General features: G+C 29.8%; 1 protein-coding gene across 1 annotated transcript; it reads left to right on the forward strand.

The window, feature by feature from the left end:
- The first annotated feature begins 14,265 nt into the window (after positions 1 to 14,265).
- LOC142318420 (uncharacterized) lies at positions 14,266 to 54,475 on the forward strand. Its single transcript, XM_075355005.1, has 2 exons — positions 14,266 to 14,351; positions 52,450 to 54,475. The coding sequence occupies exons 1-2, from the start codon at positions 14,279 to 14,281 to the stop codon at positions 52,815 to 52,817; spliced, it is 441 nt and encodes a 146-aa protein (XP_075211120.1). The 5' UTR covers positions 14,266 to 14,278; the 3' UTR covers positions 52,818 to 54,475.
- Positions 54,476 to 72,089: the final 17,614 nt, after the last annotated feature.

Genomic DNA, 72,089 nt, shown 5'->3' on the forward strand with positions numbered 1-72,089 from the left:
TCATTTAATACCTAGTTGAAATCTGTGACATTTTGATGTGTTTTGTTTTTAATAAACTTCGAAATTCTTATGTTTGTATTTAGTTTCTGTGGACTTTATTCATATTATTTTTCTTAGAATCAAATTCTCTACAAATTTTGTTAAAACGTTAAATGTTTATTACCCATTTAACTAGGTAATTTTACGTCAAACATAAAATGATGTACTTTTCTACATCAATATTTAGTCTTTTCCACAATATTTCTCGAAACACATTAAAAGTACAATTCTGGAACCTTTATTTTTTTTCTATTTTTCAGGTCATATAACACATAAAGTCAGTACATTTGCCATTTATTTGGATCTCAAGAATTACGTTCTGACATAATTTTAGGGAAGGCGCAGAAGTCAGAACGAAATCTTTTGCCAGGCGCCACTCCCTAACGAAGCGTTACCGGATCTACGCTTATATTAATTCTCTTCTTTATTTTCATCAGTAGAAGTTATCCTAAAAGTTGTTACATTCTTTGTGAATCTCTCGATACACAAAGAATGTAACAACTTTTACATTCTTCGGAAGAACTTCGTGTATCACGAAGTTCTTCCAGAACTTTTTCCATTATTTTCACGAGTAGAATAGGTTATGAAAGTGCTGGAAGAACTTCGTGATACCTTTGTATATAGGTCCTGAATATACATCGACAGGAATTAAAGTTTAAAGGGTCATTAATAGATAATTTTTACTCCAATATTTTTGTCTTAACAATGATTATAACGATACTTAAAGATGGTGGGCCCCAGCCCACCATTTTTAAGTAAAATATGTTCCCCAAGGGTAATAACTACTCTGTTATACTGAGCTTTAAAAAATCAGTATTTTTAAAATTTTATTAGAATTACTAAGGAATTTATAAGATTATAATAGCCTTATAAGTCTAATAGACTTAATATAATACTAAAAGTTCCATAAGTCTGACTTAATGGAACTTTCAGTATTATATTTAGATATTTCTTAAAAAAAGTTCAATTGTTTGTTTATTAATTGTTTGTTAATTCACAAAATATACGATTATAGACGATAACTAACTCCCATGAATTACACGAACAATTTTTACACGAAGCGAAAATTGAGTCTGGGTCGGTGTGAGAATGACGCGAATTTCTTTTTTCAAAATACAGTAAATAATGATCGTTATTGTGTTATTTTAACAAAGCTTTATTAATCAGTTAACAGAAGTAGAAATCAATCACGGCTGGTTCCAACAAGATGGCGCCACAGTGCACACAGCTAACAGCGCACACAAAGCTGACTTTTTTACGAAATGTCTTTGGTGAATGAATCATTTCGAAGAGTTTGTGGCCTACACGGTAGACCGATCTGACTTCCCCAGATTACTTTCTATGGGGAGCAGCGAAACAAGCAGTGTATCGCAACAGACCACGCACAACTGGCGAACTAAACACCGTAATAACGGCATACGTACGAGACAGTCCAGTACATCAGCCGGTTAAAGTGTTTGAAAACAAATTGAAACGTGTGTAGTGTTGTATTGATGTTTGAGGAGGTCATTTTCAACACCTTTTATATACTATTCCAGTTATTTTAATATCCGTTTTTATAAAATAATGAATTAAAAATACAAAAAAAACAATTAAGAAAGTTTCGTTATTACACTTCCGTAATTCCAGTGCACAGCAACTTCCTGAACGCACTGTACTAACGATTCAATTACTGTACGATGCTTATAAAGATATTTAACCTGGTAGGTAATTGTGTGTTTTCTTTGTCTGAAAATTTTGGTATTTAAGCAACCATTAAACTTTTGAAATTGGTATTAAGTATAATATAAGTTAAATGTTCACAATGGGCTTAAGAATTAGATTCTAATGATTTACATCACTAAATAGGCACTGTGGAACTGCAGCACCCCATATTTCCACTTGATAATATCAATAACATTTAATATAATGACTCTTTTTTCTTTAATTCTCTCTTTATACTTGTACAATATATAATCCTTAAGCTTAATGTCTGCCGACCTCCATGGCGCGAGTGGTAGCATCTCGGCCTTTCATCTCCTGGTCCCGGGTTCAAATCCCTGTCAGGCATGACATTTTCACACACTACTTGTCATTTATCTCATCCTCTCAAGCAATACTTAATGGTGGTTCCGGAGGTAAAAAAAAAATTAATTAATGTCAGTAGCCATCCCCCAATTTATAAAAAGATAATAAACGTTTTGTATGGAACTGTATGCTTCACAGTTCCAGCGGCTTGTCTGTTGTGCTCATGCGCACATAGGATGCTGCACGAGAGGCTGCGTGGAATAGACAGCTCTGTCGATCCTGCAGTGCCGACCCTGACGTGCTGGTGGAAGGTTGTTTATTTTTTACTCCGCGTATGCATACACAAGTGGAGTAAAAAAAAACGGGAACGAACAAGGAACGTTCCTTGTTCGTCCCCTTTTCTAGTTTAGTCGATGGAAGGAATATAAAAGCGGCTTAGTTGTTTTTACAGTAATTAGAAGATGGCAGAAAGCAAGAGCTGTTTGCCAAATCTGTCCAAAAACACGCTGGAAGGACGAAAGAGAATGTAATTAGTAAAAACTAGTTATGTATTTGTTTCTGTGTGCACTGAAATTTGAATTAAGCACCCATCGGTCTATAGTGTTTTTTAGCGAATTATCTAATAATACAAAAAAATATTATCTGTCTTGACATTTTAACATTTAATCGGTTAAACCGAATATTGGCTATTAATATAGTGTACCGTATTCTTGAATGTGATAAAGTGTAGAATTAGATTATTATCCTGCTTCCAGGTAGCTATTCTATTTGATTCATTTTTTCGGTTCTTTTATTTTACAGAAAACTTTATCTGTGGCCTTGAAAACGTCCAGAAAAACATTTTTTGGAGCAGCACCCCCATAAATTTTAGCTACAAGCCGCCACTGATCTCTAGTATTTTTTTAATGTTTCTATCATCAAAATTTAAAATTCAGAAAATCCTAACTAAAAAATAATTTTCAATTCATAACTGAAAATTCTGTTGTTTAATAAAATTTCTAACTCAAAATTTTCTAAGGAAATAAACCGTTTACGATGGAAATCAAATGTTAAATTATGCAAATTTTGATATGAAAAAATGGGAATACAGGAGTAATAAATTAAAAGTAAAATCGGGATGTAGATGATAGAATTAAAAGATTTTTGAAAATTAAAATAATATACGCTTTAACAAATTTTTACAAAGTATTGATCACAATTCTTTTATTTTTGTGGATATTTTTCCAGTGTTTCTGAGATTATATAACGTTTTGGTTTATATATCCTTCCTAACAATAGTGAACTGAAGGACACCGTAACAAATAAATTATATTAACGGTCATTTATCAATTAATTTACTACTCTCCTTATTTCTTCATTTCTATCTTCATACTAGAACCAGTATAGGTTAGTTTGGTTTAGTTACTGATAGGACGTTTTGACGATATTATATTATTTTCTTAAACAAACACTTCTATTCTCGAACTTTTTAACCACTTAGTAACCAAATTATTCATTATATATGATATACGCACAGCTTGTTCATTTTATGGGCGGCGCTAATTATCTTTTTTATCAACTTAAAATTAACGTAAACGTTTCTTATTATTTTTTTTACTGACTAAAAAATGCCAGATGTTGCTTGAAGGCATCTTACACATGGAGTGTCACATAAATAATACTACAGCAGATGAGGCGTGGCTAGTTGTCCCACTCCCTTCTCAACAAAAAAGAAAAAAATCCCATTACATCCAACGAATTTTTTTTTGTTGGTCAATAATCCAGAGGTTATTATCTCCTAAATGTATGTATCATTCAGTTTTTTATTTTTATTTATCTTTTTATCTCTACAGCCTACATCAGAAATGTTTCCCCTGAGCAGAATGGGTTTTTTATATTTTAAATCTCGGGAGGGCTACAAATTTTTATGAAAATGTCAAATAAATTACATTAACAAATAATAGAATTTTTAAGAATTTATAGTTTTTTTGTCAGTATAAAATTACGTATTATAAAAATAGTAACAATTTTTAATAATAATTTTATAAAATGCTTCTTTAATAATGGAGTGTATCAAATATTTTTTTCTAGGTAACGATTTAACCATATTTTTATGACATGGAATAAAAATATTGTCCTGAGTCAATTTAATATGTATTTACTGTAACTCAGTAAATAAATATACTGAAGGATAATGATCTTCGGATAGACTTACGGTTCAACTGGGCATTTTTTTACATTCTTCTTATACTTCTACTAGAGAATTTCTTATTCTAAACTTAGATTAAATAACTAATTCTAATTATTTTAATATAATTAATAATTTTCTCTTTGGGAAGGTCATTTAAATTTACAAATGAATTTTTAAAGGTCATTATATAGAATTACAGATCACAATTTCTTTACGTTAAAATATCTTTGTGGTTTGTACAACAGAAAATATTGGGGTGAATGTTTAACTGGTTTCTTTTCTACCGATGTTTCGATTTCATAAAGTAAATATTTTAATAGAAAATATATTTTGAGAAAATTACGTTGAACGTAGATAGATTTTTAACCTACTTCGAAAATAGAAATATTCTCAGTTCAATCGGTATGAATTTTATTTTTATTATGCTCAGTCGTCGCACACATTATGTGTCATTCATTTCGATTACTATTGTAATTACTATTTTTAATTCAACTTATATTCTTACTTGTCTCTTAAAGTACGTAAATTTGTTTACTTTATTGTTACATTTAAATTCAAATCTATTGATGTCCGTCATTTTATAACAATTTTCACTTGTAAGAGGCCAGGAGTTTATAAAATAATATGTGGAAATCAGAATTGTAATAAATTTTACGTAGGAATGAAAAACAGGGCATTAAAAAACACAGCTTTCTTAAACATTTACGCATAAAAAACAGAAAATATAGGTACAAAAAACACGTAAATATTATAATAAATAATAATAAATTTAAATCCCTTAGTTTGAAAATATATACATAATTAAAAAAATAAAAAATAAAATCTAATTAATGAATAAATAAATTTGTAGGTGATAGTTGGATTTAGAGTAATGTCATATTTAATTTAATTAGTCAATTTTTTTTCTATCACAATTCGCTTATGGTCGGTTCTTCCAAGAAGGAACCATAATTAAACAGAATTACAATAAACGCTTGATGAGGGGGTTTCCAATGAATCTCCTCAATAAAACCGACATATATAAGACAATAATTCAAATATGATATTAGGATAAGGTAATAATCTGCTATATATATATATACCAGGTGTGTGAGAAAAGTAATGAAATTGGTAACTGCGACCGATCTGGCAACGCTGTATCTATCGGTCTGTGCTAGACCGGTTTGTTCATCCGTTCCACATGTTAAATACGAGTTTCAACCCGTTCAGCCAACACATTATTTTTGACAGCGCCATCAGTGAAGTTGTGTTTTTGTTATGTGTTACGAAAATGGAGCATCGGAATTTAGAGCAACGTTGTGCAATCAAGTTTTGTGTTAAACTTTGGGAATCCGAGAGTGTGATCTTTGAAAAGTTGAAACAGGCCTATGGGGAACATTGCTTATAAAGAGCACAAGTTTTCCGCCGGCACAAATCATTTTTGGAACGCCGAGAACACGTTGAAGATCAACCTCGTTCAGGGAGACCTTCAACTTCAAAATCTGACGAACACTTGAGCGTGTGAGGGTTCTTGTGAGACCGTCGTTTAACAATAAGGATGATGAGCGAACAGTTAAATTTAAACACTTTCACTGTAAATCAAATTTTGACAGATGATTTGGACATGGTGATTTGCGAAATTGGTGCCGAAAAACCTCACAACGGAACAGAAGGACAATCGGAGAAACGTGTGAGTTGATCTTCTTGAGAGGATTGACAATGACCAAGAATTCTTCAATCGTGTGATCACAGGTGATGAATCCTGGATATTTGAGTACAATCCTGAAACAAAGGGGCAAAGCGAAGAGTGGAACACTCCGTCATCTCCTCGACCGAAAAAATGTCGAATGACCAAATCAAAGATCAAAACCCTGCTGATTTGCTTTTTTGACAGAAGGGGTATCGTGCAAAAAGAATTTTTTCCTCCAGGACAAACTGTCAACCAAGTATTTTCCAAAGGTGTCCTTGAAAGGCTTAGGAAAAAAGTGATTTGTGTGAGACCAGACACTGCAGACAAGTGGATGCTTCATCATGACAATGGTCCGTATCTCACGCTCATTTCCATCAGGGAATTTTTGACCTCAAAACGCATTCCTACGGTTCCTCAACCCCTCTATTCACCTGATTTGAGTCGTTGTGACTTTTTCCTTTTCCCGAAATTGAAACATGTGTTAATAGGACGTCATTTTGGAACTCTAGAGAACATTCAGAAGACTGTGACCGATCAGTTAAAAGCCCTACCAGTTGAAGCCTTCCAGCGCTGCTACCAGGAGTGAGAACGACTCCACCGGTGTTTAGCTGTCCAAGGGAACTACTTTGAAGGGGATAATATTGTTGTTTGAAAAAAATAAAAACTTTGGTAAGTATAAAGTCCGTCTTATTACTTTTCTCACACACCTCGTATGTGTGTATATATCTCCTATATATACACTTATACAGATTCACTTCATAAAAAGTACGTAAACCCCTATCAAAAAACAAACAAAAATATTACAAGCTAAGGAAAAATAAAAACAGTAATATAATTAGCTTATGAAAGGAATGTAGGTCGTTCATCAGGCATAAAGAAGATGCTCATCACTTAAGAAATTCCACTGGAACCTATTTTATTCGATTTCTCAGATTATAACCCATAAGAAATCACTGATTCTGTACCTTAATTAACGTCCTAAAAATTTCAGTACGATTCATTTCTTTGGGCTAAGTGAAATCCAAACGAAAACTTTTACTAACGGTAACTCGCAAACGAAGCATTTTAGGACATATAGTAATTTTTTTCATTATTTTCACAAGTAGAATAGGTTATGAAAGTCCTGAAAGAAGCTCGTGATACACTTTGTACATAGATCCTAATGTACATCGATAGGAGCTAAATTTTCAAGGGCCACTAATCGACGTTTTGTTTCTGAGGGAGTCTAGTTTTGTCACTCAGAGTCTCCCATGTCCAGTAGGTTTGAGTCGCCGGACAATCCTCACTGTTTTCTAGCAGATTCAGCTCTAGATAGTTCAAATGATTATATAGCCGTTGTTTTTAATGTAAACCGAATCGCTTGATTTCCTCGCGCAAGTAAGTCAGTTCCAGGTAGTTATAAATTTCTTCGTTCCTGGAAAACTACGGCGCCGCTGTAATAATTATTGTCAACGTATCCAGGAAGCGTTATATAACCCCAATGTTGCTCTTGCTCGTCGTACCCTATAGTTGTATACCATACGTCCAAATGTCAATCTCCGTGGGGGAGTGGTAGTGTCTCGGCCTTTCAGGCCGGCATTTTTCATACTTTAAAAAAAAATTACAGAATGACCTTATGTATTAAAAGTTTGTTGGACAGCGATAAAGAATTCCACAACTTTATCACCGCTTGATATGATTCTTTTATGTGAAGCGACGATAAAGTTAAAGTTCGAGGTACCGTACTGTGTCAGAGTTTGTTGAGTCGTGTCACGTCTGCGTTAAGGAGAGGGGTGACTGTCCCCGGGTTAACCTAGACGCGTTTTCATTATTCAAATTTATATTTAAAAATATATAAATTCAGATTCTGATAAAAGTTTCATTATCTGGCACAGATTGTGATAACATCAGAGTAATTCATTTTATATTAGTGAATGAATGGTAAGTATGCAACTTTACTCGAATATTTTTAATATTCAATTTAAATTTCCACATCTGCGTTGTGAAGAAGCAGAGAATTATTTACGAAAGTAGAAAACAGAGAAGAAAAAATAAAGTTGTAAATGTAAAAATCCATTAACCAATAATTATTTAGAGGTATAGAGAGAAAAAATATAGAGATAAAAGAGCAATTGTTAACATTTACAGGAACCAATCTGTAATACTAATAATCAAAAAGCATAAAAAAGAAGCAGTAATAACAGGAAGTCCGACAAGGAAGTTCCCTATTCCCGTTACTTTTTAACCTTTACATAGAACTAGCAGTTAATCATGTTGAAGGATAGTATAGATCCGAAGTAACAGTGGAAGGTGAAAAGATAAAGATGCTAAAATTTTCTGATGACAGTAATTCTAGCCGAGAGTAAAAAGGATTTAAAAGAAAGAATGAATGGCACGGATGAAGTCCTACATAACAACTACCGCAAAAAAATAAACAAAAACAAAATGAAAGTAATGAAATGTATTACAAATAAAATAGATGAACCACTGACTATAAAAACAGGACGAGAAGATACGATGGAGGTAGAAGAATTATGTTATTTGGTAAGTAGATTTACTAAAGGTGGACGAAGCAGGAGTAATATAAAATGCCGAATAGCACAGGCGAAACGATTTTTCAGACAGAAGCATAATTTATTTACATCAAAAATTATTTCAAACATGAAAACATTTTTTATAGTATTTGTTTGGAGCTTAGCTTTGTATGGAAGTGAAACTTGGACGATTGGAGTACCTGACAAGAAAAGATTAGAAGCTTTTGAAATGTGATGCTACAGGAAGGAGAATGTTAAAAATCGAATGGATGGATAAAGTAACAAATGATGAGGTGCTGCGGCAAATCGATGAAGAAAGAACCATTTGGATAAATATAGTTAAAAGAAGAGACAGACTTATAGGCCACATATTAAGGCAACCTGGAATAGTCTCTTTGACATTGGAAGGACAGGTAGATGGGAAAAATTGTGCAGACAGGCAACGTTTGGAATATGTAAAACAAATTGTTAGGGATGTAGGATGTAGGTGGTATACCAAAATGAAACGACTGGTACTAAGATAGGGAATCTTGGAGAGCTGCATCAAACCGGTTAAATGGCTGAAGACTAAAAAAAATAGAGGTATTTGTTTTTAATTTAGCACTGACATGAAGAAAGCTGAAGTTTAAAGAAGTAACAAAAATATTGAATTTAAAACATTATATATATTTTATTATATTAGATTTTGAAATTCGCATTCGAAAAATAAATATTTTACTCAAATCAGTATATAAATTATGTAGATCAAGCCAGGAAATGGATAAATGCTAATTTCAAGGTTAACAAAAAGATTACCCAAGGATTTTATGGTGTAATCAAGCAAAATTGTACGAAATAAACTATCTTGCTTTAATACGTTAAATATAAAATTAATAGACTGAAAAAGAAAGATATCGAAATAAAAAATTGAGTCTAAGTAAAACCAAAACTGAAATAAATTCTAATTAATTTATAAGTAGGCTTACTTAATGATACTTGAAGATAAGGTAGTACAGTTAGCATTCGGGAAGTGATAGAGTTCAAAGTTCTTAACACTCCGCTCAAACTTTGCATGTTATGCAACGCTCAAAAAAATTTGAATACTCATTTTTAAAGTACCGTTTCAATATTTACTTCATTATGTTCATATTTTTTTAAAGTTATTTTTCACTAGGTGCCTATTTTTTTAAAATTGTAATCCAAACAAATATGTTATTTCATTCAATCTATTGTAACTCGTTTTTAGATTAGTGTTCAGAGAAGAAAAAATACATTTCTTAAGTGATAACTAAGGAACTAAGAAACAGCCAATAATATTTTTTTATCAATGTAATTTGATTGTTTTATAATTCCTAAACGGCTCAAATATTTTAATAGTTTTCAGAATTAAATTAAAATTTTATTAAAAAGTGAGTCGCCCAATAAGATGACAGACTGATTAAAAATCTGTTGTATTCATATTTTTTAACGTAATCCTGCATCCTAAAGCTTTAATTTGTATAACAAATATCAACTGTTTTTTAAATTATGAAAATAATTGTAGATGATAGAAGTAAATAATTAAAATAATTGCTGATAAAACTATCTGCCTTTAAGGCGATAAGAGAAGAGATAAATAAATTGAATTTAAACTAATAACACTTATTTTTAATTATATAAATAAGTTTCAGAATAATATGATTATTAATAACAACATTGAATTTATTAACACATTATGGCATTGTTACTTTCGACAAAATGAAAGTTTGGAACCAATTTTTTTGAAATAATTAAATATATTGAATTAAAATTAAATGATTTTTAATGTTTAATCAGATAAAGCCTAAATATAATGCTTGCCCTTCTATTTTAATTTTTCAGAGTAATGATTTTAACTACTGTTTTACGTGATACAGAAGTTGCGGCTCTTCGTTATTTTAACAATATTAAAACTATTCCAGTACAGTTTAAAACAAAAAAAAAAAAAAAGTTTTCTTCTTCAAAGACATATTGGAGTTGAACTTGTAAAGAGAATTGATATCCACACTTTTAAACGGATAATTGGTCGATGAAAGAAAATACTTGCAGTATCTAATAACAGGTCGCTTAAGTTACAATATCTGATGACTTAGAAATTTTTTTGAACAAATTTTGTTTTTGTGTACATTTACTGTATTTCTGTCTGTTTTGGCAATCCCACAGAAACTATCCAACGGTTTGGGATTTTAATTAGGTTTCATAGCTTAATTGTATACTTATTGAAATCGTTAAAAAGAATATTTCAGACAAACAAGAATTGACTTCTCAAAATTGTATAACATTTCAGATAAATTACTGATATAAATTGAATATAATAGGGTATTTAATTCTGATTTTACGCATATAAGCTCATAAAACTCTGGAAATATCTAATTAAATCTTGATATATCTCAAATGAAACGCAACACTTCTATTAAAATGCAGATATGCTAGTCCTCAAAACACACTCACCATTACAATCTTTCATATATTATTGACCAATATGTTACCTGAACTGTTTGCCACATTTATGTTTCCTGAAAAATGAATCACTTGTTCTTTGGCTGCTTTATGTATAATGTTAGAAAACTGTTTATTACACAACTACCCAAAAAGGAGTGCAATATATTTAGCGTGTATGTATGTATCTTTGTTACACCTAGCAGTTCAACGGCTGAACCGATTTAAATGTATTTTCCCGCGTTGGAACCGTTACGTTACCGGTAGGGTCGTAGGCTAGATATACGATGTGTGTGAGGAATGTAATAAGACTGACTTTTTACTTAGCAAAGTTTTTATTTTTTTCAAACAACAATATTATCCCCTTCAAAGTAGTTCCATTGGGCAGCTATACAGCGGCGAAGTCGTTGTTCCCACTCCTGGTAGCAGCGCTAGAAGGCTTCAACTGGTAGGACTTTTAACTGGTCGGTCACAGTCTTTTGAATGTTCTCTCGAGTTCCAAAATGACGTCTTTTTAACACATGTTTCAATTTCGGGAAAAGGAAAAAGTCACAACGACTCAAATCAGGTGAATAGAGGGGTTGAGGAACCGTAGGAATGCGTTTTGAGGTCAAAAATTCCCTGATGGAAATGAGCGTGAGATACGGGCCATTGTCATGATGAAGCATCCACTTGTGCGCAATGTCTGGTCTTACGCGAATCACTCTTTTCCTGAGCCATTCAAGGACATCTTTGGAAAACACTTGGTTGACAGTTTGTCCTGGAGAAACAAATTCTTTTTGCACGATACCCCTTCTGTCAAAAAAGCAAATCAGCATGGTTTTGATCTTTGATTTGCTCATTCGACATTTTTTCGGTCGAGGAGATGACGGAGTGTTCCACTCTTCGCTTTGCCCCTTTGTTTCAGGATCGTACTCAAATATCCAGGATTCATCACCTGTGATCACACGATTGAAGAATTCTTTGTCATTGTCAATCCTTTCAAGAAGATCAATTCACACGTTTCTCCGATTGTCCTTCTGTTCCGTTGTGAGGTTTTTTGGCACCAATTTCGCACAAACCTTTCGCATGTCCAAATCGTCTGTCAAAATTTGATGTGCGGTGAAAGTGTTTAAATTTCACTGTTCGCTCATCATCCTTATTGTTAAACGACAGTTTGATCTCACAAGAACCCTCAAACGCTCAGCGTTTCGTCAGATTTTGAAGTTGAAGGTCTCACTGAGCGAGGTTGATCTTCAACGTGTTCTCGGCCTTCCAAAAAGATTTGTGTGAAAACTTGTGCTCTTTATAAGTAATGTTCCCCATAGGCCTGTATCAACTTTTGAAAGGTCAGACTCGTGGATTCCCCAAGTTTAACACAAAACTTGATTGCACAACGTTGCTCTAAATTCCGATGCTCCATTTTCGTAACACACAACAAAAACATATCTTCACTGATGACGCAGTCAAAAATAATATTGTTGGCTGAACGGAGTTGAAACTCGTACTGAGCAAGTGGAAGCTATGAACAAACTGGTCTAGCACGGACCTGTATATATATATATATATATATATGTTTGAATAAATTTAATAAATCTGAAAAAAAATTATATTTTTTTCAAATAGTATTTACAAAATTGTCACCCGCATGCTCTTTAATTATCCTATATTAAAGAGCAATGTTTTCTTTGGCAGTCGTGTGTTTTAATATTAATCTATTGTTTTGCAGAATATTCAAGATATAAATCTTCCAAGTAAGTTTAGTGTTTCAACTCGTCATCTCAAATTCAGGTGATTTTCGAAGTCGAAAATTCTAAGAATGAAGTACCTTGTTCCTTTTATTTGGATTTGCATCCTACGCTGTGGATACTGGCGTTCTTTGGTGGTTGGGTTTCAATTATCCACATGTCTCAGGAGTGGTCGACCTCAGCCTGTTCCAGACTACATGTTTACATTTATATTGCACTACATCTGTAGCTACGACAGGCTTGGAAAACCGGTACCAGTAATTACATTTGCCTGTACACAAAACCCAGACACAGCAGTTGCTGGAAAACTGGTTGAAGAAATAAATATTTTTATTCAAGAAATAGTAAGAAAACTACATGATATCCTTAGTTTAGATCAATCAATTGAAAAAAATTAATACAATTTTTCAACCTTTCTTAACACATTAAAAAAAATCTGATGTTGACACTACATGATTTCCTTGTACGCTTACATATACACATTTTTTTAAAATGAAAATTATATAAAATTTTATTTCACTAATAACGTCTGATTTTGTTTTCATGTTTTATCTTTTTATTTTATTTTATTATTGAATTATTATTTATTGTAAAACTATTTTTACAATCAGAGGTAATAATTATTAATAAATCAATATATTTAATTTAAAAAAAAAAGAAAGAGATGAAGTCGGATTCGAACCGAAGTGCCTTCCCCTTGTAAAATCCAAATATTTCATTAATTAAAATTTTATTTGGTTATAACTCTGGAAACAATGAAAATAAGTAACACTTATATCTTTTAAAAGCCTTAAATTACGGCTTATTGCGTACGTACGTACAGATGTCATGCGGAAACTAGTCAAGATGAATTCAGGGATGGTCAAAATGGATATTTCCGTTGAAATCTGAAAACCGCAATTTTTTGCGATTACAATACTTCCTTTACTTCGTACAAGGAAGTAATTAGATGATTTATTTTGAATAAATTGAGATTGTATTATGATAAATTTAATGCCGGACTTTTTTATTTTCTAAGAATGACAATATATTAGAATTTAAATTTTGCCTGAGTAAAAATTTTCAGAGTAATCTGTTATTAGAAATCCAATGAAACGTTCTTTCTAAATATTAATTGAGGAAGTTACCGTTGGTAAATATTTATTGATTGTTTATGTCACTTTTTCATGTCAATATTGTATTTCGTTTTTATTTCTGATATATAAGTTAACATATATAAAATCATTTTGTACGGATGTAATCCGGGTACAAATTAAATAATAAATAAAAAATTATTAATTTCATTAACAGATTTTGTTGTTCACTAAAATTAAATAATGGAATCGAAGGTTTAAAGAAGAGTTCGGTTATTATTATAATTATTATTGTTGTTATTATTATTATGAAGGTCTGTTTAAAGAAAGAGTGCGAAGATATAGCATCAGATAAAATGTTGCGATACAAGTTACTAGCAGACTGAATCTCAGCTGTCGGGTAGTTTTTTTTTTTGCGGGAAACCAGCGGCCGACAAGCAAAAGCTTGTCTCTGCTCTTCACTACTTCTGAAAGAGGGAATGACTCTTCCTTCCTAACAACTACCAGTACTCCTGTTCCTTTTCCATTACAACTATTCCTCTCCTCCTCTGTACCACTTCTCCACCTCCTCCTTAACTTCATCCTAATATAAGAGACGGTGAGACGTGAAGTTCAAGTCACTGCCATTCCGCGTCTCCTTAGTCATGGGCATCGTGTGCTGCCGGTGTCCCACTTCCTTAACACTTCTATCACTTCTGCTCTTTCCACTTTCTTCTCGTAAGTACAAAATCATTTAAATTAAAAAATATTAATTACAAAATAATTATTAATTTTTTTAATGAATATTTTGTAACTTATATTAGTTTTAATAACAGCAGAATAAATAATTTTATATTAGTGACTGAGAAATGTAACATACCTCAGTACATTTTTAATAGTTTGTTTTTTTAATATAGTTCCACGAAAAACTTTTAAACGGATAAGAAATTTATGTGAACATACTAAATATGGAAAACGAGTAAAAAATTAATTTATATAAATATTTGTATTCTGCTGCTATGATTTAATTTGCTAAACTATTTTTTTACTTATAAATGTTTACAAAAAAGTTGTATAATAAATATTTTTTTTAGTATATATATATTTATATATATATGTACTAAAAAAAAATCGGAACTTTCAGTGATATCTTTCTGAGAAATGTTTTTTTGCAATAAATAATAGACTTAAATTAGATTAACATTTATAAGGATCTTAACATTCATAATTAATTGTAAACGAAATTGATTATTATAAATTCGATAACTCAAAAATACTATTGCTGTTGGTTTGCTCAATAGTCGTATATGTTATGTATTTTGTTTATGAAATATATATATATATATATATATATATATATATATATATATACATATCCCTTACACATCGTATATATTCCGTATGTCTTTAGGCTTCATTTTCTGTTTTTAAATTTACTAAAATTTCAACAAAAAAATATTTTAATAGTATTTTAATTTTTAGTTTCTAAATTTCCTCTTGTAATACGCACCGATGGAAAATCTCTTAATACGGTGATTCCAGATGAAATGTAGATAATTAAAAATTTTATTTAATTTTTAAACTACGAAAATTGATAAATTAATGATATTTTCCTTTAATAAAAACAACATTATAATGAAATTTTAAGGCTAATACTAGGTTGAAATAATTTTATTGTTTTAATTTGCATGTTCAGAGGCTAAAACTGTTCTTTTAATATTGCATTCAATTTTTTTGTATAACTTCCCTCGTCCATGATTTTTTCCCCTCTCTCCCGAAACGGATTCCACAGTGAAACATAACACAATCGGGCAGAGTGTCCTTTTATAAGCCGGCTGGATCTTCACTTCCATTCGCTTAAAATATTTTTTCGTAACGGAATGATAATATTTCTGCCTTTCATCTAGAAGGTTCTGGCTTCAAATCTAAGTCAAATACTAATTTAAACGCTACAGATGTTTCATATCATATTCCCGATCAAAAGTTCCAAATTTATGTGGGGAATCATATAATATAAATTTTTAAGTATAGTTTAGATTTCGCTAATAATATTCAATTATTACAGATGTATTACAGGTTAATGAAAAGTACTGAACCCTTTGTGTTCAGAAAAAAAATCATTAATTTTTTAAAACTTCTTGTTTGAGATAACAAAAACCTCTAATGAAAAACTATAGAGCAATATATTGATAACGACAATTATAAAACAGAATAGAGAAGTGAGAAATGCAATTATAATGATTACCTCTGAAATCAAAGGTATTTTTCCCGAACGGATATTTTTTTTAATGCATAAGTATAATTTATGATTATTATTATCCTTTTTTTTATTATAATAATTCGTACTCATGGGGAGAACACTTCAATCTTCTAATAAATAGTAATTATTTAAAAAAATTATTGTTTCAAATAATTTTTAGAAGTAAATCCTTGATGTGTGTTTGTGTTTTACCTTGAGGCATAACTAATTTTTAATATTTTTAAATTTTCCATCAATCTAAAAATAATAACAGAAAATTATACCTTCTAAATTATAATTATGTACCTATTTTTCTTTATACAATAAAATAATTAAAATAATGTTAGATAAACAAATTTTATTAGGCTTAATACAATTATCTTGAAATTCTTCATAAGGTTTTATATAATTTATGAATAAATTAACAGAAAAATAAACTTCTTTATGTACTGATGTATTTTTACTTCCTTGTACGAAGTAAAAGAAGTATTGTGATCGTGAAAAATTTCGGTTTTCAGATTTCAACGGAAGTATCCATTTTGACCATCCCTGAATCCATTTTGACTAGTTTCGTCGTGACGTCTGTACGTACGTACGTATCTCGCAATCCTAAAAAACGATTAGCCGTAGGATGTTGAAATTTTTTATTTAGCACTGTTGTAACATCTAGTTGTGCACGCCCTCTCCTATTGATTGCAATCGACTGGACCAAGATAGTCTAAAAAAATATTCGAATATTGGTTCGAATCCGACTTCATATCTTTTCTTTTTTTTAATTTTTTTAAAATTTAAATATATTGATTTATTATATTAACCGCTGATTGTAAAAAAAAATATGTATATATGTAATTTAATAGGCGTACAAGGAAGTCATGCGGTGTCATCAGATTTTTTCTTATTTTCTTACTTTGATAAATGTGATGCTAAAATACCTTCAAATTTATGATTTAGGTATAAGAACTTTTTTAGTAGTTTATTTACCTACAGTAAATTAGTTTTTAAAAAGTTTTCTTTTTATGAACAAAACGGTGATTTGAACTTTTAATCACTGTTTTTTTTCGAAATGACTTCGATGACGAAGAAAAGTGGCGGTATTACTTTCGGTCGCACCGTAGAATTGGAGAATGAAATTGAATCTTCTTTAGGTTTTGAGGTATGAGGAGTACAAAAATACCATTCATTTAAATTGAGGTTTTCTCATATATCTATAAGATGTATGCATAAAATTTTGTTGCTCGAAAATTTCCAAAATTACTAAATCAATTTCCTTGAAATGTAGATATGCTGTAATACTGTATCTGTAGTTTTGCACGTAAAAATTTGATGAAGACTGGTTGGGTTGTTCTTGAGTTACGCTCTGTTTAAAGTTAAAGTTATAGAGCGAAAAATGTTCGAAGAAAAGTACGGTATTACTTTTGGTCGCATGATCGAATAGGGGGTTAAAATGAATTTTCTTTACATTTTGAAGTATGAGGAGTATGAAACTACATCACATAAATTGGAGTTTCTTATATATATATATATATATATATATATATATATATATATCAATAGTATTATATAAAGAGGAACAGGGTTTTTGTTTGTTCGAGATAAACGAAAACCTACCCGATCAATCGTAACCAAATTTTTACCCATGTTTCTTGGCATAACTGGAAAGATTTTTAGATATATTTCCTCTCGAAAAATCTCAAAAAAAAAAATATATATATATATTTACAGTTTATCAATTCAATTCATTAAAATTTGTGTTTCAACCCGCAAAAATCTCCACTACTACATATAAATATTTCCGAAAACCCGTGACCTGTTTGATCGAGAGTGTACCTGATGCATGCAAAAATTATTCTTCAACCTACTAACAATATCCCGTTTGAATTTTGAAAATCGGACAATTATTTGCAGAGATATTAGAAGAGAACCCTATTTAACCTTCCAAAACAGCACCCCAGGAGTACTCCGTCTGTTACTAGTTGATGGTAATGACTAGTCTAGTCTCCCACAAGGTGCTCGCATACCTCACTACTCTAACCAGTTCCACGGGAAGCTCATTATTATTAAACCGAATTTTTTAAAATCTGTTTAATATTATTTTATTTAACGTAAATAAATTCCATTATTTTTGTAATATTATTCATTGGATGGATTCGAATCATTCAGTTCAAACCCAGCTCACGCAGTGATAGAGACTCACAGTTTACAGTTTATCAATTCAGTTCATTAAGGTTTGTGCTTCAAACTCTCCACTACTACATATATATATATATAGTGATTTTTCGAGATAAAATATGTCTAAAAGCTTTCTCAGTTATGCCAAGAAACATGGTTAAAATACTGGTTGCGATTGATCGAGTAGTTTTTTTGTTTATCCCGAACAAACAAAAACCTTCTTCCTCTTTATGTAATAGTATAAATGTGTGTGTGTGTGCGCGCGCGCGAAGGGGTGTAGGTGATTACATACAAACATACGCAGTGCTTGTACGTTCCCATAGAAGCCATCCCTTCTAATACTGAAGTATATAGCCGTTATTTACTTTTACTTAAGTACATAAAACTTTTTAAAAAAAAATCATTAATAAGTTATACTAATTCTAATTTTGGTTTGAGAAAGGAATACGGAAGACTGATTAATTATTAAAATCTAATTCTTATACAACTCATCGAAATAAAATAATCAAAAAATTTCTCATAATAAAAAAAAATATATAAAATTTCTTGCTCCAGAAACGTTTTTAATAAATTCTCATTTCTGTAATAGAAAGTACAGATATTTTACATACAACTGGTTTTGTCTTTGGAATGAATTTTAAGTTGAATTTACAGATGGATACTTCCAATCCGATCCTGTTATTATGCCAGAAAAATACACAAACAAATTTAGCCTTGCTAAAACGGATGGGGATATTTCACGCTTTATAATATGATCTTTTTACGAAGTTCACGTATAGGTTCGTATATTTTTTTCCTTCGGTAGGGAAGGAAAGGAAAGAAAAAAGATAATTTTTTTTTCTTTTTATGGGCGAGAAACGTTTCCGCGTTACCATTGCTATGCAAGGTTATTACTTCCCCCGCTCGTCTTATATATATAAATTAACACGTTTCACTAAGGCAAAAAAAAAAATCCTGAATTAAAATTAAACTAAACATAGGCTCGCGTAGACGAGTGAGCATTGTACATAACTTACACTTACACAAATGGAGAAATAAAGTTAACACTTATACAAGTAGAAACTCACATCTAGGGGCTCGCCTGTCAAACGAATGAAAATACCAAGTGTGTTGTTGCAAGAAGGTAGCGGACGTATCCCTCACAATAAAATTAGTTTTTGTTTTGTTTCAAGAAACAAAAACCAGTAATCACAAAAAAGCATTTAAAGAAAATAATAAAATTGTACTTATGTATTAACTGCGTTTGTAACGATAACTTTTAAAAGAAAATTTTTCTATTGCTATTATTAAAAATAAATATATAAAACTACATAAGTAAAATATACAATAAACTATATATAAAATTTCTCATTGACTAATGATACAATAAAAAGCTGAACAAAAAACCTGTCTTCATTTATTCATATATTTTATTTATTACTAAAAATAATTACCCAAGAAAAGCACACGGTTGATAAAGCAAAACAATATTACAGAAAGAGTGGTATAATTTGTATCACAACAAGCGCCTGCCTTTCACAGCCGAGCCTTTTTTTCGTTTGCCGCATTATACAAATAACTACTATATAAACAACCCAAGTATTTCATAACGAAGATTATGCTGTATCTATAATTTGATTCCTTCATAAAAATATTGTTTTTCTCAAAAAATAATTTTTTTGTCTTCAGTTATTTGACTGGTTTTATGCAGCTCTCCAAGATTCCCTATCTAGTGCCAGCCTTTTCATTTCGGAATATATCCCCGTTGCTTACCTGCACAATTTTTCCCATCTACCAGTCTCTCCAGAATCAAAGAGATTATTTCAGGATGCCTTAATATGTGGCCTATAAGTCTACCTCTTCTTTTAGCTATATATTTCCAAATGCGGTGTTTCTTCATCGATTTTCCGCAATAGCTCTTCATTTGTCACTTTATCCACCCGTCTGATTTTTAACTTTCTCCTATACCAGCGCATTCCAAAAGCTTCTAATCTTTTCTTCTCAGGTACTCCGATCGTCCAAGTGTCACTTCCATATAAAGCTACGCTCCAAACAAATACTTTCAAAAATGCGTTCCTGACGTTTAAATAAATTTTTGAATGTAAATAAATAAATTTTTGATGTAAGCAAATTATATTTTTGACAGAAAGCTCATTTTGCCTGTGCCATTCGGCATTTTGTATCGCTCCTGCTTCGCCCATTTTTAGTAATTCTACTTACCAAATAACAAAATTCTTCTACCTCCATTATCTTTTCTCCTCCTTTTCACATTCAGTGGTCCATCTTTGTTATTTCTGGTACATTTCATTACTTTCGTTTTGTTCTTGTTTATTTTCATGTGGTAGTTCTTGCGTAGGACTTCATCCATGCCACTCATTGTTCCTTCTAAATCTTTTTTACTCTTGGCTAGAATAACTATATCATCAGAAACTCGTACGTAGCATATTTCCATCTAAAAATTAAAAATTAACGGGTATAGGGAACACCCTTGTCTGACTCCCTTTTTTATTACTGCTTCTTTCTTATCCTATTCGATTATTACTGTTGCAGTTTGGTTCCAGTAAATGTTAGCAATTGTTTTTCTATCTTTATACTTAAACCTTAATGCTGAACATTTTATTCCAGTCTACGTATCAATAAAATAGTTATGCAGTTTTAATAAAAAGAAGAATATTAAAACAAATGCAAAACTCCATAAAAACTTGAATAATTTTTGATTAGTTGTTAGCTTTTGCCGAAGAAACTAATTTTGTTTAAAAAACCCAATAAGTATGGTATATTTTTGTAAAAAAAAGCCACAAATTCCGCTATTAAAATTTTCCGACACTATTTTTAAAATTAAATCTCAGCCCACATGTACTTATTTTGCAACATCTTAGAAAAATATATGACGATGCAAGTGAACGATTTATCGTTTTGTAAGTTTCCAAGCCATGAGTCAGTTCTTTTCTTTTTTTCTGTTTAGCCTCCGGGAACACTTCAGAGAATGAATGAGGATGAATGTATGAATGAAGTATAGTCTTGTACAGTATCAGGTTGACCATTCCTGTGATGTGTGATTAATTTTTTTTTTTAATCATTTCATTAAATTACGATCATAATAATTTAATTTTGTTATAAACAGGAAATATATTTTAATATTAAAGAAAATAATTATACCCCTTAGTTTTATTTTCTTTTTTTTGTAAAATTTTAGATTAGAATGAGTTGACACCTTTTCAAACAAAATAAAATTCAAAAAGTCAGTCTTCTTGCTCAGAACTGCGCAAGAATTTTTTTGTAATTGTACCCAATTATTTTTATATCGGAACATTACTAAATGAGCTATTTGAACACACAGATGTGTGAGCAATTTATTAAAAATAATTTTTTCCAGTCATAATTGACAGTGATTCAACGGTGGCCCACATATATTATTTAGTATTTTTCTGAGTTCTATATACTACTTCCATTTTATATAAATTTCTATTGAAATTTTCTCATTTATAGTTCATAGTTCAAAATAATAATAAATTAATACCTTTAACAATTTTTATTTCAACTTCGAGCTTGGCTTCACTTTTAGTATTTTTTTAAATGCAATATTATATTTTTACAATTGTTTATTTATAAGTAAAAAAATTTCTAAATATAATGTTTTAAAATTTATTTTATCCTAAACACATTTTCTACAGATAGCATATTTAAAATATGTTAACATATGTTTCAACATATCTAAACCAGTAAAAAATTCCATTGCCGGAACAATAATGCATCAAGTCGCCCTACCAGGTAAGAATAATAAGTTTATACGAAATCATTTACACAAAAAAATCATTAAATACTTATTATAAGTATAAATTTTTACATATTTTTTTGTTAGTATTATATAAATATACATCGTCTCATTAACAATAGATACCGTCTAAATTACAAATATATACCGTCTCAAAATTAATGAATTTTTTTATTGGTCGTTAAGTAATACTACATCACCTTTGTAGAATTTGTTAACCAAAAGAAAAATAACGATTATTTCCATAAAAGAATATACAGTCTTAAAAAAACTGTTTTTTTTTTTTTTTTAATATAATGAATTACAATTTTATTCACGCATGCACGCGCGTACACACACACACACATATATATATATATATATATATATATATATATATATATATATATATATATATATATACAAGCTGACAACTCAGTTGTAGGGTCGGCCTCCGGGGCACGAGTGGTAGCGTCTCGGCCTTCCATCCGGAGGTCACGGGTTCAAATCCCGGTGAGGCATGGCATTTTCACACACGCTACAAATCCAACTGTGGGTTGAACATTTCTGATGCACGGCTTAAACACGCACACATACACACACACACACACACAACTTAATTTAAAATAATCATTTTATTTAAAATGTTTCAAATTAATAAGATTTCTTTTTCCAAAGATCTTTTGGTCCTTCATCGGCTCTTGCTCTAATGAAGTCCCCGGTTGCAGTTTTATTATTATTAATTTCGTCCTATCTAAAAAAAAATAAATAAATGAAAATAAAAACAGTTGTACTCGAACATTGCGCTCGATCTTTCAAGCTCACCTAAGTTCAGGTAATATTTAATTCTACAAGTGACAACATTTTGCTCACTACAAGAATTGTCTATGTAGTGACCACCTATTTCTCAACTCAGAGAGTTGAGAAATCAACTCTCTGAATATTTCCTCTTAAACCTCAGGTGCTTTAAATTCTTCAATGTGAGAAAAGATTGTAAGTATAAAGCAACAAATATTAATGTACCACTTTAATCGAGAAACTATTTATATAGTCTTTATTCATTAAAGAATTAATGTTTAATAATTTTATAAAAATATAAATTATTATGATTAGGTCACATATGGTGAACGATGGATTTTTTGAAAATAATTTGAAAATGGTATTGAAACAAATAAGCTATACATTAAATTTTAAAACTTTTTTTTAGATAAAAGTTTTAAAATCGAACAAATAAAGGTGGTTTATATATTTCTTTTGTTCACCTTTATTTACCCTGCCCCCAGAGCCGCAACTCAGTTCTGGGAGGTAACTTCGCCTCAAATTATCTCGGCAGAAAACAAGGTCCGGCTCGGGTAGCCGGGACTCGGTCCTGCAGTACATGCCACGCCTCTAATGAGAGAATCCCAAAGGGGCTCCCCACCGGGACTAAGGTCTTACATTCCTTCCTCCAGAGGTGCTGCAAAGGAGTCCCCGTCCAATCATTGATGGTGTGACGCCGGAGCCTCCCACCAGTCCTGGACGGGGCTGTCCCCCACAGGCACAATCAGCACTGAGCAGGGGCCGTATTTTCATGTCGCAGGTGAAGCCTTGCATCCCCTGTCCCCGGGTGCATGTCCATACAACCGACAGGAAGGACACCGAGCCTCTCGCCCGCAGTCCTGTTTACATAATTATTTTAAAAATAATATTAAAATGAAAATCTAGAAACAATTGTTTGTAATGAAATCTAGAAACAAATCTTTAATGTTACATAAGTAAGTATCCTACTATAATGTTAAAATAGTATTGTTTCGCACGATAATATTAATACATAAAAATTAATCAGAAATAGGCAATACTACCAACAAATACTTTTTAAAAATCTAAAATAATTATTGGAAAATTTATGCGTTTTCAATCGTTGAACTTTTGTAAATATCTTTATAACAATTTACTTGAAATATTTAAACAGTAAATAAATCATATATACTGACCTCGACACTTGGATTTACGTGCGCATTATATCCTCAGAGCTTATACGCATTATATGTAGAAAAGATAACGATATACGGCATCCACATTCTTAATAATGTTAGCATATTAAGTTCTATTTCTAGCAAAACTTTTAAAATAAACGTATTTATTATTTTACGTATTTACTTGAGTATAGCCCATGATCCACAGGTTACACATAAAATACAGATCTCCGTGGTGGAGTAGTAGCGTCTCGGTCTTTTATCCGGAGGTCCTGGGTTCGAATCCCGGTCAGGCGTGGAATTTTTCACACGCTACAAAGTTCCATTTCTACATTCCCTAGCACAAGCTCTTTGTAAGCTTCTGTGGTGAATTAATCCCACAGTTAAAAAAAAGGCGGAAAATTAGAAAGGAAAATCCGGGTCAGCTGAGTTTTTACTACTTAAAAAAAAAAAAAGTAATAATAATAATATGAGAACAGATTATTATGAGTAATTTTTATTCATGAGCATACAAACTATGGATGAAACGGAGTACGGATACGGAAAGAAACATAAATAAAATTAAATACGTGTTACTTTTGTCAAATAAAACAATCATTTTAATTCAATGTGCAGTTATATTTATAAGTAAATACAAGGTATTTTGTGTAATAGATATTTTATGTAGTCCAAAATTAATTGTTTTTATTTAGCTTATTTTCTTTTCATAGGTCTTTAATTGAGTTGCTATAAAAAAAACTGACAACACAGTTGTGGAACTTTTCCGTCACGCGCCTTTTTTCTGATGCAGGGCTTATACACACATACAAACACAACTTAATTAAAAATATTTATCATTTTATTTAAATATAATACTTTTGTTTATTTAATTCAGTGATTCTAACTAAATCGCGCGCGCGCATACCGTATTACATTTGCGCAGGTATGGCGGTAATAGGGGCCAAATTAAATACTTTTTTATGCTTTAAATATTATTAATTTATTTAATTTTACCGCTCACCTGTGACGTTACAACATAGCAGACGAATACAGCAAACCCATAGGGTTGGTCTACTGGTTAAACTCGTCATCACAAATCAGCTGATTTTGAAGTCGAGAGTTCAAGATTCAAATCCTAGTAAAGGCAGTTACTTTTATACGGATTTGAATATTAGATCGTGGATACCGATATTCTTTGATGATTGGGTTTCAATTAACCACACATTTCAGGAATGGTTGACCTGAGAGTGTACAAGACTGTACTTCATTTACATTCATACATATCATCCTCTGAAGTAATACCTTACGGCGGTTCCGGAGTCTAAACAGAAAAAGAAAGAAGAAAGTCGACTACAGCAGCTGTACATCAGTGCTACACTAACACTCCTTGTGGTGTGTGGGAGTACTAAAAACGCAGTTTACCCACTTATTTATTAATTTATTTAGAGCATTTTTTGGGGTGGGGTGCGATCTTGCAATTTTTTTTTTTTTTTAAATATAAGACCTTAATTAGGCAAAATCTCGAGATACTGAGGGTGACCTTGCTGTACAGCCTCACCCCCTTGATCTTTTAATTTAAAAATTGAATATCAATGCCACATATATAGAAGCAATCTGAGAAAGTTTGGTCAAAATCTGTCAAGTAGTTTTGGAGATGTAAGGTGAGAGACACCAAACACACACACACACGTATACACGACATCCGGAAAATTTCCATCCGATTTTTTAATGTTTTGGGTTGCTTAAGTGTCAAAACGTAAAGATCCGGTGAAAAACACATATGCCCAAATTGGACCGATTCAATACTTTCCCTTTTAAAGCTATAGCTCTGGTTTAGCGCTAGACGGGAAAGTAAAAACCAACTAAATCTATAGTATATCTTGATTTGTTTTTTTTTTAAATTATATTTACTTTAAAGACTTTCAGTGAATACTTTTAACGATAAAACTAATGGATAAGTTTCCGCTAACCCTATGAGATTTATATAGTAGAGTTAAAATTCAAATTAGTTTCATTTTGAAATATCATTTCAAAAATAAACTATTTTAAAATTATATTACCAGTAAAAATTTTTTAAATGTGTAAAACAAAACTGGTGGTAACATAAGGAGCTGTTTTATTTTATTGAGTTTATTTAATAAAATTAAATTACGAGTATGAGTAAATAGTAATAGGAAACCTTTTCTTTCGACACTACTTAAACTCTTTTTTCTTTTCAATTTTTATCTTTTTTTTTTTTGTTTTCCGTATTTGTATCTTATTTACATAAATATAGATTTACAATATGTTTTTTTTTTTTAAATAACGTACAAATAATAAAACTATCATGATTTTTAAAAAAACGATCACTCAAAGGTAAAATACTCAAAGAATCGATTATATAAGCTTTGCGCTGATTATAGGTTTTGTGTAAAATATTTCATGGGTCAATGGATATAAACTTATAAAACACTTTGTTTTTCTTTAGTATGCAATTATTTATTACTTCACAGATTTAATTTTGAAATGTTTCTTACTTTTAATTATTTCATTAAAATAATAATAAATTGTTTCTGTTGATCTAATTTATTAAATCTGTACAACTTTCCTGAATTTATTCCGGTAGCTTTTATTTTTATTTAATTAATTAGTAGGTTTCCAGAGAATAGACATCTTGTTAAAACGATGCTTTTATACTTTAACTAGCCGGTCAGGACTCGCTTCCCTCGCCCTTCCCGTCTAGCCAGGAGGCTCTGCCCATTAGACCCCTCTGAGTTCATTAAACTCATGCTTGTGAAAATAATAATGATGATTAAAAAGTAAAGTCTGTTCAATTTATAAATACTGTAAGTATGTTGTAATTTCATTGTAATTTTATCAAAGCAACGCAGGACCAATCCTGCGTTGGTTGGTTTGCTCATACGTATGTGTATGAGCAAACCAGGCATTTAACCAAAGCGGCAGATTTGGGGATGGCAAAAGTAGCTGTGAAAAAAATAACTTTAATAAAAACAGATAAAAAATTATAAAACATGAATGCGTCGTACATTTTCACTATGCTGGATGTACTTAAGAAGTTAGGCGACTCTTCATTGTGTTAAATGGAAGCAAGTGGGGGGCGTCATGCATTCCGAGAGCTTCAATAGAATCCCTGTAATGGGTAGTAAATGTATCGGAGGGCTTAAACATGTCTTTTTCGGAAAATATAGACGCTTTCAAGTGCAATTACGCAAATTTTTTTTTTGCGTACACTTAGTCCGTTTTGAGAAAAATAATTTACTTTTATGATCGACTGGCGGAAATGTAGTTTGAAATAAGGACATTCAAAACATTAAAACAAATCTATCATTGTTTATTTTGATTATTTACAAAGAGGAGAAATTTTTTTAATATTCAATTCAATTAAAAAAGGTTCTTATTATTGTTAATTGTACATTTTTAAAAGCCTATTTATTTTATTTCATTCTTTAATTATATATCTCAAATCTTCTTCCTTTCAAAGGTTTTGAGTTTGGGGAACAAGAAGAAGTCACAAGGAGCGAGATCAGGTGAGTAGGTTGGGTGGGGATTTGAATACTAGATCGTGGATACCAGTGTTCTTTGGTGGTTGGGTTTCGATTAACCACACATCTCAGGAATGGTCGAACTGAGGATGTACAAGACTACACTTCATTTACACGCATACATATCATCTTCATTCATCCTCTGAAGAATTATCTAAACGGTAGTTACCGGAGGCTAAACAGGAAAAAGTGAGAGGTTGGGTGGGGAAGAAGAGTGATTGAGTGTTTGGCCAAAAACTCACGAGTTTTGAGGGCTGAATTGGCTGGAGCGTTGTCGTGATGGAAAAACCAGTCATCACCACTCTTCCACGTTTCCGGCCTTTTCCGCCGGATAGCGTCCCGCAGAAGTTAGATAACTTCAATGTAGTAAGTCTGGTTCCCTGTGGAGCCTTGGGGGAGATACTCGTGGTGGACTACGCCCTGGGCATAAAAAAAACTGTCAACATCACTTTCAAATATAACAATGATTTACCGAATGTAAATAATTAATGATTTTAATTATTGATATGACTATAAATAAACGTATTAAAAAAATGATGCTATAATAATATATTCAATATAAACGTGAATTGGAGTGAAAATAAAATTAACATTCATTAATATTCTTTTATGAGCAATTTTGAAAAAGAGGAAAACAGTAAAATGAAAAAAAAAGTTATTTGTAATTAAATAAATTTATTTAATTATTAATGAAAAAAAACCTTGTTCCATCTTATTTAAAATCTTTGAAATAAGTTTGCTAGATTTATTAAACATCTGATCAGTTGATATTTGTGGACCGGTGGTTTACAGCAGTAAACTAGTACATATATATATATATATATATATATATATATATATGTAGAATATAATATATAAATATAAACTAGTATATATAAGTATAGGTAGTTTACACCTTGACTATAAACTCACATCCATAAACACATTATAAACTCACATCTATTAACAGCATCCTCTAACAAAGAAATTTTTATACCAGTATGTCATACACGATTAAAGCCATTATATGGGAAATTTGTGGAAGAAATTTGAACTTTAATTTACTTTTTTTAGCACAACTATACCTCTGACCGCCTTCTAAATGGTTTTAAGAAGTGATTTGTACAACGAATTTTGTTTTAAATGAGTAGGTGATTTGTAATTACAGAAAATATAAATTTACTTCATGAATTTTTTTGAAAAAGTAACGTTTTGTTTTAACTTGATATTGCCAGGTAAGGCGTTTTTACAGACGAACCGTGTAATTTTTTAAGGTATAAAATGTTTAAGAAAATTAGATGTAAATAATAAACCCACCGGGTTGGTCTAGTGGTTAACGCGTCTTCCCAAATCATCTGATTTGGAAGTCGAGAGTTACTGCGTTCAAGTCCTAGTAAAGCCAGATATTTTTACACGGATTTGAATACTAGATCGTGGATACCGGTGTTCTTTGGTGGTCGGGTTTCAATTAACCACACATCTCAGGAATGGTCGAACTGAGAATGTACAAGACTAACACTTCATTTACACTCATACATATCATCCTCTGAAGAATTATCTAAACGGTAGTTACCGGAGGCTAAACAGGAAAAAGAAAGAAAGATGTAAATAATAAAATAAGTTTTTTTAATTTTTTTAATATCACCAACCATTGGCCCAGGGGATGGAAAAAATGGGGTTTCGAAGACAAAAAAAATCATACCTTCCTTAATAGGCACAGTATCGAATCGGTTTAAACTGTTCGTTAGTTCTCTAAACATTACCTAAAACTTTTGTCTGTAATAATTTTAGACAATTTTAGAAAGATGGGGCTTGTCGTTTGCTAAACATGTGAAATTTTTTTCACATCCAACCATTGTCGTATCGAGTAAATTTGAAGTTTTTCTTAACTTTAAGGTGGAAATCTTTTTTATCCTCTATTTAGCACCGGTGAAATCTACCTCCGCCTTCCGGCATGTCGAAAGGGATTTTTTTATAGTTTTTTTTATTTTCGCATATTTAATTTACTACAATTTCATGCATTTAGTTTTAAATTATTAATATGGACTTTAAGTACATTTATTTTTTAATTAGTTACGTGTTTTGTGATGTTATTTTGATTAAGTGTTCATCATAGTTTCCCTTGATGTACCCAGCCAATCCTGGACCAGTTTTAATCACAGAAACAACACACCTTCCCATTCCTGAAATATATAATAATGTATTATTATATATTTAACAGAATAAAACATACATATGTATATATTTGTTTAATACAAATACTTTTTTTTATTTAAAAAAAGTTGCTACTCTAATGTTTTTGTTAGCATAAAGGAAAAATCTGTATTTATGTAAAAAAAATATCAAAAATGTAATTTTTCAAAAATAAATATTAAAAAGAATGTTAAAATTACACATTTTATGTAAGTAAAAAGAAAATTATACATTGTTTTTAATGTACAAAGATGTGTTTGATGCAGGTTTGAACACTCAAGTCTGATGGCATTGTCCCACAGTTGAAGTCCAAGTATATACAGACCGGTTTCAGTCCAGACCGGTTTTATTATAGGCTACGTTTATATATTATGACAATTAAAATCGTGCTTTTTTAAATTTAAGGGTAGGTATAGTTAATCACTTCATTTTATTAAATACGATACTAGTTCTTATTTGCTGAATAGTGTAAATAAAATAGCAAATACAATTATTATCAGATTAAGTCTTGCACAGGAACCATTTTTATCGGTTCTTATACTTGTTATTAATGTAAAACTACTTATGTCGTTTTTATTTGAACTTGTTTTAAGTACGTGGTTATGATCGGTTTATCGATATTATTTTTAAATCGGTTTGGGTTTAATGGATTAGGCTGAATAATGGTTCAATATAATAAAATATTATTTAAATAAAGTTAAAAAAAAAATAATAATAAATAAAAACCAAAACTCGAAAAAGACTTTTAAAATTTTGTATGAAATACTTCTTAAACTGTAATCTTTTTTCTTGAAATTATAAAAGGAATTAATTTTTTAAATAAATCGCATGATATGAAAACATAAATTTGTTTTAAAAGTTTTTTTTCATGTTAAATAAATTACGCAATTTTAATTCTTTCATGCGTATAGCAGATTTCAAGAAAAGGTCTATGACACAAACATCTGTGATACTATTGTACTATCCTGTTTTACTTTCTTTTACGAAATAAAGGAAGTATTTTAATCGCGAAAAATTTCGGTATTCAGATTTCAATGGAAATATCCGTTTTGACCTTCCCTGAATTCGTTTTAACTTGGCGTGACGTCTGTACGTACGTACGTACGTATGTATCTCGCATAACTCAAAAACGATTAGCCGTAGAATGTTGAAATTTTGTATTTGGGACTGTTGTAACATCTAGTTATGAACTTCCTCTTTTGATTGCAATCGACTGGGCCAAAAATGTGTACATAGTCAGACCTCTAAATAAGTTTGGATTTTGGACTTTTTCTTAACTGGAGTAATAAGCCCTCGTTGAGAACTTTTCAACGATATATCATAAATGGTACTTATTTTCATTTGTTCCAGAGTTATAGCCAAAAAAAAATTTCAATTAATAAAATATTTGGATTTTACAAGGGGAAGGCACATCGGTTCGAATCCCCGACTTCATTTACATTTTTTTTTTTTTACTTTTTTTCCAATTTAAATATATTAATTTATAAATAATTATTAACCTCTGATTGTAAAAAAAAAATTAATAATAAATAATAATTCAATAATAACAATACAAATAAATATGAAAAAAAAATCAGAAGTTCTTAATGAAATAAAATTTTATTTACTTTTCATTTCAATTCAAAAATGTTTAATCAGAGGTTAATAAATCAATACATTTAAATTAAAAAAAAATTAAATATATTTAGATGAAGTCGGATTCGTGATGTTCTCACTTACACCACATGACATACTTAATCGATGTGAAACAAAATTAATATATAAACTAATATAAAATGCTGATACGGACACCACAAAAAGATGTGATGCAGTGTGGTTTCCACCATAATACAATTGTATAACTGTCCACTTTATTAAAGAATTGGAGGATCGTATCTCACTGTCAAATGAAATAAGTTTAAATGAAGCGCAGCAAAAATGTGTTTATGCAATTTAATAGGCGCACAAGGAAGTTATGTGGTGTCCACATCAGACTTTTTTCAATTCAGTTACGGTAACAAGGGATAATATTTATCTTGATAAAATGAATAATCGTAGATAATATGATATAACGATAGAAGAATTGATGAATACAATGGAGGGAATAAGAAGACTAATTTCAGTAAAGATGTTACGTTTATTCAGATTTTTGTTCTACTGTTATGTATTTATATTGAACAGCTTGTTGGAAAAATAATAATGAATTTAATTTTCTGTGTTGGTGATCGTTTTTTTAAAAATCTGATACCTTGAGTTTTTCATCTTAAAACGAAAGTTTTTTTTCAAATAATTGGACTGTACAGAAGTGGATGAATTAGAAATGAAGGAAAGAAAACCGATTAATTCTTCCAAAGTTTTACTGACTTAAAATTTGTCTTCTTTCTGTTTAATATTACATCGGAATTAAAATAATAAAATTTCGTCAGCAAGATCAAAGAGTAAATATAGATATTTTTGTTCATGAGAATTCGATTAAAAAGATCCCAATTATAAATCATTCTAAAAAAGGAAATAATTTTATAAACAGAGAAAAATCCCGTAAACATCAGCTGTTTGTATTTATTTTCTAGGTGCGTCTATTTTTTAATAATTAGTATAATCTACAAGTTAAAATCATGAAAAGTATTTTAGGAATTTAATTTTACAAAATTAATTAAATTTAAAGCAGGCTACTTATTTCTGTCTGGATTATTTTGAAATTAGTAGTGTACTTTTGTCTAAACGAAATACTTATGTCAAAATAAGAGTAGCTTACTAATTTTTACGAAGTAAATTACCTGACAGTGGCACACTAAAGAAATATACGTGTTTAACAGCTTAGGAATGTAGGCTATATAAGTTTGTACCCGGAACAGATTTAACGGTGGACCGGTCGTGACCAAACAAAAACTGAAACGATGAGTCTCAAGAGTGTTTAAAATAATTATTTTAGCTTATTATCTCCAAGATTAAGGTGTAATTCTGTGTGTGTATGTGTACTTCCTCACTCTCTCACTCTCTCTCTCTCTCTCTCTCTCTCTCTCTCTCTCTCTCTCACTCTCTCTCTCTCTCTCTGTGTGTGTGTTTATATATATATATATATATATGTGTGTGTGTGTGTGTGTCATGTATCAGTTATGATATATCTCAGTTGAATATTCATAGTTTTCTTACATATTTTTCAATAAACGTATTATTTAAAAAAACTTTCTGCTGTTATGATTTGAAAAAATAATAATTAGAATTAAAAAATAGATACGTGCAAGAAAAATAATATTATTTAAAATAATACATATTAAATAGATACATTCTTTTAAAAGTGTACATCCTGAACGCTTACATATCTTGACACTTCATTTTTTTTATAATTGACTCAAAAGAAGGTAAATAAATAATGAATAAATCAAAGAGTCGGTTATTAGTTATAATTAAATAAAAATTATAATCATTAATATAAAAAAGCAAAATTTCTTGCCATATTTGAAAAAAAAAATTAAGAAGTAGAAATTTGAGTAATTAGATTCATATTAACAGTAATAAATTTGTATTTATTACTGTTAATAATGTAATTATAAATAATTGTTAATAGAAATAATTTTTTATAATTTCGTTTAAATATTACGAATGTTCTCTATATATATAAACATACATCTTAGGTCTTGATTTTTATAATCACTAACCAGTGATATGTATTTGATTAATTCTTTTAATTAACAAAAATAATAAAATTACCCTTTATAATAAATAAGTACATACTTAAGCGTTTAATAACTTTTAATCAAATAAATTTTAATTAAAGGCGTTAATTTTGTATTTCTTTAATCTCTAAATAAATACAAAATTAATTTTTTCAATAATATGTTTCGTACATTATAAAATTCTCTTTCAATTTTCTTGTGCACGCAATCTTAAAGTTTATATGGTATATGGCCAAAAAATAAAACAGTAATAATAATAATAACAATAATAATAGTAATAATAATAATATACAGGGTCTATTCAAACATACGTAGACTGCTTGAATTGCGCGGGTCCAGTTGGTTCCAGTAAAATCCGCTTGCCGTCGCCATGTTCGTACAGATCAGCTGACTACGTCGCATTTTTTTGATTGCAAATATCATTATTGGTTGCTTAGCTACGCGGTTGTTTGTAAAGTGTGTTTTTTTTCGTTTGGCGGATTTTAGAATGAGTGACTTGAACGAGCAAAGAGTTGCTGTGACATTTTGTGTTAAATTCGGAAAATCTGCGAGTGAAACTTTTAATATGTACAAGACGCCTTACGGCGACGTTGCTGTGAAACGTGCGATATGTTTTAAGTGGCATGGACTTTTTGAAGATAGTCGTCAGTCGATTGAAGACGATGAGCGTCCTGGACGTCCTTCCACGTCGACTGACGACTCACACGTAGACAAAATCAACACCCTGGTTCGGGAAAATCGACGTCTGACCATCAGAGAAGTTCATTGAAGTTCTCAAAAGTCTGCAGTACGCTATCCGGTGGAAAAGGCCAGAAATATGGAATAGTGGTTATTGGTAACGCCACATCATATAACGCTCCAGTCCATTCATCATGATAACGCTCCAGTCCATTCAGCCCTCAGTACTCGTGAGTTTTTGGCCAAACACTCAATCACTGTTCTTCCCCATCCACCCTACTCACCTGACCTCGCTCCTTGAGACTTCTTTTTGTTACCCAAACTCAAAAGACCTTTGAAAGGAAGAAGATTTGATACGATTCCCGAGATTGATGCAAATGCGACGAAGGAACAAAGGAACATCACAAAAGAAGCGTTCCAGGACTGTTTCCAAAAGTGGAAACACCGTTGGGATAAGTGTGTGCATCGGGGAGGAGAGTACTTTGAAGGGGACCCAGACAAGTAACTTGTAAATAAAGTACATGTTGTTTTATGAAGTTAGTCTACGTATTTTTTGAACAGACCTCGTATTATAATCGATACATCACTATTGACCAATCAGAACTGTTCTTAGGTAACATTCACAGAACGGAACGCAAAGATGTCGGGGGATTTTGGTTGTACAGCCTGGACTTCAGCCTGGTTTCTTTGCTGCTGAGTCTTTCTGTTTATCTGACGGACATTTTTATTCTTAATGACAGTTATATATTTATTTTTAAGATGGACAGTTTGGGATTGCATTCCCAACCGCCATGAGATCGTGTTTGTGATAGTACGAGTATTTTACTTACATTATTCCTTGCGAGATTAGTAAAAAATTTGCGTCCTTTTCCCAACATGATTCCCTTTCAGTCCGTCCTTGTACGAATCAGCAAACTGGTGTAGCCGTGAGGTTTAATGCGCTCGTTACCAAGTCAACCGGGCGATCGAGTTCAAGACCCAACCAAATCAAGTTATTTTTTTATACTTAAAATATTATTCATTTATTTAATTCTACCGCTTACCTGTGACGTCATAATGTAGCAGACGATTACAACAGTATTCTTTGGAGTGGGAGAGCGATTTTGCAAAAAAAATATTTTTGCAAATATTTTTATTTTTTAATTAACAAATGTGCCTTAGAAAAATGTGGTCTTAATTAGGCAAAATCTCGAGATACTGAGGATGGTCTTGCTCTACAGCCTCATCTCCTTGACCTTTAAAGTTGAATTTTAATGGCATCAATGCCCTATATATAGAAGTTATCAACCAAGTTTGGTTAAAATCAGTCCAATAGTTCTGGAGATATAAGGTGATTCAGAGGCCCACACCGAACACCCATGTGTACATACGAACATTAACATCCGGAAAATTTCCATCCGTTTTTTTGGGTTCCTTAGATATCAAAACGTCAAGATCCAGTAAAAACCGCATATGCTAAAATTGGACCGATTAGAATACTTTCCTTTCTCGAGCTATAGCGTTATATAGCCGGGAAAGTAAAAAGGAAGACAGAACAACCAATAGCAAGGCTTCCTGCCTGATTAGGGTGATTTCTTGTAGAGCAAAACTAAGATATTATTAGGAGGATATCAATTTTCCTCGTAATATGAACTAGCAGGTTATATATTTTAGTAATAAACTAATTTTATAAATATAATTACACGGCCATAACCATAAATGTAAAAATTTTTACATTTATGTACTTTTATTTTTTTTATTTATGTTAATTTTTTCTTAAGAAAAAAGAAATTGCTTTTAATTTTCTAAAAAAATAATAATTATCCAATAAAACAAAATAACAATGAAACAAAAAAGATATCCAGCAAATTTTTGAGCGCATTGATAAAAAAATAATAATTTGTTAATTATTGCTCTACTTTGATTTTCGTTTTCCGCCTAAGATTATAAATAATATTACTTTTAGAAAACTCATGAGAGATAATATAGATAATATTTATATAATAGGAAAATATACGTTATAATAATAAAAGCCAGGTTCGAATTCCGATCAGGCATGGCATTTTTATACGCTAAAAAATTCCATTTCCATATCCCACGCACAAGCTTTTCAAGCTTATTTGGTGATTTCAGCAAGCCCTCAAAAAAAAATTATTAATTATAAATTTGTTTTCTAGTAAATTATAAATCTATTTTTAAAAAAACAGGTAATAACTGTTCTAGTATGCATAGCATTAGGTGATTACTAACATCCATCTAACTGCTCATTTTTTTTTATTGAGTTATACAAACCGTTAGTTATTTAATTGAGCATTAATGCACAAAACAGATTTTATTTACTATATACATTCGTAATCAAAAATCCTCTTTCTACAATAAATTAAGCGCATTAACTAATCTTTTTATTAACTAAGCGCATTAGGAAGACAACAATAATTCTGTTTAAACCCAGCCTACATTTTATTGTTAACTTTTAAATTAAATTTAAAAACTTTGTCCCATTATTACTTGCGTTATGCCCGTTAATAATGAATTCAATTAAATAATGTCCTTACTCAAAAATTATAAAATGAAATAGGATTAACAGCAAGGAGGGGTATGTTATCTCATAATGTTTGGAAATATCATGTTGTAACAAGATAACTGTAGTTACATACATTTTATATTTTTTAGTAGATTATTATTTACTTATAAATAAATTATTATATATAAAAAAAATCAAAGATAAAATCGTATTTTATTTATTTATTATTATATCTACATCCACCGGCTATTAATGTCATCTCATCTATACTATTTTGTTAGCAGGAAAAGGGTTTTTGTTTGTTCGGGATAAGAAAAAAACTACTCGATCAATTGCAACCAAATTTTTACCCGTGTTTCTTGGCATAACTGAGAAGGTTTTTAGATATATTTCATCTCGAAAAATCTCTTATTTATGTATATATATATATATATGTGTGTGTGTGCTTGTGTGTGTGTGCGCGCGCGTGTGTGTGTGTGTGTGTGTGTGTGTGTGTGTGTGTGTATGTAGTAGTAGTGGAGATTTTCCGGTTTAAGCACAAACTTTAATCAATTGAATTAATTAACTGCGAACTATGAATCTCTATCGCTGTGTGACCTGGGTTTGAACTGAATGATTCGAATCAATCAAACGAATAATATTACAAAAATAATAGAGTTAAATTTACGTTAAATAAAAGAATATTAAATAAATTTTAAAAAATTCGGTTTAACAATAATGGGCTTCCAGTTGGGCCTGTGCGTGAGGCTAGAGTGGTGAGATAAGCGAGCAACTCGTCGGAGGCTAGATCGACCATCACCATCTACTGGTAGCAAACGGGGTGTCACTGGGGCACTGTTTTAGGAGGTGAAATGGGGTGCTCTTATAATATCTCTGCTAACAGTCGTCTGATTTTCAAAATTTAAACTGTGTATTTGTTAGTAGGTTGAAGGCTAACGTTTGCATGCAACTGGTACATTCTCGATCTAATAGATCATTGTTATTTGGAAATGTTATCTAAAAATGAAAAATTATTTATTAAACCGTGTAAATAATAAATAATCCGTTACGGTGCTGCACTTCTCATTTGGGCAGTTAGGTGGTGAGCCGCTAAATTCTCATGTTCCTTTCTTACAGCGAACTGCTCCCAAGATATTTTTCAGAAGAGATCTTACTGAAATTGAAGGCAACATATCGTAAGTGATTCATAATCGCCAAGCAAAAACTACTGAAGATAAATTGATGAAAATTTGTTTACATGTTCTTCTACGGTGTAACTGCACACTAAGAAAGGATTTTTTGAAATTGCCAGTTTAAAGTGGTAAAATGGAGTAAAAATGAATTTTACAGTTTTTTTTATTTTTTTATTTCTCACTAATAAATGAAGATATTAGCTTGATTTTTTGGGTGTAATCTTCATGTGAATATTTAAAAATCATTTTCTAGATTTTTTTTAAATTCTGAGTTTGAAGGGTTAAAACGAACTTTTGAATTTTTTTTTTGAAACCCTGCTACTTTTTTAATTTCTCTGTAATAAATGAAGAAATCAACCTGATTTTTGAGTGGTTCACCAAAATTTGGTGAACCCCAATTGGGTTATTCTGTGAATAACCCAATTTCTAATCTAAGGTTCAAATCCTAGTAAAGGCAGTTATTACTTTTATAAGGATTTGAATACTAGATTGTGGATACCGGTATTCTTTGGTGCTTGGATTTTAATTAACCACACATCTCAGGAATGGTCGATCTCAGACTGTACAAGATTACACTTCATTTATATTCATAAATATCATTCTTATTCATCCTCTGAAGTAATACCTTACGGTGGTTTCGAAAGCTAAACAGAAAAAGAGAGATTTTTGAAATTCAATCTTGAAAGAGTGGTGAAGAAAGGTAAAAAAAATTTGAATAATGATTGTAAATTTTCCCGATCCCGACTATAGTAAAAAAGATATTTAGTAAATTTCGGCTTTCAAATACTCTTCAGATAAATATTAAAAATAATTTTCGGATATTTTTAATTCCGATTTTTTTAAGGGGTTCGAAGGTATACGGCGCTGTGGTTCAACCAACACAGCCACTGTCAATGTTACTGTATGTGTAACGTGACTGGCTGCACCTGCCTCCGGTTACTTGACTACAAAACATAAAATAAAAAAATTGACCGCGACGTCACTACGGCTGCGTTTCCATAACGCGAGCTAAGCTGCGACGGTGAGCTAGTTACTATAGAAAGAGACAATCTCTTTTTCGTTTGTTCCCGGTAACCGTGAATACTACTGAACCAAACATTCGAAATTTAAACCTTAGCTTTCTTATGATCCCTGGAATATTTACCTCCTCAAACCTCACCAATTGTATCAATACAAAAATCTATAATAAACAAAGTAAATTATAAATAAATAAATAACCTATAATTTCTTTTAGTGCATTTAACGTATCGTCTATATCGATATTTGTCGATGGCAATATGGACTTCTTCAGACATTTTTACATATGATTTAAATATCTGATTCAAATTCTACATAAATTCAATGTCATTGTCAATAAAAGATCAATTAGTATTATTATCATATTGTAGGAAAAAAATAATTAGTTTTATAATAAAATTATAGGTAATGACGACTATTTACATATTTTACAACTTAAAAGTTGTTATTCATCCAAATTAATCTATCCGTTGTGAATAGCGATAACTCTTTGATAGTAACAGCCCACACATAAGTACTAAAACACTATTTCCAACTATAGATAAATAACGCAGTCGAAACCGCGACAGGGGCTGCTAGTAAGTAATAAAATTAATGTTGTCATTTATGATATATCCAAAAATATTAAATATCATATACCACAAGGAATTCCTTAAACCTTTACGCATAATGAACAATTAATCGATCTACTCTTCAAACTTTGTTCCAAGAAACTGGTATATTATATTCATCAGTTGTAACCGAATACCATGGATAACATCACACACGTCCTGACGACATATATAAGCTCATCTTGGCAATGTTTATGCGGTCGTGACTTAATACCGTAAGTAAATGCACGTGAGAAAATAAGAATAGTTGATTCCCATTTTAACTGTACTAACTCTTTATCAAGAATTTTAAAAAATATTAGTATTTTAATTTATTTAAAAGCCTCCTAATTAAATTATTACAAATACTAAACGTTAATGTATTAACGGATATAACAGGAGTAAATAAAAGAATTAAATAAAATAATAAACTTTTAGTAATGAAATTTTTTTAGCCTCCGAAAATACCAGGCCTGACAAGGGCCTAACGCGGGATCTTCGGATGAAAGGCCGAGACGCAACTACTCGCGCCACAGAGGTCGGCTTGGTAATGATGTTTAGTTTTTAAAGCATCATCACTTGAATAACGTAACTCTTCAAGAAATAAGTTATTTCTCCAACTAACATCCAAGAGTTCATGACCTCAAAAGATATACATCGTATCATAACCTTCATAAATCTCATTGGACATGACCTACTACACAAGGTTATCTCCATTCTACACGTATTCCAGTTTCTCAAAAAATCATTTTAATAAGATCATCGACATAGTTTTCGACCCCAGTTGCCAGTATGCTTCTGATACAACTTTGTTAACTTTACTTCCGGCCACCTTTACCGAAACATTTATTTTTATTTACGTACTTATACAGTTCTAATATTGTCATAAAATTCGTCCAATTCTCTATTGTTTCCTAACTTCTATTTAAATGTGAGTTCATCCTTCAGTCTTTTGTAGATTAAAATATATATATTTTTTTAATATATATTTATAAATATATATATATTTATATTATATATATATATAAAATTTTGAACTGACGGTGGTTTTGGGGTCTAGGGGATGTGAAACGCAAAGATATGTCGAAACTTTCCGGAAGTCGACTCATGGTCCACTTATATATATATATGTATTCTTGAAACTCTTAATTACTTTTCTTTTCGTTGAAAACTAATTAAGTTTTTTAAACTATTAGTTAAAATATGACAAAGCATTATTTTGTAGATCAAAACCTATTTGATATATTATCTAAGAGCTGTGATGAAATTATAGAGATTATAGTTACTTATACTAAGTGTTGGTACATCTAAACGTATGCTTATCGGTTAGATGTAACTGTTTAAATATTTTTAGTTGATATTTGTGATAATTCGGTAAACATACTGTTTTAGAATATATGACTTATTATGTAGGTAGGTTTATCTAAGATGTAATTTTTGATAAAATATTGTTATATAAATAAACTGTGTAAAAGTAATGTAAATAAATAATTTGTTAACAGGAACTAGAAAGATAAACCGTATAAATAATTTACCAGTCTGTTAAGAGAAGTGATCTATTAAAATCAGTGATTCTCAATCTTTTTAGCTCTTCAACCGTCCAAAGAATAAAAATAAAATATTTAAGGAATATTTCGCGACCGCCCAATCCCAACCCAATGAGACTTACTTAAAACTATTTATTTAGCTGCGTTGATAGCGACGAGTATGAAAATGCTTGTATGAAGTGTACAAACTTGAGCAATTTACAGGTTCCAACTTGATTTGTACGCACTTCTTATAATTGGTCTACTTGCGTAATCGCTGTGAGAGCGTGATGTTCGAACATTTCTCGAAGAGATGGGTACTGAATTCGTTTAATGAAAACATTATTACAGCTGGTACTCTTTTAAACGACTTGAATTTGAACTTACAAGAACGTCATAAAAACGATTGACAAAGTTAATCCATTCATTAAGAAGCTTTTTGATATCTCGATTATTTGCTTTCAAAGAAATTTGTTTGATGTTTCCATTCAATTTTGATTATATTGAGAAAAGTTTGGATAAAGAAAATACTATTATTTACCACAGTTTAGATAGAATGAAAATGCATTTGCGTGAGCTAAAACTTCAGTTGACGAAGTATTTCCCGGAAAATAAAAATGATTTCTGAAAATCAACAATTAGTCAATTTTGGTACTGAATCCATTTAGTAAAAACGTTGTGCAATTGCTAAGTTACCGGTTGAGATTCACGACCAGCTAATCGAAATGTCTGCCGACAAAACGTTACAACTAAAATTCACATCTGAAGATTTAAATACATTTTGGCTTGCTCGTATATGATAATATAGAAATTTGGTCACAGAAGCACTGAAAATATTAATCCCTTTCGCGACGTCTTACCTCTGCGAAAAGAGCTATTAATCCCGTAGTTTCGTTAAAAATTAAATATAGGAATCGTCTTTTATCTCTTCAAAACAATTTTCTTTTGAGTGTTTTTCTAATACAGATTCACGTACGGAGAAACTTTTAAATGAAAAATAAACGTAACCTCCTCATTAATTTATTTTTGTTACACGTGTACTTATAAATGTAAGCAAAAAGTTTATAATAAATTATTTTTTTCCACATAAAAGAATTTCATTATTGTTGACATGTAAATTTATGGACTAATTTCGCGAACCCCCTTTAATATCAGCTTGTCCGCCAGGTTGAGATTAAGAGGCCCCCCCCCCAGGTTTCTTAGGACTCTCCGTTTATATTTAAGTATTTAAATTACTGTAGTGTTTTTCAGCTATTCATATCATTTGCCGTGAAGCAGATGGTAATTTCTTTATTTTAATAGAGATATTTACTGTGATATATCTTTGTTTATTACAAGAAATATATCGTGTTAGGGCGAAGATAACGTGGAAGCGTTTTTTTCCCAGAAAAAGCAAAGCAAAACCCAGGTTGAGAAACGCTGAATCAGATTATTATGGTGTAATCCACCGGGTTGGTCTAGTGGTGAACGCATCTTCCGAAATCAGCTGATTTGGAAATCGAGAGTTCCAGCGTTCAAGTCCTAGTAAAGTCAATTATTTTTACACGGATTTGAATACTAGATAGTGGATACCGGTGTTTCTTTGGTGGTTGGGTTTTTAATTAACCACACATCTCAGGAATGGTCGAACTGAGAATGTACAAGACTACACTTCATTTACACTCATACGTATCATCCTCTTTCATCCTCTGAAGAATTATCTAAACGGTAGTTACCGGAGGCTAAACAGGAAAAAGATAGAAAGAAAGATTATTATGGTGTGCAGAATTGTGCTATGTGCATATTTTACAACACGATCTAATCATTGATTATTACCACATAAATATTAACTTCTTTTAACTTTCTATTTTGTTTTTGAATACAATTTCTCTTTATTCCCCCCTTTTATTCTAACTACCCATTTATTAGATATTATGATTAATTTTCAGTATCACTTCACCCTAAATTGTGTTCAAAAGGTTTCAATTTTTGGTTTGTCTCAATCTTTCCCCTATGAACATAGCACAGTTTTTATTGTAAACACAATTTTTTTTTTTATTGTGACTTCAACATAAAAAAATTCCTTTCGGCAACCCGGAAGGCGAAGGTAGATTTCACTGTACTAAGTAGGGGATAAAAAAGATTTCCACCTTAAAGTTAAGAAAAACTTCAAATTTACTCAATACGACAATGGTTGCATATGAAAAAACGTTTCACATGTCTAGCATACGACAAGCCCCATCTTCTCACAATTCCAGCAACATTTTGATCATCCCTTGACGTAAGGGTTGGTCATATTCTAAATTGTTTCAGACAAAAGTTTTAGGTAATCTTTAGAGAACTAACGACCGCTTTAAACCGATTCGATACCTGCTTATTAAGGGAGGTATGATTATTTTTTGTTTTCAAAACTCCATGTTTTCCATTCCCTGGGCCAATGGTTGGTGATATCAAAAAACGTTACTTAAATACATTTTAGGCCCTTATCCAAAGAATAGTAGGAACTTTAAATGCATTCGATATTTTACTTAATAAAAAATTTATAGCGATATTTTGGTCTTTCGAAAAAACCTCCTCCATTTTAATCTCTATGGTCCGATTTTTTCCATTAATGAACTCGACCGATATTTTGGTTCGTTATATTTTATTTATCAATTTGAAAGGGATTGGTGCAAAATTACGGCAGTTATCGTATCGTGTCTATAAGAAAGTGAAATAAATGTATATATAAAATTTTGAACTGACGGTGGTTTTGGGGTCTAGGGGATGTGAAACGCAAAGATATGTCGAAATTTTCCGGAAGTTGACTCATGGTACCCATTACCATAGATATCTTTCTTATGAAATCTACCTAATTGAAGATCATAGGTGATGTAATGTGTTCTTGCCGGACCTATCTTTCAGTTCTGTAGAACTCTATCAATTCAATTGCAAACTTTATTTTGTATAATTATTTTTCAAAACATACTTTTATCACCAGCATCAGTTTACTCTGAACTTTATACACTTTCATCATCCTAATAATTTTATTTATTTTTAATCTGTCATAAGTTCTTTGCTGATATCAAGCAATACAACAAATGATGTCTTTTCTTTTTTGTCTTCTTTACTAAAATTCTATTTATATCAAAACATCAGGTCAACAATTAGTATATATTTTTCTTGTTATTTTCCAGCCGTTATGAAACAAAATTTAATCTGTTCATTAACACAATCGATAACATTTTTTGTATTGTATAAATAATTTACAACATTCCCATTTTTTAAGCTTAGGCTACTATTAGCATGTAAGCCTATCCTCGAAAATTTTCTTTTCCCTTAACATATTACTTTTAGAAGTTCTGTAATATTCAAATTATAAAATTTAGAAAATAGAAGCGACTCAGTATAAAGAAGAATACTGTTATTCTTCTGTACTCATAAAATTTTTAATTAGTGATAGCTCGTACGGCATGGCTTTAGCAATGCCAGGCCTAAGAGAACAGCTAGGATTCATGATTCAGCCGACAGACTATGGTAATAATAATTCAAATGAAGACAATTTCATTTAAATTAGTACCCATAATGATAAAAACGTTAATGCATATCACGGGAAGACATTTTATATCTCAACGTGAGCTACGATTCTTTAAATTTTCCTCAACTCCTTAAATTTAACAAATAATTATTTTATGGTAAAAATAATGATCTGTAGCTTTTTCATTGCATTTTTAAACAAAAGAAAATGGGAGTACTTTTATACATCTTTTATGGTAGGTTTAATTTTTGTGTTCTAAATTTTACTAAATAGTTACATCAAAAATATATGCTTCAGTTTGAATAACGGAAACAAATAAGTAAAAATCTCATAAATTTTTGGAAGAATTTTCTTCTTTTTTTGTATTAATATTTAAAAATATATTCTGTTATTTATTCTTTATCATAAATAAAATCTTTTTTAGCAACTTTAAAAAATGTAATATAATTTTTTTTAAAAATATAGTTCATAACAAGAGAAAACGTCACTGTATCATGTAGAAATCGGTTGGACTCTTTTAATTGTTTCTCTTAATCTGAGCCTCTAAAAAAAATAAGTTATTATTACTTAATGACTATATTCAGGAAATGTGCGCGCGCACACACACACACGCACAAATACACAATGTTAAATGGCAAAAATGAATTCCATGACACAATAGTTTATTTTTTCCAATAACAAAAGAACCCATTGAAGGTGATATGTATCATACCATTCACTCAAATACTGTAAATGTAAAGCTTCATATTTAATATATTAAATATAATAAGAGTATTAAATATTATTTATTTAATATAAAGCTATCTATATGTTTTCTTCTTTTTCTTTATTTACAAAATAAGTCTATTAAAGAAACAATTCTATTGAAAAAAACAAGTCTATTATAAAACGGCGTCATTCTAATTATATTAATATTATAATTATAACTATGATATAATAAATTTATTTCATCATAAAAGTTAATTGTAAATCTTATGTATTTTTTTATATAACTTACAATACGAAAGGCAGAACAATAAACCACTAAAACCCAACTGATTTTGAAACTCAAAATAAATATTTATATTGTTCATAATCCAAGATAATCCTTCTGACCTTGGACCTTGTTTAGGAGAAGCAGAACTAAATATATTACAAAAATTATTATTTAGAATGTATAATACTAAAGATGTGCCCTTAAAAATAAAAAAAATTAAATAAATAAAAATCTGATATTTTGTTTTTTTCGAAAAAGTTCCCCATTTCCACCTCAATGGTCCATTAAAGAACTCGACTGAGATTTTGGGTCGTTATATTTTATGTATAAATTTGAAAGTGATTGGTGCAAAATTACGGCAGTTATTGTGTCCACAAGAAAGTGAAATACGAGTATATATATATATATATATATAAATAAACTTTTGAACTGACGGTGGTTTTGGGGGTCTGAGGGATGTGATACGCGAAGAAATGTCAAAATTTTCCGGAAGTCGAATCATGCTACCGATTACTATAGACAAGCTTTCTTATGAAATCTACCTAAAAAAAACACAAAAACTGGGTCAGCGAATAATTGCTAGACGTAGAAGGTTTCTGACTTAATGTTAATAGAGATTGAAATTTAAGCTTCAAATTAACTTTTTAAAAATACGTAGAACAAAAACTTATTTCGTTTTTTTTTTTTAACTTCGGACCTACTTGTCATTCAAAGATTTGAGAAGAGAATATAATATGTAATTTAAGAAATCTCAAACCTAATATATTTAGTTTCTTTCATATCATACACATTTTTTCTTTTATATATATATTTTTTTGAGTATTTTGATAATTTTTCTCAATGTTTTATGGTCATTTTGGCAAATATACCGTTATTGTTTGTATAATGGTAAATATACCGTACTGTTTTTCTTTCTTGAATGTATGAACATTTGACTACTATGGACACTTTTATTAAAAAACTTTTAAACGCCTCACTTTCCGATCTACTTAGCGAAGTGTTAGAATCTCTGCCTTTCCTCTGGAAGTTCTGGGTTCGTGTCCCGATCAAATCTTTAATGAACTCGAAAAAATCTTTAATCTTTAATGGCATTTTTTCATAGGCAACAAAAAAAATCATTTATTATTTTATCATCCGGCAATTTTTTCAGGGTGCCAGTCAGTATAAAACAGAATATAGTTAATTGTTGTTGATTTTTCTCTCCTTCAAGTCAATTGTAGACATTCGACATATCTATTCACCGTTTCGATAAAAAAAAAAGATTGTAGATTTTTTCCCTAATGTGTAAGTTTCAATCTGTTCAACTAGTGAATAACATCTCCAATGAGATGAGGATGATATATGTAAATGATTACATATCTCCTGCGAAGTGGTAGCGTCTCGGCCTTTCATCCGGAGGGCCCGGGTTTGAATCCTGGTCAGGCATGGTATTTTTCTACGCTAAAAAATTCCATATCTCACGCACAAGCTTACATGGTGATATCATCAAGCAAAAAAAAAGAAGAGGTATAGACTTTTACAATCTCAGGCCGACCATTCCTGAGACGTGTAGTTAATTGAACCCCGACCATCAAAGTACACCGGTATCCAATGACTGGTACTCAAATCCGTAAAAAACAATTAACTTTTACTAGGATTTGAACCTCAGAACCTTCGACTTCGAAAATAAGTTGTTAAATTATAAACAGATGTTAAGTTATATTATTACATTTCATTAAAAAAATATTTTCCAATAAACAAATTTCGGTAATTTTTTTTTTGTCAAAACTTCCATATAAGTTTGCAGAATTATACTCTTCGGGTTCCTGGAATACTGATTTAAAACAATCGTCTTATTTTTAAATTATATGAACGCTATTTGCGATAATTAAAGTGTATTAATTCATTAATGAATATAAATTTAAAATCTGTTCCTAATATAATTACAAATACATTTTAAAAAATATAATTTATTTTTTATAAAATATAATTAAATTTAAAAAAATAAAAACAAAAAAACCCTAATTAGTTTCATTTTTGGTACATGTAATATAAAATAATACTTGAATGCGTGAGAATATAAAAGGACCAGTCGGTTTGCTCATTGCACACCGTTATTAGTGGTCCGTTATGGGTGGCAAGTAGGTCAGTTGTGATGTAGCGCGTAGAGTCGTTAAGTGGCGAGTTCATAACGGTCACCCTGCCCTTCGCGCAATTTATTACTATGAAATATAGTAGTATTCATCATCTCAATATAAAAAAAAAATGCATTACTATGTTCGTTCATACACATGTATCTAATTTCGTTATCCCTAAAATTTAAAATAAAGTTAATTTATTGAATATTTAAAGGTAAATAAAGATAAAACAAATTACCATGATATTTAACCATTGAAAGAACATCTTAAAAAGTCATCTTTTGTTCTTTTTTTCTAAATGAAATGTGTATAACATGAAAATTAAGTATTTAGAACCAAGATAAATTTTTAATAATATTTTTGTGTGTTATCCACGATGAGTTTATATAATTTTTTTTTATTGTAATCAAATCTAATAGTAACAGAAAAATTAAATTATAACCATAAATTTTATTTATTGTATACTTCTTGAACCATTTTTTAATGAGAATTTTTATCAGCTGTATTAAACTTTAAAATCTATAAAAAAAACTTTAATTGTTTTACTTCGGAAAAAAAGTTTTTTTTAGATTTTTAAAATTAAAAATATCCATTTTTTTCAGGTAGTGATGGCAGTATAATAAAAAACCATTGTATTAAAAAGATATAATGAATTGTTTTTTAAAGCATCAAAAAATAAGAATTTATGTAGATGCCTGTAACATTAGATGAGATTTTTTTTACGTAATTGACTTTTAAATTGTATTAATTATTAAAAACATAATATCAAACGTAAAAATGGCTCTTCATAAAGAAAAAACTATTTGCAACATAGAATAAATAAAGAAAATTATTCTCTAAGCTCATCGAGATTTGAACTATTTAAAATATCAATCTTTAGTTACTGAAAATTTCAATTTCATGAGGTAATATTTTTCATTTAATTTGCCTTAAAGTGTAGTTCCAATATGTCTACTTTGTAAGTTCATTTCGAATTCATATAAATATGCTTATATTCTTTAATCTTTAAATATAGAATTTCAAAATCACCGGTTTTTTGAAAAATTAATGAGTAGTTTCTGTTGCTGAAATAATATCCAACTACTATATTTTCATTAATAAATTGTAAAACCATATTTTCATACATGTATAATTACAAGCAGACAATAAAAATTAAATAATCCACTGGGTTGGTCTAGTGGTGATTGCGTCTTCCCAAATCAGCTGATTTGGAAGTCAAGCGTTCCAGCATTCAAGTTCTAGTAAAATCAGTTATTTTTACATGGATTTGAATACTAGAGCGTGGATACCGGTGTTCTTTGGTGGTTGGATTTCAATTAACCACACATCTCAGAAATGGTCGACGTGAGACTGTACAAGACTACACTTCATTTACACTCATACATATCATCTTCATTCATCCTCTGTAATGTAAATTACAGAGAGGCTGTACAAGACTACACTTCATTTACACTCATACATATCATCTTCATTCATCCTCTGAAGTATTATCTGAAAGGTAATTACTGGAGGCTAAACAGGAAAAAGAAAAAATGGTACTGAAATATTATAATTACATATCAAGATCTGAGAGGTGATTTTCACATATTTACCATAAATTCCAGTTCTCCAGTGATTAAATCATTTGTAGATACCAAGACATTATTGAAAATAACAAAAGTAATTTTCAGCGTCAAGGAAAATTATTTCACAAAATATTCAACTAACTTTTTTTAAGTGTAGTACTTTTTTAATCATGACTTATTTGCCCTCTATGTCTACCATTAAACATAAATTATTATTAGAATATGAAATTATAAAATTGCTTTGAAATGCTGTAATATAATAGCCGGTTACATAATCTTAAAGTATCAAATTTAATAATTCAATTACAGCAACAAAATTCAAAAGCACAAAAATTCTTTTCCTTCCTAATTCTATTAATCAATGAATTTATCTTCACTAGAAGATAATTTAGGTCTTTCATTACTTCTAACTTTGGTGGTTTTTAAAATGAAAAATTGTTTAAATATGGTTAATTAATAATTTTAAACAGGATATATATCCTCTTTTAATGCATAAAAAAAATTAATTTATATCAAAATGATTATTTGTTTTTACTTCCCAGCAAATGTTTTTACAACTCATATAATTAATTATATAGGCCAACTACTTAGTTGAACTGAAATTAAGTTTAATAATAACCGTATAAATAAAAAATCTGTTGGAAATTTAAAACCTAATTAACAGTTATCATTTAAGGAAAGAAAACATCAACAAAATTTTTAATACCTACATTTTTAAAATATTTAATGAATAAATTAAATTATAAGATTTATGTAATGTTTAAACAAGAAGATCAATCAATACATTCTTCATATATTTCTATAAAACTGTAACTTAAAATTTTGAAAGTAGTCATCATTGATAACTACTTGAAGCCATAAAGTCAGAATTTATGATTGAAATTTGTAAAAAAAAAAATTATATTAAAATGGTATAATTTAAAGAAAAACATAAAGTATTATTTTGTTGAAGTTGCATTTTTATTAAATAATTTATCATTCATTATCAAATAAAATATGATTGCGTATCAGCATGAAATTCTCTGTGATAATTTTAATAGGTTCATAAATTTCTGAATTCAAATTAAAATCAATCTCTAAGTCTCTACATTTTATAAGGCCAAACACAATGATTATAGGCAAAATGATTAATGATTAAAAATGGTTACAAGACAAGAAATCAGTTTAACTGTTTTTAAACTTGCCAAAAATTAACAGATAAGCAAAAAATTTCATTTAATTGTTGGAACTCAGTTAAAAATTATGTAAGTAATGCTTGATAAATACTGTAAGGAAACCTTCACATAAAAAAAAAAAAATTTTTTTTAAAATAGACAAACCATAAAATTATTAGCCGTGATGTTTCTTTATGTTTTTAGTAAATATTTCTGAATATTAAAATAATATTCACTACAATAAAAGCAAATAGAATTTTTTTTCATGGTATTTTTTTTTTTAATATTGATGAAATTTTATGCTGCTAATGAGAGCATAATGCTTATGAGCTTATGAGTAGAAGGTGAGTTCTATTTTCTATGCTATTTTCAGGATAATTTTTTCTCCGCATTTTATTATTGTTATATTTGGCTCTTTTAAAACTGTATTATTTTATGCATTTTATAATTTTGTTTTTATCATTTTTAATACTCCTGTACTCCTTGAAAGTGAATTTGTGGTGGAAGCTAATAATAAAATAAATTAATTTTATCTCTACTAGAAATTATTTCATTAGGCAGTACAAAACAACTTCATTATGCAATACTACTTAGCTTAGTGTAGGTATCTACTTTGTCAGTGATACTGGCAAATATGCAGCAGTTGAAACAAAAAGATTTTCAAGAACAGATTTCAGAGTTTAAAATAGATTTAAAAAAAAATGTATATATATATATTACATTATCTCAAAATATTAAATAATTTTTTTTGAACAGCGTATCTTCAAGTAAATAAGTTCAAGTATATAATAGATTTTTGGTGTGGAAGCAAGGGGGATTCTTGAACTGAATTTTCATTCTTTGATAAGAAAGTGTAGATACTCACTTTAAGATACAACATATACTCCCAGTAGTGCCTTCAGAACCTTCCCTTTCTAATTCTTCATTAATGATCTGCCTCAAAATATTGACCATTCATTGTTACTCTCTTTATAGATGACACTACTTATTATGTTTGAAGATAATTATTTAAAAGCACTTGAAAGTTCTACATCAGCAGTTCAAAATATTATTCACTAGATGGATTGTAACCATCTAGTGAAAATCTTATCACATTTACAGATAAAATCATTGCATTATTCTTCTCAGGTAGATATAACATTGCTAATGGTGTGGATAGAATTCCCAATAACATTAAAGGTAGTAATTCTCTTGCCCATAATGTTTTATCAAATGAAAAATTCTTTTTTGATGATTAAATTGATCTCATTTGCAACAAGATCAAACTATACTGTTTTGCTTTAAATCATTTTAATAAAACATTAATCTTGTCATGATTATTATAGATTTATTATCTGTCTGTATTCCCAAATGAAGTATAATATCATTTCTTAGAAGTACTTTCAAAACGTCAGTGAGTTTTCTAGGTACAAAAATGAGTTTCAGATCATTATCTATCGCCCATTAATATGAATCACGTAGACCAATATCTAGTAAATTAAAAAGTTTACTTATTAACATAAGTTAATATGTGGATATTTTTATTTATGAATGTGCAATTTTTGCTAAAAAGAAAATTGTCTTATTTTTTTAAAATTATAATACCCACCTTTATAAGATATACTTTATAAAAATTCCGTATAGGCTTTTTAAGTAATTTCACATTACATTTACAATGAAACTATTATTTTATAAAGGTTTTATTGACTGCTATCTAATTAAAAAAAACTGTTTACATATACACAGTATCAACCTCTAAGATGGAGTTATAGTGTCTCAACTTTCACCTAAAGGTCCCAGGTTCAAATCCCTATCAGTCAAAGCATATTTCATATGTTACAAAATATCCATTCCATATTCCCACACACAAATTTAGAGCCTATGTGATGAATTAATCATAAAAAAAACATAGAGTTAATAAAATATGAGAAACTTAAATTAACTTTTCAACCATTAAACACTGTGCCATAACAAAACGATCTATTTTTTTCTGAGATCATCACACACAATGCACCCAGAAGATTAACTCGAACATTTTAAGCAGAAAGTGTTGAATTGTGAAAGTATTTTAAAGGCCAGTGCAAAAGAAAATGTTTACATAAAGAAATCTGTATTATGACCACTCTACCAAAGTTTCAGCAATTTATTATTTTTCCCAACTAGTTTTAAAAGTGAACTACAGTACCACTTAAATAACTGCTTAACAATGAAATATTAAAGAAATAGAATTTAGAAAATGCTCCTATCTCAGAAAGATCTATTTTTTGGTAAAAAATTACAAAGAACTTGTCAACTGTTTACTTGTAAACATTTAAGAATAAAAAAATTTTATACCCATGATTAATTACAGAATAATTCTCTTTTAATGTCTGGTGGCATCTTTGTCTTTCATGTAAAATATTTTAGGTTTGAATTCATCAAGCATGGCATTTTTCATATACCATAAATAATTTTGTATCAAAATCCCTTGCACAAGCTCAAGCTTATACAGTAAATTAATCATCTAACAAAAAAAATGTATACTAGCATATGATTAAGAGAATTTTTGTCATTGATATAATACATTCTGTATTAAAATAAATATTTTTAAAAATATCTAATTCATTTTTTTATTTCAGACTCATATGCAATAAAATCATCACGGCAATATTTGCCACCAATTCCTGGATACATACCAGTTTACATTCAAGATGGAGATGAACCTCCAGATGTAGAATCAATTGTTAAACAGACAAGAGAAGCTGAAGTAATTAATGAAGATAATGGAAGTAAAGAAAAAATTGAAGCGGCAAGGAATGTTGATGATGCCTTAAAGGACAGTGAAGTTGAAATAGTTCAGCAGTTGACCAGAGGCCCACAACAAACAGTACAACATGCAAGACTATTTTTCAATGTTCCCTCAATAGAAGAAAAACAAATAAATCCTGACATAAACAGTCACCTTTCAGATCAAGCAATAAATAATTTTCCAGAAAAACCAAGTTGACTGATTTGAAAATTAATATTGTAAAAATTAAATCAAATTTTATTTTATTAAAAAGAAAAAATAATAATTTACATAAAAACCTTTACTATAAACATGATAAAAAGATAGCATAAATGACATATTACAGTAAAAAAAATTCATCTAATAAAATAAGGCAAAAATGTTAAGTTTCCTTAGAGACTGAAATTAGAGAAGTAGAATAAATATTGTCAACAAATTATAATATTTTAGTTTAATTAGAGAAGTTATGAAAAAGCAGATTTAAAAGATTAACTACTGAGATTTTCTATCGCTTGATTTTATAATTCAAATTTAATTCACAGTTTAAAGTGTAATAAGATATAAATTTATATTTGCAGAAAATCTTAATATAATCCATTGTACAGTTCATAATTTGTGTAACCACCCTTACATATGAAAAATCAATACATTTAATAATATGACACACGTGCATTTATTTATACGAATAACAATAAAATTAAAATGAACATGGAAGTAGATCACATTAAATAAATAACTAAATTTAATGAATACAGTGATAATTTCATTAATAAATTATGTAATCTAAATATCTGAAAAAAAATTGAAATGAAAAAACTCTACAAGATATAACTCGGATGACAAATATATTACATATAGATTTCCTAATTATAATGTTAATGTGATTACAAACACATAAAATTAAAATAAATCCAGCATAGATTTCAGACAAAAAAGGTAACATATAATTAATATTGTAAAATAATAGACAATACAGAAATATGAAACAAACAATTGTAATCAAAAATTTATATAAGATAAAAAAAAACTAGTTGAATATTCAAGAAGAGATTTTCAGTAAACTAAAACAATTTCAAAAATGGTAATGAATTTTCCAAAGTAACTGAATGCATGATAAAACATAATCATGACATTATTAATATTGAAAATAATTTGGAAAATAATAACAATAAAATAGATATTTTAAACAAATATTACTTGTATAGATTTAGAAATAAATACGAACCAATAAATTCAAATTCAATTTGAAGATAATTGTTTTATTAAACTGGCAGTATTGTTTTAAGTTATAGCAAATAGACATTATGAAAAATGTGTTCCTTCCAGCATTTGACATTATCATAAAGAGAAACTTTAGTAAATCTAACAATCATTTAGGTGGTTAATTTTTAAAATATGTAATTTCTAAATATTAGATAAAGTTTATGAAAGCAATGTTGAAAAAATTAAATAAGCATTCTTACTACTTTTAATTAGATGTGGTGTTTAGTAATAATTATTTTAATAAATATACAATAATATAATTAATAGTTTAATGTAATGAGTAGTGTAGTTATTTAGTACATATAGTGTATGAACATATAAATATGTGTATTTGTGATAAAATCTAAAATATTGTTTATTTACATTAAAAAATGAATAAGTGAATAAGTTTGTTAAATAACTGATCCCATATAATGTGCAAGATAGATTAATAACACAATACCTTGAAAAAACACACATGATAAGACAAATCCTATATGTGCAGAAAAGCATTATATTATCTATTTCACATACTGCCTATCACAAAACACATCTATTGCGGTGATTGTGTTTCCATAGGTTTGAATTATACTTTATAAAAGTTTTTTACAACTGCACTAAACGGTATTATTGCAATGGTGAAAATTCTCATTCATATATATTTTTTGAATGAAAATTAGTTGTAATTTATTTATTTATTTTTTTTTTAAATAATATCAAAAAGGATGAAACTGAATGTGAATTCTACAAGAATATTTTTTTTCTCTTGAATTATTTATATGAATTAATATTAAAATTTACTGATAAACTGTTTTATTTTGTCATCTTACTAATTTAAAACATTTTCTTATTTTACTACTGTGCATTTATTTATTACTTCATCTTACTTACTACTGTTAATGTTGTATATTGTCTCATTTTCTATTATTCTATTTGTTTTTATGCAGAAAAGAAAGTATTCTAAACAAATGGTAACTTATTCCCTACCAAAGTAGTAATGCCAGTATAGACAAACTGGTAATTCTGCCTCAATTAATGTGGTGAAAAATCTAGTCATCCTCATCTCTCCTGTGGATTCCTGCTCATATTCTTCTTTAATCACCTTAGGATAGCACAATAGAATCTTTCCATTAATTGCCTGACAACAAAGTATGAACTTTTTTTGAAAATCCCATCAGTGTTGAAGGACGAGATCAATAAGGATTTGATTTTCGCTTGACTTGACAAGGTTTTAACTTGACTAGCTATAGCGGATTCTATTTTTGGATGACTGTTGCTTAGTCTCAGAGTCATATTCTTAAACCCAACCTTTTCACCTGTGTCAGTCTTAGAAAGGAAATCTGGATTAGTTGAAACAATTCTTTCAGTTCTCTGCAGATATTTATGAGATTAAATGTCTGCAGAGAAGTATTTCTACTTTTCTGTTTGCCACTAGTCATGACACAAATTTTGCAGCAATCCTTCTCATGTTTAATTATTTTGACAAAATCCATTGACTTGTGCTATATGATAATCCCAATATAGATGTTGTTAATGGTCAGTCTATGATCTTCCAAAATCACATTCAGAACAGTAATTTAATTTTCTCATGTAAACCCAACAGATGTTCTTCCCAAACATTCATCATTATCAACACATATTCAGCCATTTTTAAAACATTTTTACCAGCTTATATATTTGTGTCTGGCCTTAAGTGTGGTTACTGAATGCTTGCACTAACATTTTGTGCATTTCTGCAGGTGTTTTATCAAGTTTAAAATGGATCTTAATACAGATACACCCTATTCTTTCAGATTGGTCATTGCAAAATCACAATCACAAGTAAACACAACAGGTAAATTGCCCACCAACACCTGCTTAGATTGCAGCCACTAAGCATAATGACTCATGAAAAATGTATTAAGCTGCTACTAGTGGAATTTGGTTGTACTAGTGCTGATTCACACGCATAATATAAATCTCAATAACTTTTGGGTAAGAGCTAGTATGAATAGCCCTTAGAAAAAGACCACATAAAAACCATTAAGTTGTGAAGAAAATCACATGATTATAAATGCGTAAAAAAGAAAAATATAATAATTCAGTGGTAATATCCAACATAGATTATGCTTATGGTACTGTAATGAGAATTTGTGACTGATCAGAATGTAACATGGTTAATTAATATAAGAGTATTCATGAGTTATATTTTCAAGATAATTAAAGAAAAAGTTATTTTAATAAAAATGCTAGACTTAAAAAAGTGCAATGAATTTATTTTCAAAATAGGTTAAAAATATTTAAAAAAGTAATGTGAATAGTAAACAAAATCTTCTACATTTCAAATAAAAATTTATATACTACAAAATTATGTATTTCATTAATTAAATTATATAATTATTATATACAATGCGAATGGGGAAAATACATTAATTGACAAGTATGATGTGTAATATGGAGAAGAACCATAAAAAAACCTTAAGAAGAACCTATAATAAACAAAAAAAATTTTTGTGTATCTGGAATCTTATAAGGTTATTTTAACTAATTTTGAGTTGCTGAATACAAAACTGTTGTCAGAATTTGTGTAATAAATCATGTTTTTAGATACATATGATTTATTTACCAACAAATGCATAATCACTGTGTAATCATTATTTTAACAAGATTATTAATTACACTGATAAACATAATTTTTGTTTCCTAACATATGATACATGAATTTAATCTGTTTTTTGATGCTGAAAATGAATATGAACTCAGAATCTTTCTATCGTTCACCATTTTTGAAAAATTTTTAAATTTTAAATAAAGGATTTTTTTCATTTTTCAACGTATAGTTAGCATTTTAAGCTCCTACATGGTATTTTTGTTAGCTCATTTTTTATTGTTTAACTTTGTTAACATATTTTATAAGCTATAAATAAACAATAGTAGACAAAGAATTAAATAATATCATAGTCACATATTATGACATCATTTCTAATACTGAAGAGTGAGCCTTCATGGACAAGATTAATCATGTCCGTGACGGTCAAAACATGTAGCTGAAAACAGCTGTGTTGTTTGTATTAAGCACTGAATTTAAGAATTAATTAATTTTGTTCAGTCTTATTGCTGTCTTAAGTTTGTTACCAATGCAGTGTCATAATACCTCGAAATTATGTAAATGATGTGGATGCCTCTAATTATGTATGTGGTGAGTTTACCATAAAATCAAACAAAAAAACATTACACCTTTAATTAAAAAAGCATATAATTTGTACTTTCTGTGTAAAATTGGTGATCAGGATAAGACATGGGCTCCTCATATAATATGGACAAATTGTTCTGTATATTTAAGAGGATGGCTGAAAGGTACACAGAAGGCTTTACCATTTGATGTACCTATGGTTTAGCGTGAACCAAAGGATCATGTAACTGATTGTTACTTTTGTTTAACAAGTGTGTCTGGAATTTCTAAAAAATCTAAACTTACTGTAAAATATCGTTCATTGTAATCTACAATCAGGCCTGTACCTCACAGTGAAATTACTCCAGTTCCTGAGCCACCTGTGAATGTATATTTAGAAAGAAGCGATGAAAAATCAGGTAGTACTGAAGAAGACAACAATGATTTTGATTCTGGATTATCTTCCAATAAGCCATATCTTCTATCACACAATGAATTAAATGTCTTGGTTAGGGATTTAAATTTATCAAAAAATCAGACTGAACTGTTAGGATCAAGACTGCAAGGTTGAAATTTACTTTTAAAAAAAAATACAAAAATTATGGGCTTTTGAGGCCGACAAAAAGAACTTTCTCAGTACTTTATTGATAAAATAATTTGGTTTATTGCAAAAATATTGATGAGCTTATGTTGAACTTAGGGCAATTTCGTAAACCTGAGGACTGATGCCTTTTCATAGATTCATCCAAGTATAGTTTAAAAGTGGTTCTATTACACAACGGTAACAAATATCCTTCCATACCAATTGCTTATGGTATTAATTTGAAAGAAACATACGATGTGATGAAAGATGTTCTTGAAAAAATAAGTTATTAAAAAACATAGCTAAATATATGTGGTGATTTGAAAGTTATAGCTATTTTGATATGCATGCAATTAGGCTATAGTATAAGTACATGTGTTTTCTTTGCAAATGGGACAGCCGCGCTAGGGATAAATATTATGTTACCAAAGAGTGGAAGAAATGAGATATCTTAACTCCAAATGAGAAATTTTATTCATGAGCCCTTAGTTCAACCCAAAAAAATTATTTTTACCCCCTCTCCATATCAAGCTAGGACTAATGAAAAATTCTTTAAAAGCAATGAAGAAGGATAGTCCTGGAGTTTTGTATATCAGGCAGAAATTTCCAAATGTAAGTGAAGGATAAATTATAGAAGGAATATTTGTTGGTTCTCAAATAAGAGAGCTGTTTAAAGATGATGTATTTAACTCAACATTAAATAATGTAGAAGGTGAAGCTTGGGCTTCATTTAAAGATGTTTGCAAACATTTTCTCGGCAAACAAAAATCTGACAACTGCCACTATATTGTCAATCAACTTCTTACTTCATACAGAACAATGTGATGTAATATGTCTTTGAGCCACTCACATCTGGAAATTTTTCCCCGACAACCTCAGAGATGTAAGTGACGAACACGGTTAACATTTCCACCAAGACATTTTAATGATAGAAAGCCACTCGCTATAAAGGGAAATGGAATACTAACATGCTAGCTGATTACTGTTGAACAATTATTTGCGATGTGCCTGAGGCTATTTATAAAAGAAAAGCATCAGCAAAATCATCCTAACACAGGTATGGCCATGAAAAATTATAAAATTTACAGATTTTAACTATATTTTCCATTAATTTTTTTTTGAAGCGTAATTTTTTAAAACTAAGGGTGATAGAAAAATTGTATTAACAGATCTGTAATGTGCACACAAAAGTAAGTCAAGAAATGGTATCACACTTAGAGAAACATTAAAAAATTTTTTTATCTATTAGTGTTAAGTTAGTGTTCATTTAAAATTTGGTTAGATCAACTAAATTTTTATTTATTTAAGCACTGATAAACTGAAATACAGGATATAATTTTAAATAGTTTCTAAAAGTCTAAATCTAATCATTGCAAATGTATTTAAAATAATTTTTAAAAGTTTAAATCATTGGAATTGTCTTACCTTTAATTTTTTAAATATGTTGACAATTTTTTTCACCTGTATGACATTTAATCAGTATCTGTGAACAAAAATCAACAGTAGTCACCCATCATTCCAGAATCCCATCTTCCTTGGTGCTGATGCTCTATGGTCAGAATATCCTGATGGAAACACTCTCCTTGCTCATCAATTATAGGGCCCAAATTTTCAGGAAAAAAATATAGCTGGGGCTATAAGAAATTAATTCTTAGTGACATCCTACATCCAAAACATTTGTAGTTTTCTAACAGCTTATTAACCAAAACAACATAGTTCTCATCTTTTCTGTTGCCTAAAAAACCATCAACAACGTCTTTGCATGCAGCCAGTTCACATTTGCTAAGTTTATTGTCAAACGTTGAGTCCTTAATTTGTGAACCAATAAATATACTCTCCTTCAGCTTACCATCATTCAATTTAAGAAAACTTATTTTTAAATGAATAGATCCTGGCCCATCTTTGTCTAATGCCTTTATAAAAGTTTTCATGAGACCAAGTTTTATGTGAAATGGAAGCAGTATGATTTTACCACTCTCAATTAATGATAAATGCTTTACATTTTATCACTAGCCACAACGTTCTGCTGCAATGGCTAGTTCTTTACTTGGTAATGGATTTTTATATAAAGACTATCCCAAAGAAAGAAAGACAAAGAAAACATATTTTGTAACCCCACCTTGTAAACCAAGAAGTAACGCAACAACTTACAGATCAGTGCAAACTTGCCACATATGTTCTTTGTATTTTATTGCTTCTAATATTGATGCCATAGTTTGATATTTTTCTTTCATGTTGACTGCATGAGCTAATGGAACCTATGGCGGTTTGTTACCATTATGCAATAAAACTGCTTTCATGCTAACTTTAGAAGAGTCAATAAAAAGACACCATTCTTCAGAATATGCTGAATTCCAAGTTCTTTCATCAAGCAATCAACATCAGTACAAATGCACATGAATTTTTTATAGTAAAATAAGTTGAAAGAGTTTTAGTTCATGCTCTAAACATAACTCTTGTTTTTTTCACTAAAAGATTCCACTGTTGCATTCTAGACCCCAGAAGTTCAGCTTGCTATTTTGATAACATTAAATCACGAACTAAACCATTAAGTTCATGTTGTTGAATTAAATGAGGAGATTTCCCATCATATAAAGGAAGAAATTCTTCAACATCATTCATCATCATCATCCTTCTTAAACAGCTGCTTCATTCTCAGATTGTTCTTCTAGCAATGTTGGATTAGATGGTGGTACAGGTACATGTAAATTCTCTCTGTATGGTATCGGCTTTAGAGCTGAGGATACATTTATATATTTTATGAACTTTCTATTTTTAAGTGAAAATTCAAAAATATTTTCATACAAAAGCAACAGTCGGTGAAGTGGTCCTTAGATTAATGCCAAATCATCAGTACAGCAAATAGCATGGCTCGTCGTTTCCCCTTTAACCCTTCAGTTAGACTACTAAGTACAATATGCAAATAACATGAGGCACCCAGGTTTTATCTTGATTCCCAAGTGCACAATCAAAATAAAATTTATAAGCTGATTTTATCAATTCAGAAATAATTTAGCTATAAATTTACCACAGACATATAAAAAATTGTCTGGATGATTTGAATATCCACGAACTTTTGCAGTTGCGATGTTGCAGCAAATAAAAATGAGAAAAATCACTTTTGTATTATAAAGAATTTATGAAAATATAGCAAAACACTAATAATTATGTCAAACACACAGTACAAAAAAGTGAAGATAGACTGAATAAGATTTTAACTTATGTAGTAGGTAACAACAAATGTCTGTATAATGTCATCATACAGACATGTTTGTGTCTATTTCTGATGATACAGTATAAATATTTATTTATTGTTTTCTTTATTAAGCATGAATGCATATTGTTCAAAATTAATAATACAGAAACTATTCTTAATTCTAACTAGTAGTTGATCAAAATAAGTTATTATAAAAAAAATTTACAAATTTACAATTTATGTAAAAACCTTTTCATGGTAACACAATTTCAATAGCATATTTGAAATCAGCACCCCAGATTACAGTGAGAAAAGTTGTGCACATGTTAGATATAAATTTTGTGTTGACTAGTGTTATGGCAATAAGGCAGTAAAGTATTTGAATGAAAATTGGTTTAATGAAGGTGGTATAAAAAATTTTGTAGTAGAATAAAGTTGTAGACTTGTCAAAAATATGAATTTGACATCTATGTCAGAAGTAAGAGGAAATTTCCCACTGGCATTCTGGGTGTTTTAATCCATAAGGCAACCACAATGAAATGAATGGTACAGTTTTTGAAAAGTGTTTTTGCAAAGTCATATCCCCGTCTATAAGATAAATCTGTAAGTTCTAGTAGTCATGGCCTGTGGTTAATAAATTACATTAAAATATTTCTCACTTAAAAAAGAATAATTTTTTAAGATGAGTTAAAAGCTCAGCTGTTATAAAAGATTCATACATTATGTGTATAGAATTAGTCCACTTTCAGAACCTTCTAGTAAAACTGTGATCTACCATTACCTCTATATCATTGTGAACTCACCTGATTGTATTTATTTGGGTACAAATTGAATGTTATGTAGCATCAGTAACTTTACTTTTAATTTCTTATGGATGTTAAAATTTATGCTTACAAAACACGAACAAATTTTTTCACTTGAGAACAACTGAATGAATTGTGTAAAATATTGGATGCTATTGAAAAACTATTCTGGAATTTAGATAGCATTGCAGAAAATTCCTTGGAACCCTTTCTGATGTCTATTAATTATTAGTTCTAAAAATTTGATTAGTAAATGATGTATATCAAATTTGAGATTAGGTACTAACCTTGAATTTTTATACAGTAGAGGAAAACAAAGATTGGAATTAGTAAAATATAATATAACTGAGAATGTAGGATATAGTAATTATATTGACACCAAAAAATTACCACATAATGGAATGGAGAATATTTCCAAGCCAGTCAAATTACTAGTAACTGCAAAAAATATTATTCATCATTACTATATAATGATCTACAATGTAATAATCATCATTACTGTAGTATTGATGATTGCTATGTAATGATACATAGAATAAACAAATCTTTTTGAGGAAGAATCAGTTTTGTTAGACTTCACTGACCAGCTTCTACCAACAAGGTAAGAAAAATTAGTTTAATTATATTCTTCATTCTATCTATGATAGAGAATCTGTGGTCATAAGAATAACTGGTAATAACAAACTGAAAAGTTTGTTATGAGAATCTCTGTTTTACTCTTGCTACTTCCACTTTTGTGCACAGTTTGCTTGTGTACACTGAATAAGTTGAAATATTAAGCTTTACATTTCTAAAAGCAAGATATTTACTGTTGCAAGAGATTTTTGTGTTAAAAGCAGATATCTGATGGACAGCATTTTATGCAGTCATGCAGTATAGTTAGTGATACCTCACACAAACAACTGTCAGAATCTAAAAAAATTATCTTTTTGAGTGATGAAGTACTCGTATGTTTTTTAACATCATTATCTGGTGTTCTGGCAAGTTGTATGTCCCTTATACCACCGCTGTCTCCATCCATCCCTGTCTCAAATCTTCTCCTTTATTCCATTGTAGTTTCCAGTCTCCATCTTGTTTATTAATTTCATCCTTCTTCTTTCTAACTACCTTTCCTTTACTGACCCTTCCCATGCAGTTATAAAGATTCCATTTCTTTTTTAACATTTGCTACTTTGATAACGTTAAATCGCGAACTAAAACATTAAGTTCATATTGTTGAATTAAATGAGGATTCTTTTTTCTTTCAACAATCATTTCTTTTTTTAACATTTGGCACTGTTGGTATATATACAATTTATATAATAAATATAGTATCCACTTACCAACAATTGTAAATATTCATTATCCAAGTGCTTTCGGATTATTCCTCCATCATCACGGATTATTGATTAATTATGAATTTTATAGTTGTGCATATAAATTTTTTATAAGTAAGAATTAAAACGAAGATAAAAATTAAAATTATTACGTTCATAACAGTTGATTGTGAAATGTTAAAATAAGTCATGTATTAAAAGAAAAAGTCTTGTCAGTAAGATGTTCACAACTGTTATGTGAACATTAGTTCCATTATACTTTCTTTCTTTCTTTCTTTTTCCTGTTTAGCCTCCGGTAACTACCGTTTAGATAATTCTTCAGAGGATGAATGAGGATGATATGTATGAGTGTAAATGAAGTGTTAGTCTTGTACATTCTCAGTTCGACCATTCCTGAGATGTGTGGTTAATTGAAACCCAACCACCAAAGAACACCGGTATCCATGATCTAGTATTCAAATCCATGTAAAAATATCTGGCTTTACTAGGACTTGAACGCTGTAACTCTCGACTTCCAAATCAGCTGATTTGGGAAGACGCGTTAACCACTAGACCAACCCGATGGGTTAGTTCCATTATACTATAACATCACCAAGATAACAAAACATTGTTTAAAGATTTTAAAAATTGTTTATACAAAATAAAGTAAAAGATTTTATAGTTGTTTATTAAAACATAAACATAATAGTATTCCATTAAAGATAATATGGTTACAGCTTATTGCAATTCTATTATGATGTTGACGCAGATTAACATTTTTGTTTAATTATTTTTTTTCAATGTGATGACTTTACCTGATTTAAATTAATTAAATATTTTGCAGCACAATAAACACACTCCTGGTTGTTAAAATCATTGCATCTATTATAAAGATAAATTTAAAAGTATTAAGAGAATCAAATTAATTAAAAAATATGTATATGTTACATACCATAACTGTAAATCATTGTGACCTGACACAAGACATTCTTCCAAAATTGACACTGACATTAAGAATAAGAAGCATCCTGTGCCAAATTTGCACAGGAGATATTTAAATAAATAGCAGTCTGTATGAGAGATACTGTAAAGCAACAAAAATAATGTACCTTCTTCTGTGTGAAACAATACATCATATATATTGTCAACCCTCAACTGAGGAAAAATATACCACATAAGCCTCAACATCGCATAAGACACGCAGACTACTTTTAAGATTAATGAGAAAGAAAAATAATGTTGAATAATTATATACTCACTTATACCTAGATACTTCAATAAGTTCAAGATTTAGTATTAGTAGAAAATAACTCTGTTTCACAGATTTATTAATTAATGTTATAAATAGATAAATAATTATAAACAATTATTAAGCTTTCCAAAGTCTGTCACCTTCTTCACTTTTGTATTAATTTTTAGGTCCAGAATTAGAGTTTTTGCCTTCTTCATTTTCCCAGAGGATATTATCTTCCATCCCATCCACATTATATTATTTGAAATTTATCACTTTTTAAAGCTTTTAATCATTAGCACTGAAGAAATATATTTCCATGTAGTCAATATCCACTCACAAGACCAAGGAGAGAGATGGTCTTTTAATTCGTCCAATGAGTGTAAATGACTGATCATTGTTGCCATCCAAGAAGAATAAAATTCTTTTTGTCTTTTCTTAAAAGGCTTATTAATACCTAGATACCCATGTATACAGAGGGTGAAGGAGAGAAGTTAATCCTTCTGGAATAATTACTAATTCAGAATTATTTTTCGATAATGAATTTTTTATATATTCAGTTAAATGTCCCCAACAACTATCAAGGATGAGCATAGATTTTACCTTTCACGAGTTTTTGGATGGACGAAACCAAACCAATTTTAACCATGTATCCATTAAATGAGTATTCATCCATCCATTTTCATTTCAATAAATAACACTGATAAGCATAAATTTTATTTCCTAACATGCAATACATGATATTAATCTGTTTTTTGAAGCTGAAAATGAGCATAAACTCAGAATCTTTCTATCAACCACCATTTTTGAAAAATCTTTTAATTTTACTTAAAGATATTTTTCATTTTTCAACAAATAGTTAGCATTTTAAGCGCCTATATTGTATTTTGTTAGCTCATTTTTTATTGTTTAACTTTGTTAACACAATTTGTAAGCTATAAATAAACAATACTAGACAAAGAATTAAATCATATCATAGTTATTTATGACATCATATCTAATACTGAAGAGTGAGCCTTCATGGACAAGAATAATCAAGTCTGTGCAGGTCAAAACATGTAGCTGAAAACACAGTTGTGTTGTTTGCATTAAGCACTGGATTTAGGTATTAATTAATTTTGTTCAGTCTTATTGCTGTCTTAAGTTTGTTAGCAGTGCAGTGTCATAATACCTCGAAATTTTGTAAATGATGTGGATGCCTTTTGTTATGTATGTAGTGAGTTTACCGTAAAATCAAATAGAAAAAACATTACACTTTTAATTAAAAAAGCTTATAATTTGTACTTTCAGTGTAAAATTGGTGATCAGGAAAAGATGTGGATAAGACACATATGTATGCACTAATTGTTCTGTATATTTAAGAGGATGGCTGAAAGGTACATGGAAGGCTTTATCATTTGGTGTACCTATGGTTTGGTGTGAACCAAAGGATCATGTAACCGATTGTTAATTTTGTTTAACAAGTGTGTCTGCAATTTCTAAAAAATCTAAACATACTGTAAAATATCGTTCATTGCGATCTGCAATCAGGCCTGTACCTCACAGTGAAATTATTCTAGTCCCTGAGCCACCTGTGAATATATGTTTTGAAAGCAGTGATAAAGAATCGGGTAGTAGTGAAGAAGACAACAATGATTTTGATTTTGAAGCATCTTCCAGTAAGCCACCCTCTTATATCACAAGATGAATTAAATGACTTGGTTAGGGATTTAAATTTATCAAAAAATCAGACTGAACTGTTAGGATAAAGACTGCAAGGTTGGAATTTACTTCAAAAAGATACAAAAATTTCTTGATTTCGAAGCCAGCAAAAAGAACTTTCTTAGTACTTTATTGATAAAATAATTTGGTTTATTGCACAAATATTGATGAGCTTATGTTGCACTTAGAACAAGTTCATAAACCTGAGGACTGGCGCCTTTTCATAGATTTGTCCAAGTATAGCTTAAAAGTGGTTTTTTTACACAATGGTAACAAATATCCTTAGATACCAATTGCTTATGGTATTAATTTGAAAGAGATATACGATGTGATGAAAGATGTTCCTGAAAAAATAAATTATTAAAAAACATAGCTAAATATATGTGGTGATTTGAAAGTTATAGCTATTTTGTTAGGCATGCAGTTAGGCTGTACTAAGTACATGTGTTTTCTTTGCTAATGGGACAGCCAAGCTAGGGATAAACATTATGTTACCAAAGAGTGGGAGAAAGGAGACTACTTTACTCCAAATGGGGAAAAATATTATTCATGAGCCCTTAGTTGAACCCAAAAAAATATTTTTACCTCCTCTCCATATCAAGCTAGGATTAATGAAAAATTTTGTAAAAGCAATGAAAAAGGATAGTCCCAGATTTTTATTAGAGCTATGTAGTTCTATTTTATAATTCTTTTTACTATATAGTTCACTATATGTTTACTATATTGTTCTATTTTGAGAACTGCATGGAACACCTACTATTTTTTCAGTTCCAAATTTTATGTTGACCAGTGTTATTGTTAACACTTAATATTATTATTAAACACACATAAACAATAATTGACATTGTCTAACATAGATAAAACAATTCAATTTCTTTTAATAAAATTAAAAAAGTTTAATTTTAATAAATATTTAATAATGATGAACAGCTTATTATTTTATTATATGTACATTGTGACATAAAGTAATAGTTGTAGTTATTACACTTGCATGAGCCAGTTCCTAAAATGTTGTAGCAAGAAAAACACAGTTTTCTGTAATAAGTACAGTGTACTTACTAAGAACTAGAAATGTGTGGAATGAAGTGGTTTCCCATTGCCTTCTTAAAAACAGTCAGGATGGAGGCCCCTTCAAAACATCTCACCTTTCCTGATAAATAGAGTGATAACAAGCTCATGTGGTTCACCTAAACATCAGGAAATTGAGGGACGAAATTATACTGGTTGAGACATTATACTGGGTGGAATATAGGACCCTACTCCCGTACCACTTCATTTAACCTTTCCATACCACTGCAGTAATTAAGGGTAGGTTACATATCTATTATAAAGCAACTATTCATTCCTAACCCTAGGAGATGATTCTAGGGTCAAAGGTATGGCCACACTACAATTTCTTACTTGAACACTGCAATATGTGCTAGATGAGGAAAAGAAGGCCACAACTCTGAATGCCAGAAGGAAGATATATCAGTGAGTCAAGTAATGAGTAATTCAACATAATGAAATTTTCTTCAGTATGAGTTCAACTCTTGGTATGACTTGCTACGTTCTTTAGTTGGGGTAGTGGTTTTATCATACACATATAAAGATTGTTTCATAAGTGATGCAGTAAATTTAGTAAAAGATAATTACAACAGAACAACTTTGGTATTATTTTATTGAACATCAAGATTTGTTGTGTGTGTGTGTGTGTGTGTGTGTGTGTGTGTGTGTGTGTGCGTCACCCTCTGTTTTATTACACTCATGGAGAAACAATTTTATGAAATATATTTAAGTAATTATATATTTATAAATCAAAACTTAATTATTTTTATAATTAAGTGTTTCTTTAATCTTTAGGATTACTTTCATTCATTAAAACATTTTGAATTTTACAATGAATAAAAATCGGGCTTGTAAAAATTCTCAAAATATTTTGTTACATTTGCAGAGAATTCACCATGAAAAGTCAAAACATCCAATATCGAATCTGCTGAAAACTGCTTACAAACATTATTTTGAATGTCCCTTGGGAGACCAAGATAAATCCTGGGCTCCACATTTAGCATGCATCAAGTGCTATGTTAAACTAATCCAGTGGTTAAAAGGAAAAAAAGAGCATTTGCCTTTTGATGTACCAATGATTTGGCAAGAGCCTACTAACCATTATGATTGCTATTTTTTTTTCTTAATAAATATTACTGGTTTCAATACAAACAATAAAAACAACATCGCATACCCAAATGTTTGTTCAGCTATGAGACCAGTACTTTATGTTGATGACTGCTGATTTTCCAATTGCTCCAATTTCTTGGAAAGAAATTTCTGATCTCCCAGAAGGCTCAACTGATGAATCCTCAACTTAAATTAATAGATATTAATTATACATTAATATATTAATTATATATATATATAGATAATAATACATTCTATTATAGATATTAATTACATTCCAGAAGAATCAAATTCTGAACCTCACCTCATCACACAAGAAGAATTGAGCGACCTAATTCGTGACTTGTATTTGTCGAAACAACATGCAGAACTCCTAGGTTCACGTCTTAAAGAGTGGAATTTATTAGACAAGGATACTACAATTTCAGTATATAGAAATTGAAATGTAGATTTACTAAAATACTTTAGAAGAGATGGTTTAATTTGTTCCTGCCATGATGTTAAAGGATTAATGTTTGAACTGGACATTGAATATGTTATTCATGATTGGCGTTTATTTATAGATTCATCCAAAAGAAGCTTAAAGGCAGTGTTGTTGCATAACTTGATAATTTTTCTTCTATACCAATAGCACAGGCTTTAGGAATGAAAGAAGTACATGAAAGTATGATAAAAATTTTAAAAGCTATTAAGTATCATAAACACTCATGGCGAATCATTGTTGACCTGAAAGTGTAGAACTTCTCAGTCTCCAGAGTGGCTTTACAAAATATATATATATGTTTCTTGTGTTTGTGGAATAGTCGGTCTGATTGTGGATAATGTCTAAACATTACACAGTTAAAGGCTGGCCAAAAAGAAATCAGTTTACCCCAGGAAAGATAAATGTTGTCAATATTCCCCTTGTCAAAGCAGATCATATTATTTTACCTCCTCAACACTTCATAACATTTTTAAATTAAGATTTTAGAATTATATATAAGGTGCCACAACTCTTAAAAGAATAAAAAGCATCCTATGCAAGAATACTAAGGAAATTGAAGAGTAAAGTAATTTCACACTTCAATTCTCAACTACTAGTCTTATTATAAATAATTTTTTACTTAAACCTTCTAATAATGAAAAAATTCCAAGATAGATTTATTTTAAAACATTGTGGCAATTGAAGATGAGCAAAGTTTTTTCCAAGCTATCATTATTTTATTTTCAAATCTTACAGAAAACATTTTGTGGTCTAATCATAGAACACATATTACTTGGTATTTCTGGAATATATTATAAAGTGAGCTAACTTCTTTCTTTAAAGCTTTTATGGAATATCTATAAAATTTAGAAATAATTATTATTTAATAATGATATTTGAGAGAAAACTAGAATAAAGTGTATTGTATAAATTAAAGTTCCACTTATTTACAATTTTAAAATATATTTCCAAGTACTTTCGGAGTGGCTACTCCATCATCAGGGATTTCTTATAAGATGTTAATTCAAAATTCATATGTCATATACATAATTATATTTAAATTAAAACTGCTACATTCATAATAGTCGGCCATCAAGAAATAAAAAATAATTTATACATCAATAAGACTGTAATGTCATGTCCATAAGATGTTTACGACTATTATCTATTTTAATTTATTTATAATTGTACCTATGACACATGAATTTTGAAATAAGAAATCCCTGCTAATGGAGTAGCAACTCCGAAAGTAGTTGGAAATATATTTTAAAATTGTTGGTAAGTGGGAACTTTAATTTATACAACTGCATTAATAGCAATGGTGACAATGCTTAGAAAATTAAATAAAATGTATTACTAAATATTACATAAAATTTTATAACAGTAAACAAGAAGCCAAAATGATAAAAAAATGACTATTATCTTTCTTTGAAAAAAATAAATAAATATCTAGAAGATCCTTTTACTACATAGGCCCAAAGACACAATCTACTCTCATCTTCAAAATCTGAAAAATAGGCCAGTAAAATAAAGATTTAAATTAAATAGGGAAATTTAACATTTTTGTTGCTATTAAATAATAACATTAATGATTTATCCCATTAAATTATAGAAAAAAATTGTCTTTAACTGAAAATATTTTAATGCATTAATTATTTTATATTACTATTATTATCTTTCATGACCGCAAAGGATCACTTTAATCAGTCCATTACCCAAGTCTCTTCGATGGGACTCTTTGGAGCTTGCAGTCCTCTCAGTACTTTTTCATATGTTCCGATCTTTGTACCCTTTCTACTGTTGAAAATGTTCATGTTGTTTTTTTCTTGTGAATATGAAGTGAGTGTTTTTGTTCTTGATTTTCTTGTTTAATTTTATCTTATCTGTGGTGTCTACTGGTGTAAGGCCAATTTCCTTCAAATCCTCTCTTATTTCTCTGATCCATCTGCATCCTGCCTTGGAGTTTTTCGAGTCATGATTGTACTCTACTGTTTCAAAAGTCTTGAATCTTGCATCGTCATGATATGTCCAAAGAATCCTAGTCTCCTCTTACACATGGTATCAGTGATGGGTTCTAACTCTTTGAACACAACCTTGTTGGGTACAATCCACTACTACCTGTCTTTCTGATATTTTTTATTGATGCAGGTTCTTCCAATTATTCTTTTTATTTTTTGGAGTCTGTCTATCTTTGATTGTTTTTTCAGGTAGCAAGAAGAGTGTCTTTCCTGCATAAGTGACTACTGGTTTTATAACTGTGTTGTAGCGGCTTATTTTTGCGTTTGTTGATAGACATTTTTTATTGTAAGTGCACCAGATTAATTTTTGAGATTTAGTTAATTCATTTCTTCTTATTTGGATTGAGAATTTTTTTTAGGTTGTTTGTTACTATTTCTCCGAGGTATTTAAACTGAGTTACTGTTTTGATTTTATTACCATTATGTTTACTTCTTTTAATCATGTTGGTTGTTTGAGCATAATCTCTGTCTTTTCGAATGATATTTTAGACCAATTGTATTTGCAATGTTTTGAAATTCTAATATCTGTGATTATATATATATATATATATAAAATTCCATCACACTAAATTGCCTAGGATTTGCAGATGACATCGCTCTTTTAGCAAATAATATTCAAGAAGCCAAAACACAAATCATGAGCCTTCAAAACCTAGTACAAAAGATAGGGCTTCATATCTCTTTCGAAAAAACTGAACTAATGGCCATAGATCCTCTGGTAATAGAGCACATTACGGTAAACAATCAGAAAATTAAAATAGTAAAACAATTTAAATATCTAGAGGAAATAATAACTTATAATTTAAATGAAAAAGTGACATGGCAAAACAGGACAAATAAAATGATTAAATCCCAAAAATTAACTTGGTCAACATATAACAAAAAATGCCTTTCTGCTAAAACAAAACTTAAACATTATAAAACTATAGTACAGCCAGAAGTCACCTACGGAAGCGAGACCCTTTTCAAAATCACTCAGAAAAACCGAATTGAAAAAATTCTGAAAATAGAGAGGAGAATTGTCAGAACGTGTATCAATAAAAAACACCAAAAAGAAGGCCAATGGTGGATTGTGCCAAATGAGGTGGTGTATCGAGAAATAGAGCCTGTTACTGATACTATGCGGAAAAAAAGAATCTCTTTCTTCGGTCATCTCATAAGGACACCAGAAACAAGACTGTCAAGAAATATCATTGAAAAGCTCTGGTTCCAAAAGCTAGAAGTAGGATGGATCAAAGAAATTAGAGAAGATATGAAAGAATTGGGAATTTCCCTGACTGACCTACAGAATAAAACTGGAAAAATTACAAAGCTAAAAGATAAAAGCATTAGATTTAAACAAAAGACAGACAAACGACAAAATACAACGAAGAGGGTGTTTATGGATGAAGAAAAGAAAGCAAGATCTGAACGGATGAAGAAATACTGGGCAGCTCGAAAGAGTAAAATAACACGCTTTTCTCAGAAAAGATCCAACTAAAATTGACTTAAGTGGTCCCATGTTGGCCGTAAAAGCATAATAATAATATAATAATAATAATATATATATATATATATATATATAAACCTGATTACATAATCAGGTTTGATTGAGTAGCTCACATGTTTTGATGATTAATTCAAAAAATTATTTTTTATACGATTTTTTTCA

Source organism: Lycorma delicatula, chromosome 1 (genome assembly GCF_047948215.1).
Source record: "Lycorma delicatula isolate Av1 chromosome 1, ASM4794821v1, whole genome shotgun sequence".
Classification (NCBI taxonomy): domain Eukaryota; kingdom Metazoa; phylum Arthropoda; class Insecta; order Hemiptera; family Fulgoridae; genus Lycorma; species Lycorma delicatula.

Coding starts and splice junctions, on each gene's coding strand:
- LOC142318420 (XM_075355005.1), top strand. CDS start 14,279: ATGGGCATCGTGTGCTGCCGGTGTCCCACTTCCTTAACACTTCTATCA. Junction 14,352..52,449: donor GCTCTTTCCACTTTCTTCTC/GTAAGTACAAAA, acceptor TTTTTATTTCAG/ACTCATATGCAATAAAATCA.